The following is a 72,089-nucleotide window of genomic DNA, read 5'->3' as shown; positions in this document are numbered from 1 at the left end:
CTCCATGCTGGCTCGGTGCTATGACATGGGATCCATGACCCTGGGATCATGACCTGAGCTGAATTCAAGAGTTGGACACTCAACCAACTGAGTCACCCAGTCACCCCTATATATATTTATATTTATTCACATTCACAGTTGAAATTAGTTAGCTAAGTCTTTATCTAGGACTAACACATAAAGCCATTATCTATTGCACAATTGCTATAGGAAAGACAATCTTCTACAAGTTTTGCATGAATTTTCTTATTTAATCCTTTCAACTCATTCAGGTAAGAACTCTAGAGATTTCTATTTTACTGGTGAGGAAACTGAGGGTGCAGTTACCGAGGTCAAGCAGTTAGTACATGAATAGGCAGAGCATACCTAGGCAATGACTGCTCTGACCCAGGAAGCCTGCTCAAGCCTCTGTTATTAAATAGGAATCAAACTTTGCTTAAGAGACACAGCTGGCTATCCCTGTGAGTAACCAAAGCCATAATCAGATGGATTTTATTTGAGTTATTTCAGTTCAAGAGCAATGTATCTTCCAGGTGTCAGTGCTGTGCTAGGTGCTACTGAGCACTCAAAGAACACTAATTTCTCCTGATAATAAACAGACAGTCTCAGTCATTCTCTGGCAAATGACAACCCATATTGCTGGGTGGTCTGAGTCCTTTTGCAACATGAAAAGTTGACCAAACTAAACTCTCCTGCTTTTTCACTTTATCTTAATGCCATTAACATAGACATAACACATATATTGTATATGGGTTAGTAAAACAGTTTATATATAGGGGACCAAACTAAAGTGCTGGAAGAGCAGACTTTGCACTAAAAAATGCTACCCACATCTTGGGTCCTTCACATACTTTTGAACTTAAGAAACGTCTCTCTCTTAACCTCTTATATAAATACAGTTTACAATTACATTGAATAAACCCACAGGCTGTTATTTGGAAACATAAAACAGGCACAAAAACAAATTCACAGCAGGGTAACAATTTTCATTTTCTTTTAACCTCTTGCAAATGCTAACTTGCATTCCCCAAATTGCTCTTTGGAGAAAAGAAAGGCTACACAGTTAAAACACTGGTCTCTGAGCTCCTAAGTGTGTTGTCAGGAGCTGAGCACTGAAACACGGAGCCCCCTTGGCTCTCTTGGTTCTTTTCTTTTCCCATTATGGAGTCAAACTGTTTTGATGGTCTTTGCCTTCACCCAGAGACCAGTTGCGCACAAAAGATCAAAATATTTTCCTGACCACATGGAAAAATTTCCAATAAATAAATAAATAAATAAATAAATAAAATTGCATGTGACCACATCTATACAAGGACTCTTGGCAGTTCCGAAATATATGAAACAAGTATTACCATATGCTTTTTTTTCTCTTTCTCATTTAAAACAAAAGAAATCGACAAAATATAGTCTTAGAATCTCACAAATATACTTTGTTACTATTGGCTATTCCTTATCAGAGATGATCTATTCCTTCCTCCTGCTTCAAGGAGCAATTTACATTACATTTAAATTCTTAAAATTCCTCTGACAAAATATTACCTTAACATACCTTATTGTCCCCACCCCCTGCCAACATCTAAAAGCTCCTATTATGAAGAAAGGTGGTTTAGCACTGTTTCTTTTTTGTAGAAGAAGATGGAGAAGTGTAACAACCTCTCTTAGCAAAGCGCCTTCAGTTAATAGCAGCAAGGATGTTTGAGTACTTCGGATGTTTACAGAGGACTTTTACATACGTTGTCTTATTTGAGAGTAAAAACATCTCATTTTAGACATCAGGAAATTGATAGCTACTAAGGAATCGGCCACGTTCTGGAATTCAACTTCAGTCTTTCTGGCTTTGTCTCTTGAAAAAATGGAACTTTCATTTGTTTTAATGGGTAATATTATGACACCATTTTCTCATTTCCTGAAATCCTTTTTAAAATTTTGCCAAAAATTTCACATTTCTTAAATTATGTAGCAATCATCCTGGATATTGCTGAGGATAATAGGTGATGGATTCTCACAATTTACAGTCCTCAATATTGTGCATGGAGGTGGGAGGTTGTTAGCTCATAGTACATTAGTGATATGAAATGATAGTTTGTCATAATAACCTGTTTTCTGCTATTAATTAGTCATGAAATTTTGGCAAAGCACCTTCATCTTGGGACTGCAGGTCCTCATCTGAGAATTGAAGAGGAACTTTTGGAGTCACTGGTCGAGAGGTGTAAGAGCCAACTTGGAGATCATCTGAGCAAATTTCTTGGGCCTGATTGCCAATCAGTAAAGATCTGTTGAATGTCACTGAAATTAATTATGCCTCTGAGAAAACAGAAGCCTGGAGGAATTGAAAAATTTGACCAAAGTCACATAGCAAGAAGACTACAGTATTTTGGCTTCTGGTTCCTCCTTTGTATCTTGCAATCATAATACTTGATCTCTAAGAACACTTCGCCTTTAAAACTTACCATTTAAAAAATTTTTTTTTCAACGTTTATTTATTTTTGGGACAGAGAGAGACAGAGCATGAACGGGCGAGGGGCAGAGAGAGAGGGAGACACAGAATCAGAAACAGGCTCCAGGCTCTGAGCCATCAGCCCAGAGCCTGACGCAGGGCTCGAACTCCCAGACGCGAGATCGTGACCTGGCTGAAGTCGGACGCTTAACCGACTGCGCCACCCAGGCGCCCCAAAAAAACTTACCATTTTTAAATGTTTCCTGCTTAGGTATCCATTTCTTTAAATGTCTTGCCCATTGCTTGTCTAAAATGAGTTTTAATACTTGCTCACAATAACAACTTTATGTCGAAATATATACATATACTTTTTACTTCCATTTATCATTACTTAAAACTCACAATAAATCCCAGACCAGGGGTGTCTGAGTGGCTCAGTCAGTTAAGCATCTGACTCTTGATTTCAGCTCAGGTCATGATCTCACAGTTTGTGAGATCAAGCCCCGTGTCAGGCTCTGCACTGACAGCATGGAACCTGCTTGAGATTCTCTCTCTCCCTCTCTTTGACCCTTCTCTGCTAGTGTGCACACTCTCTAAAAATAAATAAACAAATAAACGAACAATTAAACAGACTTAAAAAAAAATCGCAGACTGATTGCTACTTGCCCAGAGACAAGACAGACATATGTTAAAGCCTACCTAAATTATTTTAGAAGTTGATTGTGAGAAGATACTGCCACAGTTTCTAATATAACCAGAGATGTAATCAACAGCAACATGCTGTTTTTTCCCATTCTTTCATTCATGTATGCCTGTATTCATTCATTCATTCACTCATTCATTCATTCATCTGTTCAGCAATATACTGCAGGGATTAGGAGTTCATATCTCCCACTTTCCTTCAATTTAACTTTGAGCAAATTATGTACCAAATCTAAACCTTAATTTTCTACTTTAAAAATTATGAATATTTGTATTCATACTTAATCAAGAAAGACGTTGTAATAAGGAAAAACAGAAATAATGCATGGAAAACACTTAACATAACAAAAAATTTCATAGTAATTGCTCAGTAAATATTGACTATTTTTATGAATAAATGAAAAATATGTATAAGGTATTGTCTACAAACCTGGTTTTAGGCTAGGTACTTAGGACCCAATTGTGAACAATATGGACAATATTTATCTTCTGCCTTAGAGGCACTCACAGTCTAGCAGTGAAAATGTATAAGGGGTCAAGAGATTGTAGCAAAGAGATGTAACTCCTATGATAAAGGGGGTACCATAGCCAATGGTGATTTAAAGGAAAATATGGCCATCTTGGTTGTAGGGGATTCAGAGGAGTCTTGGAGGGAGAATGTGTTTGTTAGAAAGAAGGGAGTTATGGTCAAGGAGCAGTGAAGAGTCAAAGCAGGGGACACATGGAAGGAAGTGCCGGGTTATGTAGGGCTTTGAGGACTATGTTAATAAGGAGTTTGGGCTTTTATTTTGAACATTCCTAAGTGCATTAAACAGAGAAGCAACACAATTAATTTTATTTATTTATTTATTTATTTATTTATTTATTTATTTATTTTTTTTTTAGAAAGATGACTCTTCTGGGTAGAAAATACACCAGAAACAGAAAAGACAGATGGCAGGAAAACAAGTTCAGGGGCTTTTGTCATGACTTTGGCAGGAGATGTGGTGGTCTGGACTGTGGTGGTGGCTGTGAGTGTGGACTGGAGATAAGGAATGCAGAGATCTCAGTGATCATATTGTATGCTCCAGGTTAGAGTCTTCTGCAAATATATCCAAAGTATTAAAGTTTCCCAAAACTTCCACTAGCATGCTTTAATTGAAAATTGCTTTCATGGTGGTAAAAGTAAAAAGCTTAGATTATGTGGAATATTTCTTTATCTTTGCAATGAAAAGACTAAATTATGTGTTCTAACCATTCCCAGGACTAATCTAAAAGGTAAAGCTATGTGGACCTACTCATTTTATGACTGATTCCCTCCTTTGTCCCAGGCTAGGTTAGGTTCTTCTTTCTAATAACATATGGTGCCCTGAGCTTACCTCAATTTATCCATTATTGCACTTTATGTTAGAACTGCCTTTCCACTGGCTTCCATTCATGCCCAAGCCACATGAGGGTGAAGTTAGAAATTGCCTGTTGCTCATCATTGTATTACCATGTCTGACACATTGAGGTGCTTTGTAAAAGAACATGAAATTGATGAATTAATGAAATAATGAATGAAGGAAGTATCAGCTAGAAAGATATGAGGAAGAATCATGACTAATATAGGCCCTGAGTATAATAAAGCATTTTCTCCTCTTTTGTATAAATGTATGCATTTTCCATCACTGTATGAGTGGCAGAAACATACTGGATTTAGGCAGGCTCAAATTGTCTCAAATTACCTTTTATTACACTGAAAGAATGTTTCTGGAGTCAATGATATCTGTGTTCAGATTCTGCCCTGGCCAGATATTATTAGTTAATTAACTCTGAGACTCCATTTTCTCATCCATAATGTATAGGTAAATTGTAATTATATCAGAAGATTGATAAAGGATTTAATCAGGTAACATGTTAGATAATATGTGATAGACAATTTATACATGGTAGCTCTTATTATTAGGCACTTCTTAATAGTTTCTAACAAGATGAAAAACTTCAAACACCTTCAGAAGTACTAAGAGGCCACAATTGATAAAAGTATCCTTCTGAGCAATAAAGAAACCTCACCAGTGAGAGCAAAGGTCTTCACGAATGAGTAAATTCTTTTCTTTCTATCAAAATTGTTCCATGTAGCCACCTAATGAGACAATTAACTTAAAAAAGGAAATATTTCTCAGTAAGGCACTAACCACCTGAAACTTACAAGTTGGATATATTTAGAATATAACTCTGTACTTGAGGGGTAAAGCTTTAAGAAAATGACAAATGAATGTCCAATAGTCAGAATTGAGGTTAAATTTAATATTTCATATGTACAAGTTGTAAAATTAGTTCAACTGACTGAAAAAAAAACATAAAATGACAAAGAACTACTATGAGTTCAACAAATGGGTTAAACGGGTTGGCAACTAATTTTATCAGCATCAGCAAATGTTTGAAAAATAATAAGGTATTTTATTCTATTAGCAATATTAGCTAGGCGTATGGAATTGCAGATTCTATAATATCTAAGAATCTCTTAGGCTCTTCTTCTGACAAATTGGGAACCACTGATGGATTAGATACATAGTGAAAGAATTCAGGAGACATTTAAACTGTAAATGTCTGTGCTTTGTACATGCTTCACATTTTTTAATCCAAGCAACTTTGTTAGATAATCCGGAGGAGGACAAAATAGTAATAAGACCATTTGAATATCTTTTTCCTTTTTTGAATTGCTCTTTTTCTTAATGTACTCTGTACATTATGCAATATTCTAAATTTTCTATGATCTGCCCCATATAATTTTACATATATATTGATATTTTTCATATTTTTGTATATACTAATATCTTATTCATTATGGACTCACCGCAACAACTAGGCTGAAAGCTATTTGTGAGCAATATCTTTTGCTTCTATTATGTCCCTAGCACCTATGGTAGAGAGTGGGAATAATATATAATTGCTAGTTGATAGGCTGACCGGCTTTTGAATGCTGTTAAGGATCCTATGGGAGTTTTAGATCAAAATGCAGTTCTACTTTGTAATAAAGGGCGAGTGGTGGCTAAAGAGAGAGAGACTTTATTCACAAGCTGTGGCTGAGCTTTGAAGTAAGGTGTGGGACCTTGGGTCCATGTGGCCAGCAGTCAGCCCAATATCTCTGTCCTCAGTGCTGACAGCTGCCAAATTGGTCTCCCTCTGGTAATGATCCCCAAGTTAGCTTCAGTTAATGAACTGAAAGGAGCTAAGGTACTTCTGGCCATTAACTGCCTTCTTTGTGGCTCTGTGAGCTTGCAAGCTTTCTCCATCCCAGAATCCGATGGCAGCCATCTAAGGGGCCTGCTGTGAGGCAGATTGCAGTGAGACAAATCTGTTGTGAGGCAGGTTCTCATCTAAGAGCCCTTGCCAGAGCCAAGAAGCTCATGCTTTAAGTTTTAATTAAAGACAAACTGAACCATTTTTTGGGTAAAGTTTAGGCACTCCTGGCCTGGAAGACAGCCATATACTCTGTGTAGCTGGGGTTATCATGGAGCTCATCTCCATCTGTATGTGGGATGCTAAGGGCAATATAACTACCAGACATTAGAAAATGAGATGCCACTTTGGTCCTCAAAGAAATTTAATAGCACAAAATGGACAAAGGAATAGGAAAACAGAGAGAAATGTTGGTATATTTCCCATACAGATTCAGTCAAATACAAAAATGAATTACTATATTTTCCTGCCAGGGTAACAGAAATACCTCCAAGCTCCTACTTCCTTCTTTAGTCTTTAAGAAGGTCTCCATCACTTCCATTTTGCAGATGAAATGATAGAGCTGTCCTTGACTCCAGTGTACTTCCTAGATCCCAGTAAAAGGATTGGCCATCATTTCTCCAAGAAACTACTTTGTTTTGGCAAGGTACTCCTGATATTATGCTGCACAAGCACACAAATACATAATTAGGTCCCAGGTCAGAAGATATGGATCCTATCTTCACTACATATTAATTGTGTACCTTGAGCAAGAACTTAGGGTGCTAGAAACTGGTCAAACTTCTTCATTTTCTCCTGTTCTCACAACTAGACTATATTTCCCACCTTTCCTTATAATCAGGTACAGCCATATTACATTCTGGCAAATGGAATATGGGAAAAGTGATGTATACCACATGTGATTCTATATTCTCTTTCCCTACATTCTCTTTATCCAGCTGGAGAGTTTTCCAAGCTACTTCCATCCTGAAACCTGAAATTGCTGTCTGAAGGATTGCATGACCAGGAACACCATGTTGGGCTATTGTTAGAAGAAAGAAAGAAAAAGAAAGAAAAAGAAAGAAAGAAAGAAAGAAAGAAAGAAAGAAAGAAAGAAAGAAAGGTTCTTATGCGTTGTCAAGACATTGAAATTTTGGATTATATGTTAGCAGATAGACCACTCTAACTGAGATCTCTGAATCTCAGTTCCTCATCAGTAGTATAAAGATAATACTTTCTATGGTGGTTGCAAAGATTAACAGTAGGTTTAAGAGGCATCTGGTACATAGTTTTTATTTTGTTTTGTTTTGTTTTGTTTGTTTGTTTGTTTGTTTTAATGGAGGCAATTCTAAAACTACAGAGTTATAAATCTCTTGGGATCCTCCGTAGTGATGTTGATCTTCACTTTCCTTTCAAGGATGTTAAATCAGGAAGATGGGACATGGGCCAACACTTATCTTTGAGAATGTGCATAATGACCAAGCCCCACATGCCTCTGAGTACCTGTCCCACTTCTACTCTTCCCTTGCTGGTAAGACAGAAGAAAGGAGATGATAAAACTCCATGTTTTATGACTTTGAGGATCAGATTCCACCCAGACAATATTCACTAGAAGGAAGGATCTGGACATTCAGACATGTAGATTTCAGACATGGGATTGGAATTGTGGGTTGGTGGTTTTGATAGCTACAGCAGTTGTAGGAATATAGGAATTTGAGATTTTCCCAAGTTATAAGGTATGTGAGATTCATTTGGTTGAATTTCACATGTTTTCTGGGTGGTTCATTAAAATTCGACAGGTTGCTGGGGCGCCTGGGTGGCGCAGTCGGTTGAGCGTCCAACTTCAGCCAGGTCACGATCTCGCGGTCCGTGAGTTCGAGCCCCGCGTCAGGCTCTGGGCTGATGGCTCAGAGCCTGGAGCCTGTTTCCGATTCTGTGTCTCCCTCTCTCTCTGCCCCTCCCCCGTTCATGCTCTGTCTCTCTCTGTCCCCCCCCCCCCAAAAAAAATAAACGTTGAAAAAAAATTTTTTTTAATTCGACAGGTTGGGGAACTGTTTAGATCCTTCTCTTTTCACAGTTCTGCAGTCAGTATCTAGTGCCTGTGGTGTAGTAAGGCTTCAATATATATTAACTGAATGAGTGAGTGAGTTAAAATGATATAATATCTGTGAATCATATAGAAGATTCCTAGAAGTGCACCCAAAGGAAATAGAGGATGAAGAGAACCAAGCTCAGGCAAGTGCAAAGACATTTTATAATCAGAATTATGTGCTTTTTGTTAATGAAGGGATAAACAACACAGCTGAATTAATCCAAATTATAGAAGATCATTTATTTCAAAATTTAGGCACTTCTATTGAAGCAAAGCTTCTTCTAGTCAGTCTGGACACACAGTTTTATGCTCTACTTACAATATTTCAAGGAAGACAATTCAACGAGCTCTCTGAATAAATGACTCTAATGTCTGACCAACTTATCTCATTATTTACTTTCCCTTGAAGCTATTTCTCCTTGTTCTGTCCTTTGTGGTAATAGCAAATAGCTAATAACCACTGTCTACACATCCAACGACCTTCTGAGGTAAATTATAAAAGACACAATTCCCACTTCCAAAGAGCATAAAATCTACCAAAGGCAAAGAACAAATGTATTAGCTATGCTTGAATGAAATAGAGCTATTTGGGGTAAGGTAGTTTAAATGACTTTATATATAGGAGTAGACTATGGTGCACTCTTAAAAGTTCATTGTCAGTAAACCAACACTATGTCTCAGGATCTTAGAGGAGAGAGGATCCCACAGATGTTTAAGTTAATAACTAACAAAGACAGGAAATATATACAGTTTTAAGGCCTAATTTGTGAAAGAGGAAAATCTTTTATTTAAGCCACTGTTATTTGGTCTCTATTACAGCAGCTAAAGCTATATTCAAACTAATTCATATATATATGAATGTGTGTATATATACATATATGAATGTACACAGTATTCATATATTACGTTCATGTATATGTGTGCAAACATATTAAATTAAGGAAATAAAGGAATTAATGACTTGAATCAAAGAATATGTATGTAGAAAAGTGTCTAGCAAAAAGTTTTACACATAGCTGATAATCACTTTTCTTGTTTCTCTTGAGATTGCCATTTATAACTCACAAAACTGATACTGGGTAGGTAGAGCTGTTGGTTTTGTGTCTAGGCCACTACTCCTAATTTGATAGCAGTGAAGTCAGGAACTCTGCTAAGATGAGGCATCATGAAGTTCTTATTAGGCTTATAGCAGAGGCAGTGGGTAGTCATGCTCTAGAATTAATCAGGAACCCAGAGGCCATTTCCTCAATATAAAACAGGTCAGTCCCAGAGAACTGAATTCAGAAGCTGGTGATGGAGATCAAGTTGTGATAGAAAGCCAAAATCAAGGTAAAAACAAACAAACATAAACAAAAAGACCCATTCAACAGAAAGGCCAGTTTGCATCACAACTCAGAGAAGACAAGCTGAACAGCAAGGATGCTGAACCCATCAAATTTTCTAAACAAGAGGAGAGAGAACCCAAATGGATTTTGGCGCCAGCTACAGAGTCTTGATCTAAGCAAGACTGGGTTTCAGATTGAAAATAGCTGCTTTGGCAGGAAACTTAGTCTTAAGTTTCATGTTTGGTCAGGATGCAAGTCTGGCTAACACTGGGCTGAGAAGAAACACATGGCTGTAGGAAAAAGTATTGAAACAGATGAGGAACAGAGTTGACAGTACTCCTGACCCAGCCAGAACTGACACAGAATCTTGCCATGTTCATTAGTTCCAATCTTTCTTCGTCTAGATAAGATCTAATAAGGGATTTGAGTTTTCCATCTTCTTTTCCTTTCACTGGATCACTGATGGAACTATTAATGAGTGTGAAATCGCCACAGGGCAGGCAGCCTTTGAGAAGAAGAGATGAAACAGATGGCAAGTCTAATCCACAAACTGGATAAGGCCATTAAGAATCCACTCATCATCACTATTAAACATTCAAGAGGTGGTTTTTCTGCACGTTAACTTGACAGTATAATATGAGTCATAGTCTTTCTGGGGCTTACTTTCAATATCTGTAGAATGTGGAGCTTGGACTAGCTCAGTGGTTATTAAAACTGCTCTGAGGGGCCCTAGGGTTCTAATCAGGTCCTTCAGGTCACCTCAAGAAACAAGAACTCTCTAGACTTCTACTTGAACTAAAGCCATGCTGCATTTATATGTTTTATGCGGCGACACTACAGTCAAATTTCTTATGGGGGGAAAAATCGTCCCACTGCTAAAATAAAGTTTGTGAATCACTGGGCAAGGCAAATCCAAAAGACATCCCTGGCGCTAACAATCTGGGACTCTGTGCTGAACAAGCATCACACCTCTTGTCTATATTTTCTTATCTGTCCAGGTAAGGCTGATAAAGTTAAAGGGGAAGGAAGTACTTTTCACCCCCTTGAAAGGCAATACTGTATCTTGTGGCAAGTGTTCATCACAAAAACATATAGCTGCTGCCTAAATTCACACTTCCCAAGTAGACAGGATATAAATAATAAACTAACATTTTAAAAAGCAATACATCTTTAAATTATGCAAAAATAGACTATGTATTTCTCATTGATATCTCATTGTCAGAGGTGCAATTTAGAGTAGGTCACAGTAAGCAGCACTGGGTAATCCACCTGGACAGAGGGCAAGGGGTAATTTAGGGAGTTAGCACAAACTTGACTTTTGGAAAAAATGCAGAAACCAACTGAGAATGTCCATCCCCTGCTCCACTTTCACCTCTCATTCCCTCCTTTGTGCACTGCCCCTTAATTTTGGTATCAGAGAGTTGGTTAGTTTAAATGTAAGTGAAAAAGATTTTTCATTGGATTCTAGCACATGCTAGTACTTATAATGCACATAAAGAAGTTTCTGTTTAAAACTTTTGTTTATTTTTTCATTCATTCATTTTATATATGTTTATCTGGCACCTACAATGTGTCAGGTGTCGGGTTCTCTCTCTCTCCCCATCTCTCTTTCATATGAATGACGAAGACACCAAATCCTTTCTGTCTAGGAGTGCCCAATATGTGAAAATGTTCTGGAGTCTATAAATAACATAAGTTCATTTAAAAAAATCACACTTTATTGACAGCAATAAAGATTTCAACCACAAATAGATTTTGCCTTTCAGTGATAAATACAACTACATTTAGTATATCCTTCCAGACTGCTGTATCTATATGGATGTATTATTTAGAATGAAATTCTACTGCATGTTGCTCTTTTGTAACCTGATTTTTTTCATTGAGGGGATAAATGGTAGATAGAGGTAGCAGAGAGCAGAGTCACAGTTCTAAGGTAAGATAAAAAGGCAGTATTCCACTGTTGGGTCAGGCTTTTGAAGAGCATAGCCTAGGTCTTCCTCCACATCCACACTTGTTCTTCTTAAAGCTGTCACGTTTTTGAGGCACCTGGGTGGCTCAGTTGGTTAAGGGTCCTACTTCAGCTATGATCTCACACTCCATGAGTGCAAGCCCTGCGTCAGGCTCTGTGCTGACAGCTCAGAGTCCGGAGCCTGCTTCAGAATCTGTGTCTCCCTCTCTCTGCCCCTCCCCTGCTCATGCTCTGTCTCTCTCTGTCTCAAAAATAAATAAAAACATTTTAAAAAAAAGCTGTCATATTTTTGCACCTTGACATATAGGGAATACTCTTATATGGGGAAATTTGTGAATTCACTCCATTAAGTCAGAAACTGCAAATAGTAGCCAATAGGCTAGATTTGGCTCAGAGGTAGTCTCACTGGCTGTTAAGATTTTAAAAAAAGAGATTTATAAATTAAAAGATTTAAAAAAACTAACTTGCCAGCCATTCTTGGAAAGCTCAGAAGCATGGGGGCTACAATTCTTCAGGATACCATCTGGCTAAAGCCTTAGCTAGGGCAAGGGTTCCCATACTTTTTTGCATATTAAACTTACCTGGAGAGATTTTGAGACACTTGAGGTTCAGGTTATTTGATTATCCCAACCTTACTAAATCAGAATGTTTGGGAGTGGGAGCCAGTGTCAATAATTTTTAGATGCTCAGGTAAGCCTAATGTCCAGCAAGGTCTGAGAACCACTGCCTGAAGGCATTTTGAACTTGCTATTTTCTCTGCCTGAAAGATCTGTTCTTTCCTTCCAAATATCCACATGGGTTGATAGCTCACATCCCACCAGTAATTTATTCCATGTCACTTTCCGACCTAAATGAAAAATCCTCTCCCACAACATCTGATATAACTGTGCTACACTTTGCTTAATTCCTCAGCACTTGTCTTCATTCAACTTATTATATATTCACTTACATACTTGTCATCTATCTCTTATTCCTGAAATATACAACCCAAATAAGGCAGGGAATTTTGTCTGTTTGCTGTTGCATCCCCAGCATTTAGCGCAAAGCTTGGTATACAGCAGGTGTAATTTGTTGCCTAGGGCGGAACAATGCTGAGAAGCAGTTGCTTTCTTTAGATGGGGCATATGTCCTGTTTGCCACAGCTTGCTTCACTCCTCCAAGTTTTCTGTCTGATGAATCTGCAACTCTGGACTTAACTATCACCCTTCAGTTCAAATGGCGATACAAGTCAATGGAAATATTAAGCTAAGCTGGTTTAAGATGACATGCTAGAATGGTAAGGAAAAAATACACGGGTAAAGAACTTTCACATTCATGATGTATTTGAGTATTCTTTATTTCTGAGTTAAAAGATGAATCATGACATTATCACACTGTCTGATCTCAGCTCAGTTTGGTACTCGACATACAACAAATGTGTTGTAATCCGTTTAATAAGTTTTTTCTTTTCCTGGCGAGAGTCTGAACAAGTTGTTCTATAGGAGAGCATTGATCAAAAGTGGCAAACGTCATTATCCTTGGCAGATTACCAGGAGTTCTGCAATTAACAGCAACATGAATAAAACTATTTTATGGACTTTAAAGTAAATGTAGCTTGATGAAGGGAAAATACATTCATTTTACCACAAATTAACCTACTGTTGGAACTCTTCACATTGAATACATTTCTAAGGTTACTGAGAACTGCTGGGGAAAGAAAAACAAATGGGAACAAGAAATAAAACAAACTGTCACCTTGCAAACTCTACTTCTATGAATTCATTAGCAAAGAGTATTTATTCAGTAACCTCATGCACAGAGCCCCGTGCTGGGTGCTCAGGGGTATAAGTAAAGAAAGAGAGACTATTTGTCCTTCAGCACTTACATAATACAGGAAATTAGTCCATACAACAATTTAATCTAAGATAACTATGTGGATAAAAGCTGGATTAAATTATGAAGAAATAAACTAATTGCTAAGTGACTGACAAGGATCATTGTATAAAATATTTTGAATTTTGGAAGTCTGATCCTCTTCTGAATTTGTGTAGTAGATAAATAAAATAAATAGTAATAAAATATTTATACTTGCATGGCAGTATGTGGGAAAGAATACATCATCTACATCTGAAAACATATACTCTATAAGTCTGTTTTTATGTATTTAATATATTAGTTCACTTAAGGGTAAATATACATATATATGTATGTGCCAGTTAGTTATCTATCTGCTTCTGAGACGTATCTTGTCTGTTCTATCTTGACTTTCTATCTTGGCCTCTCTTTCTAAGCTTTATACTGGAGGCTGTTCCCTGCAAATTACAGTTCCCACCTTCCCTACCCAACCAGCTTCCAGGTAGATTGAGATGAAGACCTTGGCAGGAAATGAGAAGCTGGAACAAAGAGAGTCTCCAGGATGTTTCTCTCATAGTCTAACTCCAAGTAGACAGTCTAGACACTTTGCTCTTGTTCCTTCACCTTTACGTGTAGCAGTGACTTTCTGCTATTGATAATGTTTGCTTTGATCATACAAGACTTGTGTAATTAGTTCCTTAATTTAAAATCCCTATACTGACCTATTGAATTTTCTGGCTGTTTTCTTCAGTGACTCTAAACTGACACATATACAGAGGAGTTTGTATACATTTATTATAAACTTATCCTCACACTTACCAAAAATGGAATTTAGTGGGAATGGAGAATTATACAATTTTTCTTTAAAAAAAAAGTTTATTTCTTTCTTTTGAGAGAGACAGAGATAGAGGGGCAGAGAGGAGAGAGAATCCCAAGCAGGCTCCATGCTGCCAACACAGAGCCCAACACAGGGCTTGAACTCAGGAAACCTGTAAGATCGTGATCTGAGTTAAACCAAGAGTCGAACACTTAACTGACTGAGTTATCCAGACACCCCAAATTATACACTTATTCTACTTTTTATGAGGGAGTAGAGAAATATTAAATTAGAAGGTGGGATTCAAGATGTAATGGAGAAAACCACACACAAGCCCTCTTAGAAAAAGATAGGTTCAGAGATACATCTAGAAGTTGGTTCTCTATGTTTTTTGAGTTAAAAAAAAAAAGATAAGTCATTCTACATTTCTCTCTATTGTTCAGACTTTCCCTACCATGTAATTGGTCCTTACATTCTATCTATTCTACCTCTCAAGTGTTTCTTGAATCTGATCCTTTCTTTATTGCCTCTGACACTCCATTGGTTCAAGTGGACTCATACTTCTATCCCCAAAGTGATTTCTTCAATCTATTCTCCACAAGACTGTCAGTGAGTGCTTTCTAAAAGTTTACTCCCCTAAATACCTTTCTTAAAATCCCCTAATGAAGCCCATTTTCTATACAATAAAATATAAATTCCTTTTTATGTCATATATATTTCTTCAAAATTTGGCCTCTACCCATTTCTTATCCTTATCTCTCTCTTTACATATCTCTATTTTCTATCACTTCAGCTGTCCTTAACTACTTGTAGTTCTTCAAATAATCTATGCAATCTCTTTCTATGCATGTGTGCAATGTTTTGATAGGAGTATATGCAATGTCTTCCCCTTCTTGGCCATGAGAAAGCCTTTTCACTCTTCAAAACTCAGCCTGTCAACTTTGTTATGATGTTTTCTCTGGCCTTCATAAGCAGGATGAAACACTTGTTGGGCTTGTAGAGTACCTTACCTTTTAACCATTGTTTTACTCACTGTTGTTTTTGGTTCATATATGTTCTTCCCTAATTTGACTCTAGTATCTATTTACCCTCTACCCCCACTATTGAGCCCTGTGAGTGGTACTTAGCAGGGCATTGCTAGATTTTTATTAACTGACCAGATGACAGGATTGACATAGCAACATATACTTTGACATATGTCTCCCCAGAACTTCTGTAAGGCTCCCCTCAAGGAGGGGAAGAGAGTTGCCCAGCCCACTGGTTCAGCTATTTCTCATGTTGGTCTCTCTAAAACACATTGTGGCCCCAGTTGTGAGCCCATTCTGGGTCATTCTAAGCCACCTGCTAACTTTACTGTTTTTTCTACTTGTATAAGTTCAAAAGATGAAGAGAAATATCTACTGTGTTACAAACAGTTTTAAGAAAAGAAGACAGTGCTCTGGTGTGGGGTATGTGTATGGATTCGTGTGTGTATGTGTGCATGTTGTTCTGTAACTTACTTTTTATGTACATTCATTATGTATGTGTGCCATTTCATAGCCAAATGCCATACACATATAGATACATAAAAACACCCAACTATTATTGATTGAATGATCTCTCCTACTACATCTTTCCATATATTCAGAACTGAAGCCATACCAAACAATGGCTTATTCTCAGAAGAGTAATAGGCTTTTAAACCTCCAATCCCTACCTCCATGTTGTTGCCTCAGCCTAGCATGTTCTTTCCTCATTCCCTATTTATTCATCAATCAGAACTGAAATCAAATGCCATCACTTTTGTGAGTGTCTTTCTGATATGTCAAACAGAATAAACAGCTTTTTCCCCCACCCCCATAGTTTGCTGTCATTTTTTTTTTAACTTGGCATTTACTTTGGTCTGTCTTGTATGCTAATATTAGTTTTTTTTTTTTAATTTATCTTCTACTTGTGATGTTCTTGAGTGCAGATACCTGTCTTCCTTATCTTCTCAAAACTTGGCATGCTCATTGGCACATAAATATGCCTAAAAATATTTGTAGAATTAAGTTAAATTGAAATAAATTAATTGGTCGAAGAATTCACATGTGGATTATTTTTGAATCCATAAATTAATTACATTGTGTGAAGATACTGAGAAGCTGGGTGGGTTCTCAACAATTCATGAGGTGTCAAATCTTGAACATGGCACCTTCAACACTTGAATGTGGCACATTCAAACTTCTGTTTCCATCACTTCTCTGCTGTTCATCCTCAGCCTCATATAACAATGTTAGGTCTCAAATTCTAAAGACTTTATTAAGGTGTCTAATATTAAAAGCTTAATATCCAATTCTCCCGAGAGCAGTTGTATTTTAATTGGAAACTCTTAAAGGATATTAGCCAAAAAGAAACCAAAAGAACAAATTGTGGCAAAATTTCAGACAACTTGATGTCTGACAGTGAGTCAGTGATGAGCTTTCATAATATCTCTCAAAGCACAAAAATATCAATAGTTGCTGCCTTGCTTTTTATCTGAGATGACTGTGTTTGAACTTGGGCATAAATAAAACAGATTTATAAAAACAAAATTTTAAGGTGACTATGCAATAGTTAGAGTTCAACTCTGGCCAAAAATCACTAGCTTTTTCTCCTGAATAGAAACCAACCGTTAGAGTAATGTAAATATTTAAAAGTACACTCCTATTATTTTAACCCTGAACAATTGATGGGGAAATGAAAGGAAGCCAGGAGATACCCTCAACATGGGAAAAACTATCAGGTGAACATTATTAGTTTCTCCCTGACTTTGGTCCATTACACAGCTGCTTTGCTGGTCTCCCAAAGGAGCACTAAAACTGAAGGCATGAGTAGGGAATTTCTGATATTTATCAGGCAGAAGTAGTTAAAATGAAAAGAAGGCAAAGTCAAAAAAGTAAAACATGCAGAGCTTTCACCAGATGTCTTTCTTCCAGGGAGTATATCATATTTTAAAAACCTCATCTCATTAACTTTATAAAGATTTTTTCCTTTGTGTTTTTATAAAAACCTGTAGCTTTCAATAGGCATGTGTTTCAGAATGTATTAGTGACCTTACTGACTTTATAGACTCAGTTCTTTAGTACTCATCTTAGAAAACAACCATTGGCCAAGTCAAGGCTAACAGAACATTGTGGAAAGCAGATAGAGAAAGTAAATGAACCAAGCAGGGAGAGGTTCAATTATTCTGCTTCTATGGGTTGTCAGGTAATATTAAATCCTCTGATCTTTTATGTTCAGCAAGCAGTTTCTTCTTAGATGGTTGCTTCATCAAGTTTTCCCTTTGTATCCTATGTATACAAATTGGAGAGATCAGACAGAATATTTACGAGTCATCTGATTTAGGCAAAATAATAAAGAAATCAAAATTCACTTTGGTGGTATCCAGCCTTCCCATTAAGCATTGCCTCCCACACCGGAGGTCCCTTTCAAAACTTGTGTGGCATATTTTCCTACTATCGCAGATGACCTGAAGAAAAGACTAGATACAGTGCTCCTCTTAAAGCAATGAGAATAAAAGTCCCTGAAGGACGAAATGAATGTATTAAAGATTTCAGAGAATAGAGAGGAGGCAGGCAGATATTCTAGGAGCCATATAATACATGGCCAGGACTGCCAGTGAGTGAAATCTAGCTGCTAGAATGGATCAACCAAAATACAAATTTGGAAAGCCATTACAATTCACAAACCACAGTGTGTGTGACACAGAAAACTTTTGCTTTGGCAATGGCTCTTGTGTTCAGCAAACCTCAGAGCTCTTGTCCTTTGATGTATGTATCTGCATCTGAAGCTTAGAGGAAAAACCCACTCCCACAAAGTTTTTTAGGAATATAACTGAACTCTGCCTAAAACAACAGCAATAAACGAAAAAAACAAAACAAAAAAAATCAAAAGTAATCATTCACACTGCTAAAGAGAAAAATAAAAGAATGAAAATATCTATCTTCATGTGACTATAGCATCAAATCTAGCATCTTCGAATATGAGACAAACATTTATCCACTGTTGTCTTCTAAGCAAAAAGTTGGATGGCCTGGGTAAGATTTAGAGTTTATAATCAGTAATTGTTTTCCATAACAGAATAAATAAAGCTTTCCTAAATTCAAAAGAGGTTACTGTTACTTTCCTTAGATTTTTTATTAAAAAATATAAAACATTCATATTGGTGACTAGAATTTCTGATGTTATTGGTAATTTTTTTAACTGTCAATGAGTTATAATCTCTTTATGGGGAATAAGCATTCATCCAGTATTATGTCTAGACAATAGTACAAAAGGAGTTGAAAATGGACAGAATTGTGAAAAAAATGCTTTCCAAGTTACTGTGATGGCTCAAGCATTTATTTTTAGCCTTAACTGAATCCACCATTTTTTTTTCTTTTTCAGTGGGGAAAAAGAAAAATTTTCTGATTGTTGTCTGAATTCTTGTGTTTGCTAACTAACTTATGAGTGAAAGAATTTACTAGTGTAAGTGAGAAAAAATATAAGTGAATATAAAATTGTTGCCCAGCAAACCTCAGGCTGAAGGAGGCACACTTTTTATTCCACCCAACAGTTGTATGGAAACAATGTGTGAGAAAGAGGGGAATCAAGCAAATAAACAAACTAAAAATAAAAAAAATAGAGAATGAATTTAAGGATATAGAGGCTTCCAGGCTACATGGATCCTGAAATATCCTTTGGTTACCCAAAGATACAGAGGTCTGTACATACCCTTTCTACTGAGCTACAACATATCACAAAAGACTTTTCACAGCCAACGTTAGCAAAGCATGTCTGCGATGAAGTAGTGTTTTATGGGTTCATGATATAGCTGGCAAGAGCAGAATAGACTCACAGTTGGTTAATCCTCTCTCTATAAAGCATGAAGATGATGTGCACTCACAACTGAACATGAAGCCAACTGAAGACAAGCAGAGTGAGAATTTTTAATTTTAATGAGCAAGTCTCTGATATGCAAAAAAAAATACAATAAAATACGGGGCAGTATTAGTGGCAAAAGCAGAGAAGTACTCCTGGTCCAATTACAGAAAATAAGTATAATATACTCTGAATACATATTATGGTATTAAGTACCAAGTGTCAGAACTGGAGACTAAGGCACACAGCTGAAAACAGAAACCACTAAACTGTACACATTATAAGTTTAGAGACCATCCCCTTCACGAGGCCAGCCTTTTCTTGACAATTTGCTGACAGATGCCAGTTCAGAACTTCTACCCCCTACCCTCCTTTTTCCTACTCTGGTAGATATAGGAAGGAGGTTGAGAGAGAGCTATAGAGGTCCCCTGCAAGAAGAGAGAAAGCAGTGCAATATTCATGAAGAAAGGATTTTTTTTTCCTAACTTCCTTGAGGAGCATGGAATTATTTGAGAAAGGCCTTAGGAAAATCACTCACACAAATGCAAAGAGACTTCTGTTTAATCAACAGCCTGCATGTCCACTTATGCTCTGGAGCTTGACATCATAAGTCTGCTTTCGGTCAGAGCATGGGAGAGATGGTATAGTATTAAGTGGCTAGGTGTTGAGGGGGCCAGAATCAACTCCCTTAGGTTCTAGATGCTCCAGAGGTACAGAAAGTGGGATTCTTCAATGCTTGCACCCTCTAGGCTAGGGAGGTTGTTGAAGGTGCACCTGATGAGGGAAATATCAGATGGAATGGCAAAGAGGCACAGACAATTGAGGAATGAAGCATGATGCTGTTTGCTGGAAATTAGCTAGCAGACATGGACAAACTTCTTAAGGGGCTGCTAATAAACAGGGGCACTGCTAAGAAGTAAGGCAGCTGCAGGGCTGGTTGGTGATGCTTCCTTTCTATATAAGGCCTGTGGATGACAGCCAGATCAGGGGTATGGACAAAGAGAAAACTGCAACATAACAAAAGGCAGTCTATCAGTTAGAAGTGTGTTTGGCTGCAAGTAATACAAAGCCTACATTTCAATGGCCTTAACCAATAGAGATTTGTGTTTCTAAGTTAACAAGATATCTAGTGGGAAGTTGCTTTTGGTCTTGGTTCCTCATCTCAATGGTTTTGAAATTCTCTCAGCTTTCCCCTCATGGCTGCAAGGTGGTTATCTCAACCTCAGGCAGCCAATCCACATTTGAGGAAGGAAGGATTCTAGGCATGAGAGAAGACAGCCAAATCTGTTACTTTTACTAGGAAAACAAAAGTGTTCTCAGAAGCCCCATCATAAACTCATATTTCATTAAGCAGAATTGGATGATTTTGACATTCCAGCTGTAAGGGAGGCAGGGAAGTTTTTAGCTTCTTCAAACTTTATAGTGGAAGATTAGCTTCCAGTAGTATCTGACACTGATAGTCACGTTGAAGGACGCCCTGTCTCCCAAATCCTTCATTCTGCACTCCTGCCCCAAGAAAGACCTGCAGAAGAGGGAGAGATGAAGGTGTGTAGAGAAAGGTGGAAGGTCAAGGTGAACCCAGCACCTTACACATCCACCAAGACCCCAGAGGCATGCATTTGATCTCTGCTGATGGGGAGATAGGAATGGGGGAGAAAAGTAAATAGGTCATTAAACTACACATATATTTATTAAAGTATTAAAATGAAAAAGACAGACTTAAAGATCCAAAAGGATGTTCTTCTACTAATTGAAAGAGGAAAAAAAAACAAAAGGAAAAGAAATAGAATTGAATGAGAGGTTGTCAAGGGAATCTTCTACCAGCTGAAGAAGAATTTGGCTGAATACAGTTAGTAGCCATTATTAGCAGAACAAAATCATCTTATTCCTGTACACATAACAAATTCAGACTCCTCACTAAGTTAGTTACACTGAAGTTAACTGGACTCCCAGTGGGTAGATGCAGACCTTTTGAGCTAAACCTCTTTTGTTTTATAAAGTTCTGAATTAAAAAGAGCCCTTAAGAAGACATACCTCATTAAAATAAATACAATTAATTTTTGTGAGATCCTCAGATGGGTTGCTATGTAACCAGATACATGCTTTACAAAGTTTTATCTTTCTATCTTGAATAGAATTTACCTAGGAATAATATTTATTCTATTTGGGAATAATATATGGCTTACAAGTGGTAGATTAATCATTATTTTCAATTCTTGTGTTTTCCAAACTAATTTTAGAACACCTTCCTCTTCACCCCCACAAACACATACATGTCCAACATATTATTTAATTGCATAGTATTCTATCATTTCAAACTGTGATGCTAGCACATCTTTGTGTATACTTCTTCAAAGAAGTAGATACACTTTTTTAGGTCTAAAATCAAACTCCAGAAGAAATCATTTTCCAATTTTTAAGTGTGCTCCATTTTATTAAGGGAAACCATTGGAACACAGTGCTTCTCATTGTAGTCCATAAAAATTTTAGACACTTCTAATATTCTACAGGAGAATGAACTGATTTGATCTAGTATAGTTGAGATTTCTGATATCTCACTCCACAAACATTTATAGAGTTTCAGCTATGTGCAGTCACCATGTTATGTGCCAAGAGTACACAAAGGAAGAAGATATTTCTTGTTCTTGAGAAACTCAAAATTCAGTTGTGGATACACAACTTAGCAGCATAAGCTAATACCCATAGCACATTGTGATAATTACCATGACCAAAAGATGTATCTGGGTGAGGAAACACAATGGAGGAAATAACTATACCTATGTAAAATTTACTATTAATTTATGAAGGATAAAATTAATTAAATGAGTTAATCAAGGTCTCAAAGTCAGCTAAATTCTTGCCTGTGTTTGAGAGAGCAGCATGTCCTTCCAGGCATGAAAGGAAGAATTTCTCACCCAACTCAAGAAAAGATTCACAACCTAAGTGCTGGCTGCCTCTGCAGAAACCTGCAGAGAAATTTTCTTATACTGCATCAGGTATAGCAGAAGGAAACAGCTGGAAGCTGAGGGGCAAATATCAGCAGCTCCTGTGTGATTAAAAAGAATTGCCAAATGCAGTAGGTACATCCCTCCTCCCAGCAGTAGCTTTTTTCATGATTGTGTGCTAAATCTCAAAATAATAAATAACAACAGTTAGCATTTATTGAGTGTCCACATGTCACTTATATAAGCCTGGCGTTGTAAAATGGAATTTGCTTATGTTATTTCTGAATTTCATAACAATTTCAGTTTAAAGTAGAGACTATTACCTTCACTTTATAGATGAGGAAACTATGAAATAGAAAATTATCTGCAAGTGGAGGACACAGGAGTTGAGTTCGGTTTTCTCTGACTTCAGTGCCAATGCATTTCCCACTGTGCATGGAAAAGAATAGATAACTATTGATGCCTCAATTTAAGCACAAGTGTAGGCATTCCTCCCTGTGCCTCTTTTTAGTCCTTCATTAGAAATGAACACAAAATGGTCCCTCCCCTCTTACAATATGTGAATTTGGACCTCCTTGGTCAAGGGTAAAATAAGTGTCAGAGTTCCAAAACAGTTCTACATTAGCAAATCCTCTTCTTTCCATTACTGCCAATTGATATGTTTCCCTCTCAAGTCTCATCTTGGGTTTGCTAGTAAATATTGTTTCTATCTCCACCCTCACTAGCAAACACAGCTGGTTTTGGCTGCCAGAAATTCAAAGAACCTTCTGCAAAGATTTAAACTATATGAAAACAATAAAATGAAAAGGAGAAAGAATGTTTAAATGGAAGATAACATCTTAAAATACAAGTTTGACTTTGCATTTTTTGGAAGCCAATGAGAGTTGAGAAAGAATTGATATTTTTATTGTGGTTCTTGTTATGTGGTTCTTCTGAATAGATATGTCCCAAATGAATGATAAAGTCAGCAAAGTCAATACTCAATTCTTGTGTTCTCCATTATCTTACCCAAAAAAAGAAGCATATGTTCAAGTCCTCACTTGGCTGCCTATCAACTTCACCCTGTCCCTTCATCTCTGAGTGCAGTTTCCTCAAGTGTAACATCAAAGGCTTGACTGCATGGATAAGCCCTAGTTCTAACACTCTACTTTTACATTTATAAACCATGGACCCACTATTTCTAAAGAGTAATGATTCTGTTTCTCCTAATTTCATGCTTTTTGTAGGTTCTTTGTGTGTATCTGGACTTTAAGTTATGTACCAATGGTGAATGGAGCCATATGATATATATATAACATAAATGTATGTTATACATATATATATATATATGTTATATATATATATATATATATATATATATATAACATACATTTTTTAAGAAGATTGATACAACTCAACAATTCTGGGGTAAGGCAAAATTTAAAACATCTGTATTAATATGTAAATGACATGATTTACTTCACATGTTTCAAGTGTACAATTTCTTTAGCTTGGCCAAAGGTATGCACCTGTGGAACCATCACCACAATAAGATAGTGAATAAATTTTTTCTCATGCCCCTTGTAATGCCTCCCTTCTCCTTCTCCACTCCCATCCCCCCCAAAGTGTTTTTGTCGTGACATATTTGTTTGTGTATCGTGGAATTTACTTAATTATAATCACACAGTATGCATAGTTTTCTCTGTCTTCTTTCACTTAATACAATAATTTTGAGGTCCAGCCATGTTACCACTTGTGTCAGTAGATCATTCCTTTTTATTTCTGAGTAATATTCCATCACATGGAAATACCACTATGTATTAGTCTATTTATTAATAGGCACTTGGGCTATTTTCAGGGGCTTATCATCTCCCACATTTAGCTTTGAATTATGCCAGCTTCCTGTAACAGTGAAGTTGCTGATTCTCATGGATTTGTCAATCATAGTAGAACTATAATGATTGTGGAGCTGGAAGCGGTGGTTGTAGCTGAGAAGTGAGAACAGCCTTATGCCACAGATTCCCACTGTCCCTGCCTGAGATTCAGTAGCTTTCCCAAATAAATGCTCCTTAATTTGCTATATCTCTAAAGTCCTGAAATGGTTATTTTTTAAACAATCTTTTCTAGTTTTATTGATGTTTTTTGGAGAGAGGGTATACCAAGTTATTCACTCTGTCATTCCAGAAGTCTACTGATTTTTATTTTGGTATAACTTTCCTGGTAAGTTACATGAAATGCAGATAGCTTCTACTTTTCAGAAAAGTTCCATCTAGTAAAGGAAATAGAATTTGTTCCCACACAGCTAAAATACAAGATAAATGTAAAAGCACTGCATTAAAAAGCAGCAACCTAGTTATTTAGGTATTTGGAGGAAGGAAATAGCATTCCCTTTAGGAAGGGTAAGGAAAAAGCAGAGGGTGTCATTTGCATGAGTCTTAAAGGGTTGATAGGATTTCAATATATATTGAAAGACTGAGTGTAGCAGTTGCATGAGTAGTTATGTTAACCTGGGAATTTTTAAATTCCTTCATGTTTATAACGTTTTGCATGAATACACTTTCATTATAAAACTATTCAAATAATATAGGTGATCATATTCAAGCATCTCTGCCCCCACACCATCTCAACCCCATCCCACTCATTTTCCCACCAATACTTCTAGACCTTTCCATATGGATTTCTGAAAATTTGAATGGGACGAGTTCATCCACACTTAGATGAAGAACAGCAATGACAAAAAAGGAATATTTCTAGAGCTAAGTCTTTGTTGACACAAATGAATATTTGTAAAGATCAATGACTCAACTGGAAGCACCTGGCTAATATCACCAATAACAGCAAATAATTTACTACCTGAGTAAACATATAAAAGTAAATCAGTAGCTAGAGAAGTTGGTTTATTTGTTAGTCAAGACAAGCTAGGTTATGCTATACACAATCTTAAAGGTTTAATGCAATAATATTGAACTGATTTCTTGGGGCGACTGGGTGGCTCAGTTAGTTCAACATCCAACTGCGGCTCAGGTAATGATCTCCAGTTTGTGAGTCCGAGCCCTGTGGCTATGCTGAAAGCTCAGAGCCTGGAGCCTGCTTCAGATTCTGTGTGCCTCTCTCTCTTCCCCTCCCCCACTTGTTCTTACTCTCTCTCTCTCTCTCTCTCTCTCTCTCAAAAATAAATACATTTAAAAAAAAGGAACTGATTTCTCATCCACATGAACTCCAGTGCTTTCCAACTTTCCTGAAATGGAGGAGTTCTTCCCTTCCAGCTGCACAGCCTCAGGCCTTAGAAAAAGTTTAAAAAAATTGCACAAGAGATTCCATGGTTAGGTCTGGAAATGATGTACGTAATTTCTTAAAAAAAATTTTTTTAATCTTTATTTATTTGTGTGTGAGAGAGAGAGAGCAAGCAGGAGAGGGCAGAGAGAAGAGACACAGAATTCAAAGCAGCTCCAGACTCTGAACTTTCAGCACATAGCCTGATGTGGGATTCGAACTCATGAACCATGAGTTCATGACCTGACCCAAGTTGGACGCTCAACTGACTGAGCCACCCATGTGCCCAAATATGTATATAATTTCTGCTTACAATGCACTGAATAGAATTCAGTAGCAGGCAGGTTCAAGGGGGGTCTGGCAAATTAGTCTTCTTGTGTGCCTCAGCTTGTGTGAAAGTTTAAAATATGTTCATGAATTCCTATCATTTTCTCTGCCTCAAGTTTCCTCATCTGTGAGGTGTATGTCAACTGTATGACTACAGCCTTCCCAGTTCTATCTTTTATATATATTACATTCAATACAATAATCTGACTTCACTTTGGCATTCAAATGGATTGAGTTTATTTTTAACTTCATTTAATTGTGTTTTTTGTCTATTTGTCATTATACTGCATTTAATATCAAGTTAAGAGATTATCAAATATGAGAGTGATCTGGATGCAACACACCTGTCTCTCTCTCTATTGAGTGCAAGCATTCATAGGCTGACCTGGCTGGCTAGGCAGAATCCCCTTCCTACTTCATCATTCTCTGTGTGTTCTTTTGGAACATGTTAGCTAGCTTGGTTTAATAGAAGGACTTTCCCAGAGAGAAGAGGAACATGTATGAGTAACTGTACTTCCCTGCAGAACCTCCAAACAAGTTCTCAGTGTCCATTTGCAGAATATAGGGTAGTCAAGTTTCCAAGACTCCAGGCACATCCAAATAAGATGCTGTGTGTGGCAGTCTGCCCTAAAAAAAAAGAAAAAAGAAAAAAAGAAAGAAAGTTAAGATTATCTGAGTATTTTTTTGTGTGCAAAAGCCTCCTAAATTTCAAAAAGTAATGGGAATATGTAGAAGCAGAAATAAAATCATTAGTTAATTTCTAGGCAATGTGCTGTAATTGAAAGAGTCAAGATTTCTGAATTTAAGTCATGACTTATTGATAGATGATTTTAAGCAAGTAACTTACATCATTTAGCCTTTCTGAACCTCCACTATTACCATTTTCATTTATTAATAATTATGACCACACTTAAAGGTTGGGAAGATGGTAGGGGCGCCTGGGTGGCGCAGTCAGTTAAGCGTCCGACTTCAGCTCAGGTCACGATCTTGCGGTCCGTGAGTTCGAGCCCCACATCAGGCTCTGGGCTGATGGCTCAGAGCCTGGAGCCTGGCTTCCGATTCTGTGTTTCCTTCTCTCTCTGCCCCTCCTCCCTTCATGCTCTGTCTCTCTCTGTCTCAAAAATAAATAAACGTTAAAAAAAATTTAAAAAAAAGGTTGGGAAGATGGCAAAGTAAGAGAACCCTAAGCTCACCTTGTCCCATGGATACAACTAGACAGCATTCACATCAGTGTAATAACCCAGAAAATGACCCAGAAAGAAGATTGGCAGCACAAGCTCCACAACTAAATGCAGAGAAGAGGGCACATTGAAAAGTATAGGATGGTGGAGATTCAGTGGCAGACTAACCAGATCTCGATGTCCATGGTGAGGAAGATCCACAGGCAGAGAAGGATTAGAAACAGACTATCATAAAGGGAAGACAAATCCCCATAAAATTTGTTTTTGACGACTAGAGGGGCTGAATTTTGTGAGTTCTTACAACCAGCAGGATTTAAAACATGGAACTTTAAAAATCAGCAGGCTGGAGGGCAATAGGAAGCAGAGTCCTCTTCTTTAAAGAGATAGCATGACAAACAACCCGTGGAGACACAGCTTAGAAGGAATAGCTTGAAAAATGCCTGGGACATATTGGGAAGAGAATTATTCACTCACTTCAGAGCATCTCCTGGAGGGACAAGATTCACAAGGATATACCTCCAGGAACAAAGGAGCTGGCAGGTGCCATTTCCCTCCCCTGGCCCTTAGCATAAACACCGGGCCACCTGTAGAGACAAGCTCAGTATGGACACCAACTACTTGTTTACACAAAGGACATCCTCCCACCACACTTTGACAGATATGCTCTTTCTAGTCACCTTTGCTTCAGTCCCATTGCTGAAGATCCCCTCCACCAGAAGACCAGCACAAAACTTACCAAAAACTTTTCTCTCTACCTGCAGGGTTTGTGGAACCTTGGCACCAGACCAGTAGTCACTTTGTTAAAATTGACATCCCAACCCTGCTGGCCCAGTCCTGGCAGCAGCTGTTCATCACCTTTCAACAGAACACGAAACTTGAGCATACTGCACACCCCACCCCCTCGAATAAACTCTTGGTCAAACCCATTCAAACTGAAATCACAAACCTGGCAGTGGGCAAGAAGCCCTTATAGGGGCCAGCACCACTCCAAAGTGACTCTTGCCCTAAAGAAAGTAAAACACACACACACACACACACACACACACACACACACACATACCAGTCAGATGGCAGCCCCAGCAGTGGGCTAGGGGCAGACATTTGATCTGATCACAAGCTGGGCTCATCAATGACAGCTTCTCAAGGGACAACACAGAGAAAGCACCCTGTAGTTTGGTGCTGCTGCATCTCTGGCAAATGCATGGTCTGACTAAATTCAAGCCCAAGGTGGTCCTGGACTGATCTATGAACAACACAAGGACCAAACACTGCCTAGAACAGGCAAAGAGAGCCACTGCAGATGACTGAACTGAAGAAGAAAGTGGCCAATACGCAGGGTGCAGCAAACACTCATAGGGGACACCCTATGAAGCACCACACTCTAACAAACGATGGACGCGGCACTGCAAGGCACTACTGGACCTCTTCTTCATAAGGCCATTACTTCTAAGAGCAAGGGACATAGCTGACTTTCCTAACACAAACAGACACAAAAAGTCAGACAAAATGAGGAAACAGAGGAATATATCCCAAATGAAAGAACAGGACCCAATCACAGCAAGATATCTAAATGAAACAGAGATCAGTAATATGCCTGATAAAGAATTTAAACTAATGATCATAAAGATATTCACTGAACTTGAGAAAAGAGTGGAAGACATCAGTGAGATCCTTAAAGAGATTAAAAAAAGAACCAATCAAACATGAAGAACACAATACTTGAAATTAAAAATACCCCAGATGGAATAAATAGCAGGCTAGAGGAAGGAGAAATAATTAATAATCTGGAAGACAGAGCAATGAAAAGTCATCAAGCTGATCATGTGAAAGAAAAAAATGAAAAATGAGAAAAGACAGGGAAATCAGGGTCTCCTCACACACAATAGCATTTGTATTATAGGGAACCCAGAAGAAGAAAGAGAAATTTCATTTTATACACAATAACTGAAAACTTCCCTAATCTGGGGAAGGAAACAGCCAGATCCAGGAGGCATAGAGATCCCTAATAAAATAAACGCGAGAAGGTCCACACCAAGGCACATAGTAATTAAAATGGCAAAAATAGTGATAAAGACAAAATTTAAAAACAGCAAGAGGAAAGAAGATAGTTACATAAAAGGGAAACCCTGTGTGGTTATCAGATAATTTTTCAGCAGAAACTTTGCAGGCCAGAAGGGAATGATATGATATAGAATGATGAAAAGAAAAAAAACAAAACAAAACAAAACAAAACAAAAAAAACTGCAGCCAAGAATATTCTATCCAGCAAGGCTGTCATTCAAAATAGGATAGATAAGGAGTTTCCCAGATTTAAAAAAAAGCTAAAGGAGTGAATGACCACTAAACCAAACCTAAAGAAATGTTAAAGGGGACCCTTTGAGTGGAAAAGAAAGACCATAAATAGGAGTACAAAAAGTAGGAAGCACAAAAGCACTAAAATTAAGCATATTTGCAAAAAACAGTCAAAGGACTCACAAAATAAAAGAATGTAAGATATGACACCATATACCTAAAACACAGAGGGGAGAGGAGTAAATATTGGGTTCAAACTTAAGTGATGAACAACTTCATATAGACTTCTATATGCAGAAAATGTTGTATACAAAGCAAATGATAACCACAAATAAAAAGCCAGAATAGATAAGCAAAATTAAAAAGAAAGGAATCCAAATATACCATTAAAGAAAGCCAGCAAGCAATGAGAGAAGAGAGCAAGAGAAGATAGGATCATAGAATGACAAAAACAACCAGAAAACAAGTAACAAAATGGCAATACACACATGCTTATAACTAATTACTTCAAATGTAAATGTCTAAATGCTCCAATCAAAAGATATAGGGTGATAGAATGGATAAAAAAAAAAATACCCATCTGTATGCTGCTTACAAGAGACTTATTTCAGACTTAAGATACCTTCGGATTGAAAGTCAGGGGATGGAGAAACGCTTATTATGCAAATACAGGTGAAAAAAACTCCTAGGTAGCAACATTTACATTAAAAAAAAGAAACTTTAAAACAGAGACTATAACAAGTGACAAAGAAGGTGAGTATATAATAATAAAAGGGACTATTCAACAAGAAGATATAACAATTATAAATATTTATGCATCCAACCTAGGAGTACCCAAATGCATGAAACAGTGAATAACACATATAAAGAAGCTAATAAATAGTAATAAAATAGTAGTAGAGATTTTAACACCATATTTACATCAATGGACAAATCACCCAAACAGAAAATCACCAAGGAAATCATGGCTTTGAATGACACACTGGACCAGACAGATTTAACAAATTAATTCAGAACATTCCATCCTAAAGCAGACTATACAATTTTTCAAGTGCACGTTGAACATTCTTGAGAATAGATCATATATTAAGCCACAAAACAAGTCTCAACAAATTTTTCAAAACTGAAGTCATACCATGCATCATTTCTGATGACTACACTATGAAACTAGAAATCAACCACAAGAAAAAGTCTGGAAAAAGCACAAATACATGGAGGTTAAATAAAATGCTATTAAACAATGAATGAGTCAACCAAAAAAAAAAAAAATCAAAGAAGAAATAAAAAAATACATGGACAGAAAAAACACAATGGTCCAAAATCTTTGGGGTTTTGTAAAAGTGATTCTAAAAGGGAAGATTATAGAAATATGAGCCTATTTCAAGAAGCAAGAAAAATCTTAAATAAACAACCTAACATCACACCTAATGGAGCTAGAAAAAGAACAATGAACAAAACCCCAAAACAGCAGGAGGAAGGGAATAATAAATATTAGAGCAAAAATAAGTGATATAGAAACTAAAAAAACTACAAAACAGATCAATGAAACAAGGACCTGTTTCTCTGAAAAGATCAACAAAATTGATTTTCTAGCCAGACTGAAAAAAAAAAAGAAAAAGAAAAAATATTCAATAAACAAAATGACGACTGAGAGAAGAGAAATAACAATCAGCACTGTAGACATATAAACAAATGTAAGAGAATATTATGAAAAATTATATGCCAACAAATTGGAAAACCTAGGGAGAAATAGATAAATTCTCAGAAACGTAAAACCTCCAAAACAAACAAACTGTACCAAAACTGAAGTAGAAAGAAACTTTGAACAGAGTAATCACCAGCAAAGAAATTGAATCAGCAATAAAAAAACTGAATAAACAAGAGTCCAGGACCAGACAGCTTACAGGTGAATTCTCCTAAACATCTAAAGAAGAGTTAATATCTATTCTTCTCAAACTATTCCAAAAAAATAGAAGAGTAAGGAAAACTTGCAAATTCATTTTATAAAGCCAGTATGACCTTGGTAACAAAACCAGATAAAGACAACACAACAAGATAGAATTACAGACCAATATCTCTGATGAACATACATGCAAAAATGTTCAACAAAATATTAGCAAACCAAATCCAACAATATATTTAAAAAAGCATTCACCATGATCAAGTGGGATTTGTTGTTAGGAATGCTAGGGTGGTTAAATAATTGCAAATAAATTAACATGATACATTCTATCAATAAGAGAAAGGATAAAAACCATATGATTATTTCAATAGCTGCAGAAAAAGCATTTGATGAAATACAACATCCATTCATGATAAAAACTCTCAGCAAAGTACATTTAGAGGGAACATACCTCAACATAGTAAAGGACTTCTATGAAAAACACAGCTAACATCATTCTCAAAGGGGAAAAACTGAGAACTTTTCCCCTAAAGACAGGAGCTAGACAAAGTTGTCTACTCTCATCATTTTATTCAACACAGTACTGACAGTACTATGCTACATTTTTATTCAACATAATACTGAAAGTATTATGCTTTGACTATAATAAAGTCACAGCAATCAGACAACACAAGAAGTTAAAGACTTCAAAACTGTTAAGGAAGAAGTGAAACTTTCATTATTTACAGATCACATGATACTATATGTAGAAAATACTAAAGATTTTACTAAAACACTACTAGAACAGATAAAGGAATTCAGTAAGCTCACAAAATACAAAATCAATGTAAATAAATCTGTTGCATTTCTATACACTAATAATGAAGCAGCAGAAAGAGAAATTAAGAAATAATCTCATTTATAATTCACCCAAAATAATGAATAAATTTAACCAAAGAGGTGAAAGACCTGTACTCTGAAAACTACAAAACTTTGATGAAAAAAATTGAACAGAACACAAAGAAATGGAAAGACATTCCATACTCAAGAACTGGAAGAACAAATATTGTTAAAATTTCTACACCACCTAAAGCAATCTGCAGATGTAATGTGGTACCTATCAAAATACTAACATGTTTCACAGAACAAGAACAAACAATCCTAAAATGTGTATGGAACCACAAAAAACCCTGAATAGCCAAAACAATCTTGAAAAAGAAAACAAAACGGGTGGGATCACAATTCCAGACTCAAGTTATAAGCTATATTATAAGTAGTAATCAAAAGAGTATGGTACTGGCACAAAAATAGACACGTAGTTCAATAGAACAGAATAGAAAGCCCAGAAAAAAGCCCACAATTATATGGTCAATTAATCTTCAACAAGTATTCTTCAACAAGAATATGCAATGGGTGGGGCGCCTGGGTGGCACAGTCGGTTGAGCGTCCGACTTCAGCCAGGTCACGATCTCGCGGTCTGTGAGTTCGAGCCCCGCGTCAGGCTCTGGGCTGATGGCTCAGAGCCTGGAGCCTGTTTCCGATTCTGTGTCTCCCTCTCTCTCTGCCCCTCCCCCGTTCATGCTCTGTCTCTCTCTGTCCCAAAAATAAATAAACGTTGAAAAAAAAAATTAAAAAAAAAAAAAAAGAATATGCAATGGGAAAAAGTCTGTCTCTTCTATAAATGGTGTCAGGAAAACTGGACAGCTTCGTGGAAAGCAATAAAACTAGACCACTTTCTTATACTATAACATAAAAATAAACTCAAAATGGATTAAGAACCTAAACGTGAGACCTGAAACCATAAAAGTCCTAGAGGAGAGCATAGGCAGTAATTTCTCTGACATCAACCATAACCTCTTTCTAGATATGTCTCTTGAGGCAAGGAAAACAAAATCAAAAGCCAACTATTAGGACAATTTCAACATAAAAACTTCTGCACAGCAAAGGAAACAATCAACAAAACTAATAGGAGAAGAATGGGAGAAGTTATTTGAAAATGACATATTTGAGAAAGGGTTAATATCCAAAATATATAAAGAACTTATACAACTCAACACCAAAAAATAATAATAACCCAATTAAAAAATGAACAGAAGATATGAACAGACATTTCCCCAAAGAAGACATGCAAATGGCCAAAAGACACATGAAAAGATGCTCAACGTCATTCATCATCAGGGAAATGCAAATCAAAACCACAAAGAGATCACCTCACACCTTTCAGAATGACTAAAATCAAAAACAAGTGTTGTCAGGGATGTAGCGAGAAAGGAACACTTGTGCACTGTTGGTGGGAATGCACACTGTTGAGCCCACTATAGAAGACAATATGGAGATTCCTCAAAAAATTGAAAATAGAATTAGCCTATGATCCAGTAATTACACAAAGGATATTCACCCAAAGAATGACAAAACACTAAATTGAAGGGATATATGAACCCCTATGTTTATTGCAACATTATTTACAGTAACCAAATTATGGAAGCCCAAATGTCCATTGATAGATCAATGGATAAGGAAGAGATGTAAATATATGCATACATCTATACATCTATATACATGTATATATGTATATACATATATGTGTGTGTATATGTATATGCACAGTGGAATATTGTTCAATCATAAAACAGAATGAATTCTTGTCATTTGCAATCCACGTGGGTGAAGCTGAGACTATAATGCTAAACCCCATAAGGTAGTCAGAAAAAGACAAATACCACATGATTTCTCTCATGTGAAATTTAAGTAATGAAACAAAGGAGCAAAGGAAAAAACAAACAAACAAACAGAGACAAACCAAAAACCAGAGAACAAACTGCTGGTTACTAGAGGAGGTAGGTGGCAGGATGGGTGAAATAGGTAGAGATTAAGAGTACACTTATCATGGGGTGCCTAGGTGGTTCAGTCAGTTAAGTGTCTGACTTTGGCTCAGGTCATGATCTCATGGTTCCTGAGTTTGAGTTCCATGTTGGGCTCTGAGGGCTTGGAGCCTGGAGGCTGCTTTGGATTCTGTTTCTCCCTCTCTCTTTCTCTCTGCCCTTTCCCTGCTTGTGTGCATGCACTCTTTCTCTATCTCTCAAAAAATAAATAAAATATTAAAAAAAAAAAAAGAGTACACTTATCATAATGAACACTGAGTAATATATGGAACTGTTGAATCACTGGATTATATACCTGAAACTAATAAAAAACTGTATGTCAACTACACTGGAATTAAAATTTAGATAATAATAATAATAATAATAATAATAATAAGGACCAATTCACTTGGATATTCTAAGAATCAAAAGACAAAGTGCATGGGAAGTTCCTCTATAATCTATAAAGACCTACACAATTTAAAAAATAAACAAGGAGAGAAAACACAAAAAGGAAAACAAGCAAGGGAAGGCCCAGGGCTAGAACTGTAGTGCTTATGAGAAACTTGCACTCAGAAGTGAATGGGTTGGGATTTGAGACCTCTGCAGCAATATCAGAGGGAAAACAGAGCTGGAAGTCTAGAGAGGAGAAAGAGAAGCTGGGGAGTAGGGTCAGTGAAGAATAGAAAGAATGGGAAGAAAAAGAGATAGGGTTTTGTGAGTTAAAAAAAAATGACTTTAGAGGGAATTTTTAAATAATTTTTTTAAATTTTGGAACAAATATAGATTTACGGAAAAGTTGCAAAGATTACACACAGGTTTCTTCTATACTCTTCACTCAGTTTTCCCCACTTTTAACATCATATGTAACAATAACATATTTACCAAAAGTGTGACATATAGCATAACATACTGAACACAGTGTGTAATAGAAATTATTCTGTACAGATTCATACACACCACTAGCACTAGTGAGAAATTGACATTGGTACATTATTATTAACTGAACACCAGAATTTATTTGAAACCCTAATCTTTTGATAGCTGTCAATTCATTTTACTGGTCTCAAGTGAACTTAAACTGATCCCTGTCCTCATGTGTCCCGACTTCCTTAATTTCTGACTTACTGACTCAGTTCCCAAAAATATATGGTGAAGCGAAATCACAGATGTCTTTCCTGGACCTCAGGACAACACAAATGTGTGTCTTGATGAACAGATATTCTGGAAATAACTCTTCAGTGTTAGTCTTTCTAGGTAGCAGGGTGAGATGATGCATCCACCTGGGTCAGTAAAGAAAGTGCCATCATTTTATTTTCTTTAACTTAGTCACAAACCACCAGGAAATTACTTTGAACAATATGAGACATATTGCAGAAAGCCCTTGGGAAAGGAGGCATTTAAAAGTCACCACATTCTACAGTATTTGTAGAGGCATCTTAAGAGAAAGCTTTGCATAGTGGCACTACCTCAGATCGTGCCAGGATAACCTGAAGATCACTCTTGAAGTTTCATCTATTTGAAGTGGTCTTCAAACATATTTCTAAGAATAGTTTAGATATCATATGTGTTGGGTAGTCGTAATCACTCTTGGCATTTAGTGCAAACAGAGTGAGAGATGGGAAGCATCTGCAATGCTTAGGTCAGTATTACACAATGAAGAATTGTCCTGCCTAGCCATCAAGCAAACACTGATGAATACTGCCAAGAAAAAGTGAATCTTTGAGATATCCGTAAGGCAGAGGCTAAGGATTCGTTAACAGCTTTTCTAGGAATCAGCATCTCCTGATTCCTTAGGGCTAGCTTTTCAGGGAAATACCGATTGTCAGAAATGCAATGCCATGTGTGTATGTTTCCTTCTTCAGCATGGAGAAAGAAAAGAGGCAAATTTATCAGAACTGTAAATCACACCAATATAAATAAGGATAGCCATAGATACATATACACATTCCATGAATGGTTTCTTTTCTTTTGTGTGTATCAGTGCTATAGCAGAAATAATTACACTCTAGTGCTTGCCAAGCTTCTTAATGCAGTAACAGTTGCAAGTTATTCTCTTAAATTAATAGAATTCTGAGAGCAAATATCACTAAATACTGTGAAAATGCTTCTCATTATTTTACATATTTTCTCCCTGCATCTGCGTGTCTCAAAACAGACCTAAAAGCTCCACCAGAGACAGGAGTTCAGCACTTCAACACGTGTCCTTTTAAAAATGTGGGGAAATTCACAAATTAATTTGCAAGCTAAATTATGTAATCGGATACTGATTTATTCTCCAAGTGCAGTTAATAGGTTGCTTTTTTCATTATAAAAATTTAATGTTTATTTATTTTTGAGAGAGAGAAAGAGACAAAGGGCGAATGAGGGAGGGGCAGAGAGAGAGGGAGACACAGAATTTGAAACAGGCTCCAGGCTCTGAGTTGTCAGCACAGAGCCTAAGGTACCCACAAACCATAAGATCATGACTTGAGCCAAAGTCGGATGCTTAACCAACTAAGCCATTTAGGTGCCCCTATTTTCTTCTTTAAAGGAGGCAAAAAGACTTGCCGTGGGCCCAAGAAGAGTTTTGCCAATATGTAGAACTTGCTTAAGGTAGAAATTTGAGTCCTCATTGGCTTAAATTCATGGTATGTGAGGTTATGAAATTGGGCAAAAATGGTCATTGAAAGTGTCATTTAAAAAATCCATTGAAGGGTTCATGGGTGGCTTAGTTGGTAAAGTGTCTGACTTCAGTTTGGGTCATGATCTCACAGTTCACGGGTTTGAACCCTGCGTCGGGCTCTGCGCTGACGGCTCAGAGCCTGGAACCTGCTTCAGATTTTCTGTCTCCTTCTCTCTCTGCTCCTCCTCCACTTGTGCCCTGTCTTTCTCTCAAAAGGTGAATAAACATTAAAAAAAAACAACTATTCATTTCCTTTCCCCTGATAAGCTTTGCACATGCAACCCTGCTTGCAACTTCTAGAAATCTAGCTGTCTACCAGTGTACTATTCAGCTATACCAGACTTATTTCTTATGGCAAACACACAATTGTTATCTCAGCCTCATTACTGTTCACACCTTACCTAACTTCATTTTGGCTTTGATATTTGTTGGCTTTGAAGGGGAAGAATAGGTCTGGATTCCCTTCTATTCCCAAGAAGACATGCTAACTGTGCTATAGGAAATAGGGACAATTTAGAAGCTTTACAGAATTTCAACAAGAACAAAAAGGAATTCATGCAGTGAAATAAAAATTAAGCTGTGCTGAAATCTTTGCACATTCTCAGCATGATTTTATATGCACTTAATATATTGATAAGTATTCCAAATACAGCGTAATTTAAATTCTAATTCAGGATATTAAGTACTACTGAAACAAAACCATCTTTTAGTTTAGCTTATGGATTCACAAGCAGTTCCTAGACCATTAACTTTTCACTAAAAGATAGATTTCATACCTACTTTGACAATGAATAAGCACCTATACCAAGATCTGTTTTATTTACCAAGGATAAATACTTAAAAGATCTCCTTTAAAGACTCCAATTTTATGTTACAGGAAGTCATAACTAGTATTTTTTTAATGATACACAAACAGAATGCTATGTACCCACTGCCAGTAGAGGCAATGGCCAAGTCACAAGGAGATAAAGCATGAGTATTACTTTAATATCTTAACTGTGCTTATTGTTTTCTTTGTAATATGATACTGTGTTGGCAACTGGGAATATCTTGGAATCAAGGGCTCTTGATGATAAAAAGAAACTCGGAGACCAACTGGATAATTTCTTTTGCTTTATTAATATGGAAGTTGGGGTCCAGTGAGGTAAATTGACTGCATCAAAATCATCCAAACTTCTAGGAGACCTCCATCAAAACACTGCCACGTTTAAGAAAGATTTTTCTATTTTTTTCTGGGAAAACAAAAACAAAACCTTTAACTTCAGTAGTTATAATGTTTACTGCCACTGAAGATAAGTTCTCTGTTACTGAACTTTGGTATATGCCCTAAGATAATGTAATGGATGATTTTCAGTTAAATACCTTATTCCTATTATATGTGTTGCAACTGAGCCAAATTTGCTAGTTAGTCTCATATGAAAAACCACAAGTGTTTTCATATTTTGATCAGATTCTAAGACACTTTCTCTTCTTAAAGTTTTGTATGTTTCAAAGCTTCATATATAAGATTCAAAATGAAAGGGCCTCTTCCTGACCATAGTATAAAAAATAAGCACTTCCCAATCTGATCTTCCTTTATATTTTTCACCATTTACCACATATCATAAGGAAATCATTATATAAATCATATATTATTGAATCAGAGAGAAATTATTTGCTCTGAACTGATCAGATACCTCATCTAAGCCTCTGTAATCTATTGGTTAGGTCACAGACTTACATATACAGAATTTTAGGAAATATAGCAAATGAGTCTTCTCAGGTGGTTAATGCTACTTACAGAGTAAAAGAGATTACATTTGTTAAGCTAGTGGCTGGCAGCATGGCATGTCTATTGTAGGAGGGTGTTTGTTTTAAGTGTATAGTTAGAACTCTTTAATGAGAAGGTAGTTATTGCTTTGAGATTAGTTCAGAGATAAGAACCCTTTCCACTGGCAGCCAAATGGAATTTCATGACTTTTTTGACCTCGGCCATCAATATTATGGCTTCAAGCCATCCCCTCTGTTTTGGTCTGAGTGCACAGGTGGCAATATTACAAATAAAACAGTTGGGGCACAGGTTAAAATGCCAGTGGCAGAATTTGAGCCACTGTAACCTAGGGAGTTGAGTAATCATAACAGTACCATCGCATCTGTGAATTCAGACCCATGGCGCTATTCCAGAAAGTGTGGATTCAAGTTACCTTCCCTGAATGACAGTTCTGTCTTTCCCTCATGGATTTCCCACTTGTAATAGAGGTTTAGGTTGATATGCCCAATTCTGTGGTAACGACAGAAAGAATCTGGGAGTCACACTTTTTAAGGTCAGTTGACCTAGGAAAGTTAGGCAATCAATACAACATTTGATGATCACCATTTTTTCAATTTATCCTAAAGCAGTGAACCCACTCTGTCAACAATTTCTTTTTTTTTAATATGAAATTTATGGTCAAATTGGTTTCTATACAACACCTAGTGCTCATCCCAACAGGTGCCCTCCTCAATACCCCTCACCCACCCCCCATCAACCCTCAGTTTTTTCTCAGTTTTTAAGAGTCTCTTATGTTTTCGCTCCCTCCCTCTCTAACCTTTTTTTTCCTTCCCCTCCCCAATGGTCTTCTATTAACTTTCTCAAGATCCACATAGGAGTGAAGACATATGATATCTGTCTTTCTCTGTATCACTTATTTCAACAATTTCTTAAATCTACCTTTAAATAAATAGTATTTCTGGAACTCATGCTGAATAACCAGAATAGCTTGTAGATTAAAAACTAGCTGAATATAATTCTAACACTACCAAGTTTTCTATTAGGAATTCATCACTGAAATGGGTTTTACCACGGGATATTGCTACTATCCTACTATTTATAAAGTAATTTTATTTATCTTCAGAATTTTATTTTGCCAGTCTATAAAAGAACACTTGACTTAGTACAACAATTTAAAAAAGAAGTAATTACTGATGCAGTCTTTAAAAAGCAAGAGTATGTATGTCCCATTTGCTTTGTGTTGTGTCCTACCATGCTGCCACAGACCTAAGGGGAAAATACTGTTAGAGAATGACGATTTCTATGCTGTTCCTTTAGGTTGATTTGCAATGAAATGTTTTGAAATCTGATATTCTACTTTGCCATTTTCCTGAGTTATTTAAAGCTTTCCTTCTGCACACTTGAGAATGATGGGGCTTTGAGGGTGCCAAGAACTAGCTTAAACTGACTAGGAGTGAATTTGTGTTTTGGAGTCTTTATATCTTCCTACTAATATCACACTCTTTTGAGGAATGCTAAGAAATTGTGTGGACTTCAGAAATTGCTCACATTGCCTTTTTATTTTCTTAAATATTGTGTCTGATTTCATTTTTATCTCATTTTGTAAAATAATGTACAAATAAAATGTCCTGCTTTTGTATTCTCTGGAATCAATGAAAGATATTCTCTCTCTCTCACACACACACACACACACACACACACACATACACACACACTCTCTCTCTCTCTCTCTCTCACTCTCACTCTCACTCTCGCTCTCTCTCTCCCTCCTTCTCTCTCCACTCCAACTTGTTAGGACTTGCTGTGACAATACAGAAAACAGTATTGGCTTGAGAACCAATAAGCTGAGAGGCTGCCATGCGTAAACAGAATCCAAAAATATTTCTAGCTAGGTATATTTCATCATAAAAATCTCTCCATTTGCACTGCCCTTTTGATGGTTGCTCCTAATGTTATCCCTTTACCTGTATACTTAAGAATTGTTTTCAGATGGATCATTTTCTGTTTCCAGGTAATCCTTTGCCATCACCTTCTTTATCTAGCCAATAGCAGTTGTTTACCTACCTACAAGAAATATTACTCTGAGGAATTGTTATGAAACCCCTCATGGTATGGGAAAAGAATTACTGACATTTTTAGTTCTGAATACCCAGCACTTTTTCTTCTTTTGAAATATACCACTGCACATGCATTTTAATTAAACCAAAAGTGCATTCACAGAGGGGTTTACATGTCACCAATTATTCTGAATAAGGGTTTTTCTCTCCTTTTTGTATGTTAAATCATTATCTGTCTTTCAACACGTGTGGAAAATGCAGTTATAATTGTTGTAAATAACATCTTTTCCTAAGCATAAATTTGGGATGTGGTCAGTTTTCTTTTTCCTCCAGAAGCTCAGAAACTTCAATTGTCTCATTATGGGTGTTTTCTAAAGTACAGTCACAAAAGAGATTCTGAAAATGACAATGTTGTGTTTGATATTTATTCTCTTGCACTGACTTCCATATCAAAACTGCTAAGTTGAGAAGACAAAAGATGCTTTCCCAACTGCTGGCAACACAAAGCTCCTTTGTATTCTGACTCTTCTCTTTCCCTTACATCAACATCAATAAGTATTTTGTGGGAGAAACTGAAATGTCAGTCTTTCCAAGGAGCAATCAAGTCCAGTTTATTCTTTACTCTGTAATTAAAGCCTGTTTCTATGAAAAAAGTAAACCAATACCCCAGTAGCCAAAGATAAACTGCTGTGCTATTTTTAATCTACAGCAACCCATTCAACACTATGAACCCTTTGAGACTTGCTGTAGTTTTGCATTCTTGAGCCAGTAGAAAAAAGATTCATGAAAGACAGTAGTGGATAATAGTTTTGTGGTAATAAAATTGGGTGTCTTCTTTTAAATGCTTGTTTTTAAACAAATACACTACAAAGGACCTGGATGAAAGTAAAAGGTTTTATGAATGTGCTTTATACACCCAAACTGTGTATGCAATATGAAGGGGAGCAGAATATACCACCCCCAAAATATGCTTCTGTATTTTGAGCTAGTTATTTAAGACACAAAATAAACCAAACAAACAAAACCCAGCAGACAGGGGAGAAGCTCTGAAAACCAAGTAGAATACCCTTTTGTAAGAGACATTTGCATTTATAAGGGAAATCTTTATTTGTAATGGTGTCTTATTTTCTGTACCAGGAAGAAGAATTCTGGAAACTCTGATCAATGGGAAAGCCAAGGACTTAAATCAGCATAACAACTACACTTTTACTGTGATTTGCCACATAATGTCTCATAACTGGATCTCCCACACTCAACATCTTCTTCTGTCTTCAGCTGGAAATGGTATTAAAGGTGGAAGCTTGGGGTATTTCAGTTAGTTTTCCTGGGTCTCTCCCATGTAAACATAAGTTATACATATTATTAAACTTCTGCTTGTTTTTCTTCTGTTAATCTATCTTATTACAGAAGGTGAGAGGAATGACTCTCAGCAAAGAACCAAGAAGAGTAGAGTAAAAATATTTTTCCTTCCCTACAAGTCTTTCCTTTCATTCCCTGAATATGTGTCAATGCCAGTCCCAATGCCTCAATTTGCTGCAGGATTTGAGAATATTTAAAAAAGGAATTCCAACACAAAAAGGGAAAAGAGGTTGAAACTGGTTATTAGACTTACTTCTTAAGTTCCACCTTAGGGTCCCCTAAAGATAGTTTCCTCCTCAGCACCCAGCTGGCTGCCATACAGAAATGTGGACACTGTGCTCAGCTATGTCTTTGCTGAGTCCCAGGCTCCTCTTCTCATGTTTGGCTGCTAGCTTCTTTCTCTAGAGAAGAGAGAATTTTAATATCACAATAATCTCATCAATTCAGTAAGCAACTCTTAGTTTTTAATGTCCATTAAGAATTCCTCCATTCGATCCCTCTCTTCTATGATTTGGTATTTATATAATCAAAGGTTACATTAAAATGATTTCCTCAAAGATATATAGAGCCAATCCTATGGTTCTCTATATAGATATATACACCCAAGCCTATGAAATTTTTATATAGTAATATTTTGAATAAATAAGTCTTTTTTGCTCATCACCTGAGTTCAAAAAAGTCCCTTCTCACTATGAGCTGCTCTGCCCTTGTTATGGGAAATGTATAATATGTGATGATTTGTAAAGGATTTCCCAGGAAAAACATCACCCTCACCCCTATGACTTTAATATGTCAATCCTCTATTCCTGTGCTGCCCAAGAGGAATACAATGCAAGCCACAAATGTGACCCATATATGAAATTTAAAATTATTTCCTGGCCACATTAAAAAAGTAATACAAAGAAAGAGGTGAAATTAATCTTAATAGCATATTCTATTTAACTTAACATGTCCCCAATATTATCATTTTAACATCTACTCAATATTAAAAATATCATTACTGAGTACTTTTTCTTTTCTTTTCTTTTTTAATATAGAGGCATTGAAATTCAGTTGGCATTGTACATTTACAACACATTTCATTTCAGATTAGCTATATTTCTTTTTTTTTAATGTTTATTTTTGAGAGACTGAGAGAGAGAGCACAAGCAGGGGAGGAGCAGAGAGAGAGGGAGGCAGACATAGAATCCAAAGCAGGCTTCAGGCTCTGAGCTGTCAGCACAAAGCCAGATACAGGGCTCAAACCCACAAACCGTGAGATCATGATCTGAGCTGAAGTGGGATGCTCAACCTACTGAGCCACCCCAGAGTCCCAGATTAGCTATATTTCAAGTGCTCAATAGCCACACAAGTCTAGTGGCTACGATACTGGATGAAGTTGTTCTAGATCTTCCCTGGTAGATGAGTCTTTCCTTTATATAGACCCACATACTGAATACATGGATGGACAATGGCCAGACCATGTATGACAATAAACTCTGGTCTACATAAGACTCACAGGAAGTCATCCTATAACATCTATAACAATTGTTTTGGAATGATCAAGACTTGATCAATGACTGTATACCTCCCTAGCCCTCCTCCATCCCATCCTCCCAATCCAGGACCAACCAGAGAAAGTCAAATATGCTCCCCAATCAATCACATAGGATGACTGCTTCTAGTTAGCTTCCTCCAGGTTTTCATGCCAAGAAACTCCAATCAGAGCATACCTGAAGCCTTACTTTTTTTTTTTTTTTTTTTTTTGCTATTAAGCATTCTAACTTCCCTGCCTGCCTTTGATTCCTTTCCAAACATAAGTGGTAGCAGCTGACTACTTGCTTTAGAATCTGAATTAATAACCTCTGTTATCATTTGGGTGGTCTTAGGTTATTTTGATAAGACTTGAACTTCATTTTCCATTGTGTAGAAATTTTCTTATATTTGAAAACCCAATTTGTGAACTCCATGAGGAAATGGTGGAATGTAGTATAGAAAAGAGTGCTCTTGACCCGAGGCAATATGGTTTAGAGCAGCTACATTTTGCTGGAAACACAGACATTTGGGGGTTTTGTTTGTTTGTTTGTTCATTTGTTTGTTTGTACATTTAGGTAGCGACAGACAAATGTTTACCAAGATTAAGGCAAAATGTGTCATGATGCTGGTAGAGTGCTGAGAAAAGAGACCTTCCTCATTTATGCTTAGAGGACACGCACTTTCCAACATGGAAAGGAAAACGGCTGTTGGCATTCCTGGATATTTCATGATCCATTTCCCACTACATAGCCTGTGACTGTACAGGCATTTTAAAAGCTCTCTGATAATGATAGCTAGTGGTTGAGGTTTTTAGAAACAGGCAAGATGTCTGCCCAAAATGTGGGATTAGCACTTCATTTTTGGCTGAAGCTAAAGTGGGGAGAAAGCCCAAAGGAAAAACGGATCACTTCTGTGGCTGTACAAGCAGTGGAATAATATATATAAATGTTACCAAGAAAATCTAGAAAATGTTTGCAAGCCCAGCAGTGTAAATGTTATTTTTAAGACTCAAGTTAAAGAAAAATTTAATCAAGGCAAATAGAAAATAATTTTTTTCAGAGTTAAGTTAAAATTGGATCCATTTCTTATTTAAGAAATTTGAAAAAAACTTTTTCTTAAATAGTGATCCCTCTGCTTTGGATTCTGACCCATGAACACTGGTTTAAAATGACTATTAAGAGGCTAAAATGAACACTTTTGAGTTTTAAAGTTGCCATTAAATGAAAAGATTTTATTTTTTTAAAAAAATAAATAAAATGAAATGTATTTTCATAGCTAGGCTATGGAAATGATGAGGCTTTAGAGAGAAAGGACATCTAATTATTTATAAGGTGTTTATGGTGTAAAAGTCCAGGGCTCCCTAACACCTTATTTACCACCTTATAGCCATGCCTTGACAAAAGGAACCAGGAGGGCTTGAAAGGGCCCAAATACCTTTGCAAAGGTAATCACTTCTCCTGCAGTAACTAGTTATCTGACAGGCTCCCACCCAATGTATTTCAAAATTTTATGCAGATCTACACTATTTTTATATGAAATGCACTATTTCTCAGACTCTATTAAAAAAAAAACAACTTCTTTCCACTATAGTCCCACTTTGAGATATTATTACATGGCAAGAACGTGACATTCCTGACCTCTAAAAGATTTACAATGCAAACATTATCCAAAGATGAAAATTACATCACCTCACTATGAAGATGAGGCTTAGTTCATCAATCACTAATTGAGAAACTTAGCCAAATATTAATATAAATGTCATATCTCTGTTCGACAGGACACAGAGCGGTGGTTTTGATTTGGTCATAACTTACATCATCCATGAGCCTTGATGTCTGCTATCTTACCCGTGCAGCAAGGGTCTTATCTAGGATGTGAATTTCATTGGAAAGCTGGCTGTCTTGAAAAGGAGAGAAGAGATGAGAGAAAAACTAGACACAGAGGACCAATAGTGTTTTCACTCGTGAACAGTTCAGATTAACTCATAAACAACAGAAACATTTTCATGATCGGGCAATGGTGCCTTGTCTGCTGGCCACATATCTTGTCCTTTGGAGGAAACCAGCCCAACCAGAGTGATCTGTTGCCATAGCAATGTGGAATCCAAGCTGGTTCCAGGGCACAATTCTTGTCACAGTGTAGCCATATGTGCTATAGACATCAGGCAGTCATTGAGGAAATTTATTAGTGATAATTCCTTCCTCTTTCTATTTTAGACCTTTGATGTCTGTTGATATTTATTGAAATAGAAACAGTCATGAAGTGATAAGAGAATTATGAGAAATCCCTCCCTACTGCCAAGAATACACATAATGGAGGAGATAATAATTGCCCCTTCTCCTGTATAGACCCAAAATTAGGAACTGGAGACAACCTTCTCCACACTTTTCTCTCACTCTTCACTATCTTATCTCTGGCCAGAATTGTCCTTGGAAAGCATATAGGCCAAGTCCCTCCAAAACCACATTGTGTGTGATTGAATTCAATAGCTTCTGGAAATTAAGTCTAGTAATGCACCTCTTTTGTGTCATAATTACGTGATCCACAACCATTGCTGTTAAACCTGCTTGTCATTTAACCTGTTGTTAATGGTGTGTCACTCCAGACTTCAAGGATTTGGCTTCAACCTTCACATGTTAAAGTCTTCTATACTATCTTCCCTACCCACTGACAACTGGCTAAAAGTATTGATGTATTTCATTTCTGTGTTGATAGCATTTTATTCCAAGTGCTTTTATATACTAACTGAAATTCATCCTCAGGAGAAATCTTCGTAATGATAATATAACTATCAGATCTTACAGATGAGGAAACTGAGGCACAGAGTGGTTAAGTAACTTGCCCAAGGTTTCTCAGCCAGTAAGTGGCCAAGCCAGGTTTCAAACGCAGTATTTTGAACTCAGGATCTCAGCCTTGAACCTACACACTGAGGACTGAGCCTATGTTTTCCTAAACTCCATATTCCCAGCCCCTAGTATGAGGCTTGCATTGTCAGGATTTTGAGTAAATGTTCAGTGATTTGGAGATGACATTGAAGGCAGAATCTCTATGTAGCTGTCATCATGCTGAGGTGTAGATGTTCAGCCGATGTGATCCTTGAGGCTGACTACATGCTTCATCTTCCAGCTGCTGACCCTGCCATTGTCTCGATTACCCAACCTGGGCTCCTGTTTTTCGCTGGTCTAGTTCTTAGTGATGTTATCAATGAAGCCTGGGTGATAGTATCACTACCATCATTCCTTTTCCTTCTAATATGTTTCCTTTTCTTAAACTAGTTCACCTCTTCCAGTCCCTCTCTCTGTTTCTAAATGGAATGTGAAAGCTCTATTTAATAAACAATGAAAAAAAAGCATGACAAGGTATCCATACTAAACTATATGGCAAAGGGGACTTATTTAGAAAAGTCTGCTTCATGTAAGGCAGTTATTTTTGCTCAATCATAATCTTTAAGAATGTCACTAAAGAAGTTGATGTGATCATATTACAGTGTTATCTCTGAACCTAACCCCCACCTAATGGATGCCAACTCCTGTTGCTCTGTAATGTTCTTAGCTCCTCTATGCAAGTAAAACATTTCCTATTCTCCTCGGTATACTTATTTTGGAAGCAATGGAAGTAGAAGTATTAGGCACATGCCTTCAATGTGTTCCTAGAATATGACTGAGTGCTAATAGTTTCAACATTGGGAAGACAATGATCCACGTCCTGGAATGAATACTCAGATTGCCTAGAGTTAAGTACTTTCCTAGAGGTTAAGCACTTTCTCCTAATTAGGATATTCTTAGGAATGAAAAGGAGGGCATTATTGAACGTTGGACTTCATCAGTGGTTCATCGGTGTTGAGAATACAATAATGAATAGGACCAGTCCCTGGCTTCAAGGAGATCATAATCCATCACAGGAGACAGACTATTTCTCAAGTGTTACCCATTGTAATAGATGTCTACACATACGACATACAGGACTGGCTACATAAGTTTCAGTGTCCAGTACAAATGAAAATGCAGGGACTTTGTTCACAAATTCATTTTTTAATTATTTTTTACATTTATTAATCTTTTTTGAGAGAGAGAGAAAGAGAGCTGGCAGGGAGGGGCTGAGAGAGAGAGGGAGACACAGAATCTGAAGTGGACTCCACGCTATGAGCTGCCAGCACAGGGCCCTATGTGGGGTTCAAACTCACAAACCATGTGACCATGACCTGGCCAAAGTTGGATGCTTAACCAACTTAGACATCCAGGTGCCCCTGTTCACGAATTCTTAAGAATTTCAAAATGCATTAAACCACATGCAGGTCGCTTGGGCTGCACATCCATGAAGCTGACCCTGCATACATGAAATGGGTTTGGGGTATAGACCACTGAAAGTCTTCAAAAGGGAGTAAAACCAGTGCTAGTTCTAGCAGGATGACTGGGGGTTTGGCATGTAGAGATGGAGGGAAGCACATTATGGGCAACAAAAGAGAAAAACTACAAAGGCAGGCTGTGTGAGAGCAGGTTGTCAGTCTATTTGGGGGATGACAAGCTATGAGGCCAGAGCATAAAGTCTTGCACTGAGAATGCCAATAGACAGGTCTGTAAAGGGAAGTTGTAACCAGAATGTCAGGGGCTTCATGAAATGACCCAGGAAGAAGCAGGCAAATCAATAAGGTAATTCTAGTTTCACTACTTACTTCCAGAAAGCTCTTGGGTAAATGACAGTATCCTGAGCTTAAGCTTTTTGTCTGAAAATTAGAGAGTTCTGGTCTTGGCTCAGTCTTTAATTAGCTGTGAGCCCTTAAATAAGTCACTTCCCCTCTCTGAAACTCAACATCTTTCCATATGGAGTGAAGAGCTAGGGCTACATGAGTAGTTTTCAAACTGAGCTCTAAGGAGGTGCCTCAGGGGATATGGGGAAGGTGGGTGAGGATAAGAAGAAAGCTTCAACCACCACACACTTGAACTAGAGCAGCTTCATTTTTATCAGTGTTATACGTGTATATGTGTAAATATTTATTCACCTATATAGTATATATAACATGTTACATATTATATGTTATTGTATTATTTATGTATATGTATATTATGTCACTTAATAAAAATAATGTTAAATATTATGTGGTAAAAAACATAACATATAATTGCTATATATGTTTTATTTATTCAACGAAGTGCCTCAGTGTTCACATCTGAAAATTGTGGCTATTTATTTTTTTATTTTAATTTTTAATGTTTATTTATTTTTGAGAGAGAAAGAGAGACAAAGCATAAGTGGGGGAGGGCAGAGAGAGAGAAGGAGACACAGAATCCAAAGCAGGCTCCAGGTTCTGAGCTGTCAGCACAGAGCCTAATGTGGGGCTCAAACTCATGAACCACGAGATCATGACCTGAGCCAAAGTCGGATGATTAACCAACTGAGCCACCCAGGGGATATTCACCCCTGGGGATATTTAATGGTATCTAACTTGTAGGTTAGTACGATGATTAAATGTCTAAAATACATGTAATGCACTTAAAAATGTATCAGGCATAGAGTAAGTATTGCTAAGTCTCAGTTCTTACTCTTTTATTAGCCAAAATCTAAGCTCAAGATATCGGAATATGTGTATTTTTTGTTCACTACTGTCTTCTTAGCACCTTGAATAGTGCTGGCCTTTAGTGGATGCTCACCATATTTGCTGAATATATGAATAGACAGGGTCTATGACACACTTGTTTCTAGGCTCACTTTGGAGATACAAAGGTAAATAAAGCAAACATGGGACCAGTCCTAGTGGGTATGTGTTAAGCAAATAAACACAATTAAAGATCAGTTGAAGTTTGTGCTTAGTGTTTTATTAAGATTACAGATAAGACTTAGTTTGAAATAGCTACATCTCCATTAACAGTTTGAAACCTCCAGGAATGATTTGTCCCAAATGCCTGCAAAAGTTATAAATTGTCATATTTTTGTGGTATGTGAATCAACAGGCAAAGAGACAGAGGGAATGAGGGTTCTCAGCAAGTAGCAGGGATCAACCTGGGTAAGATTCTGGGCAACTAGAAACAGAAAGTAGGAATGATTCTGTTCTATGAAATGACTTTTCCCTGATGGGCTATGTTCTATGTATTTCTGTTGTGTCACCAAGGAGAGATGGACCCCCATCCTCAAGGAATTTCTCATCAACTGGAAAAGTCAGGATCAAGACACATTCATAAAATAGCAGCAGGACTTTTTCTCCACCCACTGCCATCATTAGCAAAGATATTCCCAAAGGAACAATGTGAATGGATTGGACTTGATCTGGAAAGGTTTACAAAACGGATGAGTTTACAACAGAGAAGGGAGACGAAATTCTGAGGTGACTGAAAGTCATCATGGAACAACTGCTTGCTTGCTTGCTTGCAGCCAAGGACATAAACAGGTGCTAGAGTGAGGCAGGTGCGTTAGCAGAGATCAGTGCCCAGGGGCGATGAATGAGTGAGCAAACGCACCCATGGACACTTCCTGTTACTCAGCTGAGTATTTTCACAGCAACATTATTTCTTTGAACCCTTGGGGCCTAACCACAGCACTATATCCGTTTGTCAATATCTATGCTAAAGCAATCATTTATACCTACCAGGGCAAGGCAAAGTAAAACCAAGACTCTCAGGGCAATCATAACTCACCCCCATTGCTCATTTGGTTTCTAAGTGGGTTGTTTATTTTATGGCATATGCAGTATGTACACATTTTCTTAGAATTAGTTTAAATTGTCCTTCTTCAGAAATATGTCATGCAGTCTTTTTCTACAAATGAGTATTTTACTCAGTGGCACACAGCCTGTGCCATTAAACCCAAAATTAAAGAACATGAAACCATTAAGATTTTTCATTCTTACTGGTTCTATTTTGTTGTGCCTACATTTGGGGTAGAGGGAATACTTCAGGGCCTCAGAGAATCATGAGTAATGTCATCGTTCTAACGATGTGAAATTCTTATCTTCTTTAAACCATGTAATTGTGTACTAAACAAGGTGGGAGAAAATGCCTTTTCATTCCCATTTTCGCCAACACAGAGACTGATCACAATGAGGAGATAGAAGAGATGTATGTCTGCTTGGCTCACAGTCATTTCGTATTTACTTGGACCACGCGATTGAAATCAAATCGGAGGCTCTCTGTCCGGGAGCGTGTGATTTGTTATCTAAATAACTATGTGTGAGCAAATCAGATGTGGATAAGATATTTCCATTATCGTCGTGTATGTTAGCTCTGATTCATGAGGCCCCAGCTTCATCTATACTAGCTTTATCAATGCCGTTCTTGTCAGTGTTATGTATTTGCTATGCTTGGGCAAGAGATTCAGTTCTTGTTAACTTCTCAACTGGTAAGCGCAACGGAAAAACTTAATGAAAGGAACCAAGGAAATATATTTTGTGTATGGTCTTGGCTAATCGACAAACGCATTGCTTGATAAGGAATTAAGGGGAAAATGTACAAAGAATTCACAGGAGCAGGAGGAGTTTGTTTTGTTCATAGTATACAAGCCTCAGATTTCAAGATGCCAGATTGGAGACTATTTATATTTCCTTTCTTCCTTCTAGGGCTTTTTTGTCTACTTATTACTGATAATCTTACCTTTAGTTTTCAAGGAGAAAAAAAAAACATGGGATGCAAACCTGTTTTTGTCATATAATTTCACAAACTATTTGACCTTGTTTGCAACCAGAACTATATATCTCTACCAATAGTTGTGCTATCAGTCAGGGTTCTTATTTGCAAACCTACAACTGACCTAGGATATTTTAAACAAAGGGAAAAAATCCAGCAAGAGCACAACATATGCATCAAGGATATTTTTACAGGAACTGTCTGGCAAGAACAGAACAGCTGTGTGCTGCTGCAGAGACCCACTGCTGCTGGTCCTTCTCACAGCCACTATGAATAAATCCTACCTCTCCTTCCGTTAAGGAACTCACAGTCCCAGGCACGATCCCCCTGGTAGAGACCAGGTCTTGTGGCTGCTTGCACCCTGCTGTGAAGCCTTGGGGAGAAGGAAACTCTTTTCTGTTTATGTTCATCATAGAAAGGAAAGAGATTATGTCTCCCACTACTGTATCATTGGGTGTTACCTCCCAAATGGGAATAGGAATTATATACTAGAGTCTCCACAAGTCACAAAGTCTTGTTATTCCTTCTTTATTATTAATTTTACTTAGAATAACAAGCTATAAACATACTGATATGTTTTTAAAACATGAAATTGAAATTTCTTTGTTCTTGGTACATTGCTATGTAACATGTAGGCAAACATGTTACATGTTACAGTAAACCTTTTGGGATTCATTTTATATTTAGAGACAAGATAAAATTAGAGAAGCTCTGATCTTTAACTAGAATGTCAGTGTTATTTCTGAGATCTATAACTACTTTTAATGTCTTACTTTTCTTTTTAATTCCAAGCTCCATGAATATCAGGTTTATTTCAAAATGGACTACAAGGCCTGAATACCCAAGAAATGTAGTGTGGATGGCTTTCCAGAAGCCACTGTCAGCAGCTTCCTCCCTTGCAATTTCTAATATAGAAATAAGAAATACACATATTCCCTTTCACAGCTTTTGTTGTTGTTGTTGTTTTTACAGAGTAGAGTTTGTATGTAACCTACTTCCAGAGTAGGAAAATTATTGTTTATTGAAATTATAGTATGGATGCAGCCTAAGCAACACTCCTTACTTACCTCTACTTTCTACCTTGAGCATAGTCAAAGGTACCTGGAGCTGAAAAAACCCGCCTTAAGGGAAAACCAAAGAACCAAGGGATGTTAGTGCTGATACCTGCTTCCAGGCTCAGACTTCTTGCTATAGAGTGAAATCAACCCTTCCCTTTCTTTGGGTCCAGTGTAAATCAGGTCTGGAAGGATCTGCAGTTGAAAGCATTCCTAAGTTATACAATGGTTTCAACAATTCACATCCATTCATAACTGGACATTTCAAATAACCTGCTCCTACCACTTATTGAGTTTTGAATTTGGGCTAGGACCATGGAAGTGAAGTATAATCCAGACTGTCAAGGAGAAAGATAGTATATACAAGGAGATGCATAACTAATGTGATATAATAAATGCTAAAACAGAGTTATGTTCCCTGAACCAGGTTAGGACATGATTAATTTCAGTATTAAGACTAGATTCAGTAAAATGGAATAATCTGGAAAAAGATCAGTTGTGGCCTATTGAATATGATGACAGGAATACTTAGTGTTTTACAATAAATATTATCATAGTCAATTAGTATTTCTACTAATTTCTACTAATTTCTACTACTATATGGGATCTTTTACATATTAGTCTCATTTTATCTTGGGAAAACTGGTGTGAGGTGAAACACATATGGCTTACGGAAATTGAACTCCGGAAGTCTAAATTAGGCTTCCTCAACTTCAGCACTATTGGCATTTTAAGCTAGACAATTTTTAAAAAGATTTTATTGTGGTCAACACACTTAACATAATATCTACCTTTTTAACAGATTGTGAAGTGTACTATATAGTTTTGTTATCTGTAGGCACAATGGATCTCTTGTACAAAAGATTTCTAGAACTTATTCATCTTGCATAATTGAAATTTTATACAAGTGGATTAACAACTTCCACTTTCCTCTCTTTTTCCCTAGCACCTGATAACAACTATTCTTAACTTCTGTAAGTTTGTTTACTGTTGATATCTCTTATAGTGGAATCATGCATGGGGCGCCTTGGCTCAGGTGGTTAATGTCCAACTCCTGGTTTCAGCTCAGATCATGATCTCACAGTTCATGAGTTTGAGACCTGCATCAGGCTCTGTGCTTACAGTGTGGAGCCTGTTTGGGATTCTCTCTCTCTTTCCCACTCTTTCTGCCTCTCCCCCACACTCATTCTTTCCCTCTCTCTCTCTCTCTCTCTCTTTCATCCTTCTTTGACTGGCTTATTTCACTTATGCCCTCAAGGTTCATCCATGCTGTCATATATTAAGAGATTTCCTTATTTTGGCCCATGGGCCATAGTTTGCCAACTTCTTCAGTGAACTGCATTCTTCTTATATTCCAAATCTTTCTTTTATACATTCTAGTACCCAAATTATAGTCTATAAGCTCATAGTCACTGGAAATATAACTTTCTTTACTTTTCTATAACTTAAACTAATTTCTGTTTCAGACCTACATTGTGGTGGGTGGTAAAAACTAAATCTTAGCCAATTCAGATTCATCTCAGCTTATTCATAATAAATGCAAGATTACCTCATTGATTTTAGGGCTTTCTTCATCAACTCATGATGCTTCCTTCCTTTACCAGGTTGTGGCTCAATTTTGGAAGGCTCTCACAGTGACATACATCAAATAGGGAGTGGCTAGTTCCCTCTCTTCATGTGTCCACTAACCTTTAAATTGCTTCTGTGTGTTGATCTATAATACACTCCTTGTTTTAATATAGGTTACATTATTATTTACATATGGTAAAGTCAATAGATCCAAAGATGACTGCCATTATAAAGATAAGTTGTTATGCTCACAGATTCTGAGAGGAAAGAACATTCATGTGCCCTGGGCTGCCACCTGGGGAAGCATCAGGGTCATCAGGAGGCACAGGAAGGTAGGAACCACGGGCAACAGACTTTACTGTGGTTTCTGTAGGAAGAAATAGTCAAGGTAGGTTAAACAGGCTTAGGATTGGCTTATTTGAATAACTTTAGTGTGTTCTAGGACATAAGTTGGCTAGTACCTGGCTCTGGAGTGATTAGTGTAGGGAGATAGTGGCCTGGAGTGTCAGGATCCAATAAAGGAAGGTAATTGGGAGTATGGGCCCTGGATTTGTTCATTTGCATTTTAAAAACTGTTCCTTAGACTGCAAGTTGTTTCCTATCTTTAGAAATTGGCTAACCCTGGGAAGGACAGTCCCTCCAGAGTTAGCATGACTCCTGATGTCAAAGCATCAGAATACAGAAAATAAAAGACATAAATAATACATTTCCCTTTTCAGACTGCAAGTCTTCAGACTACTCTTTCAGGCTGAATTTATACTACTTTCAGGCACAAGGCAAAAGTTCTGAGTTTCCTCACACTATGCCTAGGACACAATCTTCATAAGCTTACTTAATACTGAATGGGAGTCTGTATAGTCCTCTCACTGTTCTGCATGGCACAGAGGAGGCAGCCAAGGCTACCTGACTCTTCCAAGTCCAATTAGCAAGCAATGTACCCATCAATGCCACCATCAGACCTCCTACATTTCTCTGTGTTTCTAAAGTTCTGGCCCCTGGTCTCAGCTGGAGAGAAGAGAGCAGAGGAACAGCACACCTTCTCATGGACAGCCAGGTGTATAAAATCTAGCTTTCCCATGGTTTAACTGTCTATTGCAGCCTGGAGAAAATTAATCTTGCTGGGGTAGGGGCAAGGAAAGATGAGAAAAACTAGCTCTTGTGGACTTGGTATTCTTTCTCATCTATTGCTTAGTGCATAAACTCTATGGCTTGGGTCCCTCGGGGCTGTGGGTTTTGGGAAGCAAAACCAAGGCTTTTGAAACTCATACTTCTTTTTGTCTCACACCAGTCTCTGCCACAATATTTAAAAGTTTATTTTGACACTCAAAAGTTGAGATTTGAGTCTTCTATTTTTTCTTTTGGTGTTTTCTTTGGTAATATCTCAGAGAAGGAGCCTGGGAAGGAGAAACACACTGATTAATATATCAAAATACTATCTTGTGACACCAGTTTTTTCCACTGGGCACTTGCCTTATTGCCCTTGCTTAACTTCCACCTTGAATGCTTTTCTGGACCTTCTGTCCTGACTTCTTCACCCTGCTGCTGTTCAGACAACCCTTACACCGTTCCCTTTCTTGCTGAAGCTATGCTCCCACTGATGAGTAATTTTCTCAGCTACACAAACATCAAGAAGGGGTCTCTGCGCTTGAGGAAATTATGGGAATTACAGATTCTGAAACTTTCACCCAATATAACTTTTTCCCCCTTAAAAACCTGAATTCAAGAACATCTGGAAAAAGAGGCAAAAGTTTAATATGTCAATCCTCTACCTGTACACACTGAAAGTCTTCAAATGTAAAAATTTGAGGAGAGGTAAGAAATTAAAACTAACCAAGCTCGTCTTTGGGTACAGCCAAATATTTTAACTGTAGACTCTCATCCCTATGCAACAAAAGGATGGACTGCATTTCCATGCATTTTTCCTCTTTTATTCATTTGTTCAACATGTATTTGTTGAACACTATGTGCCAGAAACTATTCTAGTCACTGAGAATATATCAGTGAACACAAGAGACAAAATCAGCCACCTTCATGGAATATACATTTGAATGCCAGAAATAAGTGCTTAATTGCTGACATTTGTGTGGTGCTTATTATGTGCCAGGCATTGATCTAATCTCTACAGTAGCCTGATGAGATAGTTACTATTATTTACCATCCCCATTTTACAGACAACGTTTAGTAGTTTGTCCATGATTTTAGAGCTAGTAAGAAACTCTAAGATACATAAGAAGTTGAATCCAGGCAGACTACCGGCAGAGTCTGTGTTCTCAATCATGAAGTTGACTGTTTCTAGCTTATAAGTAAATTATAGATGAAGTTAGAAGTCAATGATTTCTTTGGGAAAAATTAAGTGTAAAAAGAGAGTAGAGCATACTAAGGGAAACCAGAATCTTAAAGTGGGTAGTTAGCAAAGATCTAACTATGATGTGTGACTTGAGTAAAAACTTGAAGGAGGTGAGGGATCAAGAGAGATAAATATCTATGGTGAGGGTGTTCAGGCAGAGGGAACAGCATCTGCAAAGTCCCTGTGGCAGAGCTATGCCTGGCACTCATGGGTGCAATTTTGCATGCCACTTTAGAAAGCACATCATATACCATACATTTTCACTCTTATGTGGATCCTGAGAAACTTAATGGAAGACCATGGGGGAGGGGAAGGGAAAAAAAGGGGGGGAGCCAAACCATAAGAGACTCTTAAAAACTGAGAATAAACTAAGGGTTAATGGGGGGTGGGAAGGAGAGGAAAGTGGGTGATGGCATTGAGGAGGGCACCTGTTGGGATGACCACTGGGTGTTGTATGGAAACCAATTTGACAATAAATTTCATATTAAAAAAATAATAAAAAAATAAAAACATGGATAATAATAATAATAAAAGAAAGCACATCACATCTGTTTATCACAAACTTATTTGAGTTCTGCTATTGTGGCAAAATACAAAGCTTTCAAAAATGATCTTTCTAATAATTTCAAACCAGTATTTTCACAACTTTCCCCTCCACAATTCAAAATAAAAAGAAATGGATGGATGAGACCAGAGTTAAAAAGAGAAAGAAATAAAAGAGATGCATTATCATCCTTAATATGGTTAATGATACATTATAAGGGATTAATAAAATGTGAGGCAAACACAAATAGGAACAAGCTCTGATTTTAATAAGCATTTTTTGAGATGAAATAATCATCCTTATTAACTGGGAAAAAATCTATGTATCATGGCCCGAAAGTTATGATTACTTTTCTTGTTAATATAGGCATTGGGCTAATGGTAAACTTCAAAGAATCTTATCTGTCCCAGAAAGAGAAAGAATTTAGAGGTTGTCTTGGCTAAAACTAAGCTGGTGTTTGCTGTTTGCATTTACTTTGCCCTAGACTTCTCCAAACTCTTTATCAACCAGTTGATATTGTTCCTGATTTATAAGAATTAGAGATTAAACAGCTTGCAACAGAGGCTGCCCAGCTAGACCCTGGCAGAACTGATCTGAGGCTCACGAATGCCTGCCTGTTTTGCTCTGCTCTCTAACAGATGGCTTATTTCTAAGGACAAAGTTCTTTATTTTCTTTCAAGTTGTCTTTGGGTTGTATAAAGAATGGGGGACTGGCAGCTCAGTATTCACTTTCCTCAGTCCCAGAAGACATTAATCAAGGTCTAATGAGAAGAGATCTTAGGCTCAGAATCAGGAGAATGGGACATGGATCCAGCATTTTCACTAACTAGTGGCGAAGTTTATAAAAATGATTTTTTTTATCCTCTCCAAACCTCACTATTCTCATTTAAAAATGAAGACAAAAATTACTTCTCCTCCAGTTTTCATAGGATGTTGTAAGATAAAAATGAGAAAATAGGTAAAGTACACTAAAAAGTAAAGCCTTAGCGATAAAAGAAGTTGTTTATTAGCCTGTCTTGTTTTTCCTACCTTTTTATTCATTAATAATTCTTAAGATTTTCCCAATCTGTTTATTCTCTTGTTTGTTTTTCATCTTTCCTAGCTGCTTCTGTCTCCTTTCTCTGTATTTATTACTTAAGCTTCTTTCCTTCAAACAGATTTAACTTAAATTCTGTTGAACCAATTCATTTATGAAACATTCCTCAATACTACAGTTTCACTGGTTCTTTTCCTCTGATATGCCCTCATGTTTGCACTGAATTTGTATATATTCTTATGTGACATTGGCTAGCATTCACTTCAATACAATATAAGGACCCCAGAAATTAACTGGATTTCATCCAAATCACTGACTGCACTGGTTTGGCCGCTCTGCCCCCATCTGCCTGGACTGAAGGAACAAAATGCAAAGGTCTGTTCTCCTGAACAGAAGGAATGCTTACACATTTGGGTGAAAGTATGGAGACCATGCTTAGTAAGGTTTAAAAAAGTGAGGGGAGCCTAAAGAAGAGGTAGTAAATGAGGAGACACAAGAAAATGATGCTGTTCTGAATTAGATGGAAAGTCACCACAAACTCTTTAAGGTGAGTGAAAAGTATCCTCAACTTTCCTTCTTTTTCCCCTATTTTACTCATTTTTTAAGGTTTACTTATTCATTTTTGAGACAGAGAGAGAGTGAGCAGAGAAGGGGCAAAGAGAGAGGGAGAGGGAATCCCAAGCAGGCTCTGTTCTTCCAGGGCAGAACCCAATGCAGGGCTCAAACCCACAAACTGTGAGACAATGACCTGAGCCAAAACCAAGAGTCAGATGCTTAACTGACTGAACCACCCAGGTACCCATATTTTACCCATGTTTATATGCAATGTTTAATGAGTTTTCTTAAAAATACAACCTAGTCTCAAAACACTAATATGAAATCGGATCAAGAGAAAAATTTCTCCTCCTGTGAAGTATCTGATGTCCTTGGATGTTAAACTGGTGTGACTTCATCATTTTCCTCTTTCTTCCCCATCTGTCCTCTACAATGTCTCCCTATCTGTATTCCATCAACCCTATTTCCCCCAATCCTATACTTTTCTCACTTTTTTTTTCTTTTGCCAGAGTTAACTTGGGTGCTTAGTCTCTTAAACTTTCCTAGGCTGTGCTTCTCTTGAAGTGAGGGGTTATGTTGTTCATACAGTATTTCCATTCTTAAGTCCATTCCTGAAAAAGTTGATAGACTAATTTCCAAGCCCTCACTTATCCTTCATAGACTAACCCTGCCCCCACTAAAGTAACATCAATTACCAGTGAAACAGTTGTGAAATTCATATTACTTCTGCTTCTGATCTTGGTGAAGTGGCTTCAAACTGTGTACCATAGAGCCCTAAGGGCCCTTTAGATGCTGGAAAGAAGAAAATGAAAACCAATGTTCTAGTGATAAATTAAAACTATGTCTAGGTGCAGATCAGGATCTCCAGAAGCAGATACTGACATGGAGTTGGGGTGCAAGGTGTTTATTAGTGATCAACACCTGTGAAAGTTAGAAGGTGGGAGAACAGTTGGGCAGAGAGATATGACAAACTTCCATTCGGCTCCAAAAATCCTGACCCAACCTAAGCCAGGGATAGGGTGGGGGTCATCTGGAACAGACATTGCTTGTCAGAGATGTCTCTATACATTTTGGACCAAAATAGCTGAATCTTTATACTCTCCCTTCCCCCAGCACTTGTACGTGTGCACACGTGTGCACACACACACGCACACACACATCTATGCGCACTCAGTCACCAAGTGTAGGTTATGGCCTCAGGTGAGGAGGCTCCTTGCAACTGATCCACCCTGAAGGAGCTGACAGCTGGAGGTTGGTAATTGGCCAAACTCCTTACAGCTGAGCAATGAGTCTCACCTTGAACGGAAATCTGTGTGGCATGACTCCTCATCTGCCACTTGAGTCGTCAGAATTATAATTGTATATATGGATTAAAAAGTGCATTTGTGCTAAATTAGCCTTAAGGAGTTTAGTTTCCCAAGGCATGCCATTGAGCAATCTTGAGTCTACTCAAGAAAGTAAACTATAAAATATCTCTGTGGTTATTTCTTTCAGAGCTCATGTTTCCTCCTCCATCCATAGTTCAGCCATCTCTTCCATAGAGTGTTATAAACAACTCTCAAAACTCAAACATTGTGCTTTTATCAATTGTCCACAGCAACTAGTTGATTTGTTGCAACCACAGTTGAAAAGGTGACATTGTTTTGGATAATAGAATTACTAGCTAAGTAGCTTCTACGTTCAGTGCCATTGTGTTCATATATCAGATTCTAACAAAGGAGGGGGTCATATGCCAGCCTGAAATGGGCATCAATGAGCATCTGCTGCTAGCTATAGTCACAAGAAATGAATGGGAACTATAATATTAGTCACAGAGACCTCCCGATCACTGACACATTTAAGAGAAAGCAGTTATAAACAATCGCAATATGGTTACTTGCTCTCTTTCATTCTCTCTTTCCTCTGATTCTGTGTCCCCTCTCTGCGCTACCATGTCTTCCTGCTCTTGTTTGGACAATTCTAATTTTTACAAGCATATTCCCTTGCGGGGAATAAAGGAGGGCAAAGAGAATTGGCTGGAATTGATTATATTAACTGAAAAAAGTTCACCATTCTGAAGCAGTCACATCTGTTAAAATCTAAAGCTATTCCCAGTGGCCCGTGAGGATTGTGTGGTTTCCTGGGAAGGTCTGACCAAAGCTTCAGTGTTGTCTGAGAGCTCTTGCCTCCTGGGGCCTCACATATGTACAGACATACCTCATTATGCTTGAACAGAAATAGCACCATTAGTGATTAAAACCTAACTTAAATGGTTTGCCAGGGCATCTGAGGGGAGAGAAGTCTTCAAGAATTTCTTTTATTCTTTTTTTTTTTCAAACATAGGTAAATTACCCCACAGTTTGGCTTCCGAGAATCACAATGAGGGGGGTCAAATGTCATCTATTAATTAGTGTTTGTTTTGACATGAAGTTGCCAAATTTGACAGAATATAAAAACAGTATTATATGACTTCTTCAAGTACACATGCTCAGTGAGAGAAGGCATCTAAGACAATGTTTATTACTCTAGTTTAGAATTTTAGGGAATAGTTTTGATTCAGCCTAGGTTCAATTACTGAAATCACCACCATGGCCTGTTACTTACAGGTGTAATCCATATATCAGCATCTCTGCTATAAAGGTTCAAATTTCTGGGATATGTTTGTGCATGTGTGGCTGTGGGTGTTTATGCACATGCATGTGCTTTGGGGAATGCAGAAGAGAGGTATCACACTTCACTTGACATAGCACCTACCAAGTGTCACTCAGAATAAATACTACACTAGATGGCAGATTTTCTCCCCAGGCATTTATGTGTACTTAAACTCATAGAATGAGTTTTAAATATTAGTGTTTACTGAGCATTTATTGTACATAAATCTCAGTTCTGAAAGTTCTATAAGTGCACATGCATTATTTAATGAAATCCTTACCACAATCCTATTATTAGGTACTATGGTTTTCTTCATTTTACACATGAGGAAATTGATACTTAGGAAGTTTAAGCAACTTGCCTTGGGTCACTGAACTAGTAGATGGCAGAGTCAGGACTGAAATCAGCTATTTATGGCTCTAGGACCAATGGTCAACCAGATAGTTAATGACAGATTTGGGATTTAAACTCAGGTCTTTAGGGGCACCTGGGTGACTCAGTCGGTTAAGTGTCCAACACTTTATTTTGGCTCAGGTCATGATCTCATGGTCATGAGCTCACAGTTCCTGACATTGTTCCCCACATGAGGCTCTGTGCTGACAGTGCAATGCCTGTTTGGGATTCTCTCTGTCCTTCTCTCTGCCCCTCCCCTGCTCATTCTCTCTGTCTGTCTCTCTCTCTCTCTCTCTCTCTCTCTCTCTCTCTTTCTCTGTGTGTGTGTCTCTCTCTCTCAAAATAAGTAAATAAACTTAAAAAATAAAAATAAGTAAATCCAGGTCTTTCCCTCTAAAGCTTATGCTTGTAACAAGCTTTTATAGCTTTGGTATTTAGAAAACAAGCTAAGAAATACTATATCTGAAGATGTGTGGAAGTGGAACCCAAGACCAAATATCTATATATACCTACAGAACAGAACAAAATAAATAAAACACAAATTAATTAAAGTCCTCTGCTTAATTCATAATTGCTTAAACAAAGAAATGTCTTGTCCCATAGGTTTCCTCTCCTTTTTCTGCCTTAGCTCAAATGGACCCATGCTCCAGTCCTCAGACCTCTCCAGAAAATTCACTTGTGTTTTGTTTCCACAATAGCTGGACACCAGAATTGCTTTCCCCACTCTCTCACACTTTCAGCGCTGATCTATCAAATGCTCCAAAGTCAGCAGAGGGGAGGAGAAAAGAGGGCAGATCTTCATCTCCCCATCTTTTCCAAGGGTTGCTGTTTTCTTTCTTTCCTCAAGAGGAACAACAATAAAAACAAAACAAAGTCAATGACCACTGCTGAAAATCCCCAGGAAATTCCTTTCCCAGAGTGCTCACTCACTAATTTGGCTAACATTTTGGCTGGTAACAGACCCAATGAATCCTCCATAATTGCTGTGAGGTGTACAGGGAAAAGTCTAGAAGGAAACTTCTGCAACAGCAAGCAGAAAGAAAAAAAAGAGAGGATTTTTGCAGGATTTCAACTTCCTGGAATTAAGAACAAAGCCTTCTTGCCAAACCTATCCTAGTCTGGCCATCATGAAATGGTATATGTTGCCATTTTACAGCAATCTGATAATCAGCAGCTTACTATAATTCTTAATATCCCATATTTTGCTCTGTGTGTGTGTGTGTGTGTGTGTGTGCATGTGAATGTGCACGTGTCTGTTGCTTGTGTAGTGGATTAAGGAGTGAGAGGCTATGGGACAGCCACAGATGAGAACAAAATAGTTGTTGTTATTGTTCCTTTCCTCAAGATGACCCTTCCCTCCAGAAGAACAATATGCTCTGATCTTTGGCTGCCAGGCTTTACATCATCCATATTACCCTGCAGCAGCAACAGATTGATGTGTATTTCAGCTGCCCCTGGAGAGTTGCCCTTAATCTTTCATTTGCCTCTCCAGCACAATGGCTCAGAAGCAAGAACAGGGATAGTTAGAGTGCATACAATTGATTCCAATCTATTCATCACTTAAACTGCAGTCTAGGACATCAGGGGGGAAAGAGAGAAAGAGAGAGGGGGTGGAGGGAGAGGGAGGGAGGGAAAGAAGGAATAAAGGAAGGAAGAAGAAAGGGAGGGAGGAAGGAAGGAAGGAAAACCCAAAACTTTCGAATCACGAAATGCTTGTCCATTCCAGATCAAAGAGAATCATATAATTTGGCTTGATTCTTTGATTTTTAGTATGGTTTCCCACTCTTCAGTGGACAAAGGTTAATACCTTGTGTGAGCAGTCAGTAATGAAGTAAAGGTGAAGGTGATGGTACTCATTTTTAAACCGCAGTTGTGGAAGAGCAGCTTCTAGCTTCCACGATCTTTGGATTCTGGCATTAACTCTTCTGAATGGGCATCACGGAAATGGGCCTTAGTCTAATTAACTTTAATCAGGTTGAGGGGAATTTAACCTTAGTTTGTGTGTGTCCAAATGTATAATTAAGAATAAGCCTGATGGGGCGCCTGGGTGGCGCAGTCGGTTAAGCGTCCGACTTCAGCCAGGTCACGATCTCGCGGTCCCTGAGTTCGAGCCCCTTGTCAGGCTCTGGGCTGATGGCTCAGAGCCTGGAGCCTGTTTCCGATTCTGTGTCTCCCTCTCTCTCTGCCCCTCCCCCGTTCATGCTCTGTCTCTCTCTGTCCCAAAAATAAATAAATGTTGAAAAAAAAAATTTAAAAAGAATAAGCCTGAGAGTAAATAGGAAAAAAACATATTTAGTAACACAGATAATTTTGATGCAAACTAATAAACATCTATTGTATGGAGATCTCCTTTAGGAGATCACAGATGATAGAGACACAGATCCCACCCTCAAGTTGCTTATAATCTAGGACAGGAGAATAAAAGGGTACACATATAACTATAACAAATATAGAATTGACTGACTCATCCATAATTCTGTATGGGAGGCCACAGGCTTTAAGTTTAAAATTTTCAACCCCTTAGCCCCATATCCACAGTGCTGGAATCAAAAAACTCAATACTAGAAATGGAAAGGCCATTATACCTTAGAATTATAGGAACAGGAAGGAGACAGGAAGAACACTTCAGGCAAAGAGTGCATACAGGAGTCAAAGAGATTACTAAAATGCTCCATAGAGGGTGCACCTGGTACTTAGGTTTGTGGCTTCTTCAATAACTGAATTTTGTTAAATAAATATAACCTAAAAGGAGCAATAAAAAGCAAAAGGAAAAGCTGTAAAAGAAAAGGGGCAAGCTATCTCTATAAAAGTCGTACTTTAAAAATTCTTAGGCATTTGTCCCTCATACTTCTAAGGAGCAAGTCTTCACAGAATTTGAGTTTAACTTTCTGAATGTGAAAAGAAATTCCATATGTGTATATACTTTTTGCAGCCTGCATGATTTAGCAAAAAAAAAAAAAAAAAAAACAGGCAAATCTATTGCTTTCATACTTATGTTAGAAATGCCAGATGCATAACCACAATTTAGGTCTGATTTTTTTTTTCAACTCAAACAATAGTGTTCCTTTAAGCAAAATTGGCTTGACTCTGAGAGTGAATGCAAAAACTTAATGTTTTGAAATCTTGCAGAATAATTTGTTGGCAGCTCAAGATCTTGTTTTGCCAAGTTTTACTCCAAAATAATTTTCTTACTCAGAGTTGATACAGGGAATAGCAATTCTCACTTGAATATATGGCAGTTACACAACTGAGCCAACTAATGCACTGGAAGGAGGATGTATTAGAATAAGGGAAGAGGCCTAGGTATTTTGGTGATGGGGGCTTAGAGGCCCAAAGAGGTAGAGGGACTGTCCAAACTTACATTATCAATTACTGGCAAAGGCAGGACTAATAATATGTTAAAGTTGACAAGCTTTCAAAAATACTTCCCTAAAAAGAAAGTTAGAGAGAACTCTGGGAGAATGGTGGCTTGAGGCCTCCCACATCCTTCCATTCCTGGCTCTGATTCCAATTCAGCCACTTCTTATAGGCCAATAGGCAGCAGTGAGCCAAGACAGCTTCCATACTTTCTCCCCTTTGGGTCAGCAGTATAAGGCTCAGTACAAAAGCCCAAAGCAAGGATCAAGAAACCACCCTTCCTGGAAAGAAGTCCATCTTAACTCTTCAGGGTCTCCCTGACCCTAAAGATCTGAAGAGAAGGAGAACAGTTGCATATTTACTCATCTCTACCTCTGAGATATGGAGACAATGAGGGAAGAGAAGCTCTCCCATCGAGCAGTGAGACAGGAGGGGTGCACAATTGGCTGTATGTACAATGAACCACCAGGCAGGATGGCAGCACCTTCTGGCACATTCAGGAGCACTCCAATGTAAGTTGGCCAAATGAACAAATACAGAAATGACATTTTGTTAAAAGAGCATGTAAGCTAGAGAGTAGAATAAACAAAAAATCAGAATGAACTCCTAAAGAAATAGAACTGCTTCTTTTTAAAAAAATATTTATTAATTTTTGGGAGAGCACAGGCAGGGGAGGGGCAGAGAGGAGGGACAGAGGATCAGAAACAGGATCCTCACTGACAGGCTGACAGCAGTGAGCTTGAGCCTGACCCGAGGCTCTTCCTCACCAACCGTGAGATCATGACCTGAGTGGAAGTCCTATACTCAACCGATTGAGCCACCCAGGTGCCTCAGAGTTGCTTCTTGTAAAACTAAATATTGAAAGGGAGGCATATGTAAAGACATTCTAATATATCACTGAATATAATTCCTGGCATTAAAACCACATGACTTTTTTAATTTGAAAATTGAATAGATGAAGTAAAAGAAAAAGTTAGTACTATAGATGTTCAAGTTGGTAACTTGGAAGAGCAGGTGAAAGAATATGTTAAATCATGGAGGGAAAAGGAAAAATAAAAACACTATAGAAATATGAAGGAAAATATGTACACTTTGGAAAATAGATTTATGATAAAAACAAATGGAGGAGACAAATGGAAGACACAATGATTACATACATGGCTGGAGAAAATTTCCCTGAGCTGAAGAAAATCTGGGCCAGGAGATTTAAACAACTCATCAAGTTCCAGATCAGACTGCTGAGATAGTACTAACATCTAGATGTATCCTTATCAAATCACTGTACTCCAATGACAAGGAAATAAATATTTAATGCATCCAGACAGAAACAAGTAATTTATGAAGGAAAAGGAAGCAGATTAGTAATGAATTGTGTAATGCCAAAGTGATCATTGTGGAATAATACCCACAAATGCTTTAGAATAAAGGACTGGATATGGGACAAGATATTATTCCTTAACAGCCTATAATAATGTCATTTGCAGAGATTATGTCACACATATACCCCATCTGAGGATACACTTCAGAAAGGACTCAAATCAGAAAGTAATAAATCTGAACCTCATAAGAGTTGGAATGGAATAAGAGGTAAAGTTGATGAGAAAAAAATTTGGTAATAGATTTATAATTAAATATAACTGAATAATGAATGATAGGCTCTCTGGGAATCTGTATATTGAGGGATAAAAAAGAATTTTTAAAATAAAAAAGGCATACTGCAAGAAAAATTCTAATAATCACATGAAACTAAAAGTATTAAATTATTTGAGATGGGAGAAAGAGTAAAACAAAAATATTCCAGAAGTCTCATATGGTGTGCAGATGGGGTTAGGGGAAGCTAGTGAGCAAAGTTCTTGCTTTATTGGGAGGAGAAAGAGAAGCAGAGCATTAAAGAGACTCAACTAGGGAAACAGTTATGATCTTGTTTTCATATAACATTACATAAATGTACATATGGGTATGAGGAAAAGGAAAGTAACCATTAATAAAAAATAAAATTGTATTAACAATCCTAGGTAATAAGGGGGAAGAAGCAAATAACAAAGTTAATAACTTAATTGTTCAAAAAAATGTAAGAAAACTAAAACAAAATAAAAAATAAAGTATGGAGTATTGAATAAAATCAAGTATATCATTATGCAAACATAAAAGATTTAATTCTCCCAATAAAGACCAGAGAATATTAGACTGAAGCAAAAATCAAATTTGAGCTATTTATTATTTACCAGAAACACAAAGTAAATAGATAAAGTATGAAAATAAAAGGATAGACAAGCAACTAGGCACATAAAATGAAAACAAATCAGGAAGGGCAATATCAGACTAAGATTTGCTTTAAAATTAAAATCCTGAGAGAGCAAAAAGAGATATTACATAATATTAAAAGGTATAATGTATGAAACAGGAAAAGCAAACATAGCCCTGTAGATACTAAGCAACGCAAAAATTAAAGATATAAAGCAAAAGCTATTAGTGATTCAAGAGAACTGGAAAAAAATAAATGATTGCATATTTCAACATACTTTTTTGAATCAGCAGATCAAGTAGACAAAATATTAATAAGGACATAGATAAATTAATAATTTATTCAATCAACTTCATTTAATTAGTATGTTGAATCTCATATTTGGGAATAGAGAATATTTTGTTACATTCAATAAAAATTTACAAAAATCAATTACCTATTTGGATACAAATAAGACTTCAATAAAATTTTTTTATCATAAATGACACACTGAAAATAATCCAATAAAATAAGAAAAAAATAGTAAAATATTATCCTATTTAAAATAATTAACCACTTTTTCTACAAAACCTTTGGCTTAAAAGGGAAGTAAAATTAAAACTACATTCTATCTGGAAATAATGAAAAAGAAAACACTTTATACTAATACTTACGGGAAACAGCAAACACTATACACCAAAATTTATGGGAAACAGCAAAAGCAATATTCATGGCAAAGCTATAATCTTAAACGACTTCAGATTTAAAAACAAATAATTAAATTAAGGAAAGCTAACATTAATTTTAAAAAATGTGAAACAACAAAAACCTACCAAAATAGAGTAGGAAAAGAGAATTTACTTATGCAATCTGAAAGTAAAGGACTAGAAAACAAATGAAAATAGTAGAAAAAATAAATGCAAAAGCTAGTTCTTTGATGAACCCAAAAGATGTAAACATCTTCTCATCTAAATTCAACCAGGAGGGGAAGAGAGAGAACAAGCAAAAAGCTACAAAGTTATGGATGAGAAAGGAGACATAACCAAGTCTAGAAACAGAATAAATCTGAAGCATGTAAGACAACACTACATGCAACTCTATGGCAACAAATTTTTAAATCTAAAAAAAAAAAAAAAATAGGCAATATAAAGAACTCAGATAAATAAAGGAGAATTAGAAAACTTGAGTAGACCAGGTAATATAGAAGAGGTTTAAAGGGTATAAATATTTTTTATCAAAAATAGCAACTGATAACATCATAGCTGATTCACAGACTCTCTTGTTCTCCCTCCTGCTCCTTGTTCTTTTCTTTCTTTGTACCTTATGCCAGTATTTATCAACAGCTTAGTCTATATTAGTCACTGTTTTAGGCTGTTCGATGCAATATTAAATGAAATAAGGTCCCTGCTCTCTAAGAGTTTACCGTCTACAGTGAGTAAGTAAAGATGGTAGGCTGCTTAATTAATTTTATGACATCATGAATTGTAAAACCTGCTACAAAAAGTATAAAATAATAAATTCATAAATCAGTCTCACTAACAAATATAGATATGAAAACTATCAGTCAAATGGAACGTACATGATGGTTGGAAACATATTCTGACTAAAAACATTTGTTCTAGGATTTTAATCATGACCCCAAATCAGAAAATCTATCAATATAATTCACTGAAACAACAAATTAAAGAAAGAAACAGTATAAACATACAAGTGGTATCTAAAAAAGTATCTGATAAACTTTAACAATTCCTAAACTAGGAATAGAAGGAAAAATATTAGGTATATAACAAGTTAAAGCATTGGTTACATTAGTATTTAAACTTTTTTCTCAAATACAGAAACTATTCCCTACATTTAAAAGAGTTCTATAAAGGTAAAAATTTTGATCCCAGTTTTTACATACTATCAATAAAAATTATGGTCATACAAATTACAAAGCAAATCCAGAATTTAGACATAAACAACACCCAAGCACTCCTGTGAAATAAAAGGCCAAAGGCCCAGTGAGCTTCCTGTGGAATTTCTGGCCACTTCAGGCTTGCACAGGATAAGTGCTTATAATAAGTATTTGTTCAAGGTGAGTTAGTCATTTAACCTCCATGAGCCCTAGTTTTGTCATAGAATAGGAAAGCATGTCCTGCCTATCTCATGAAGTTGCTAAAACAATCTAATCAATAATATATGTGAAATTGTTTTGTGAACTAAAATGCCAAAAAACTGTAAGTTCTTTCTGTTGATATAAAAGTGAAAATACTTAAATGTCTAATTAGTAATGAAGACAAATGCTAAGGGTTTTCAGAGAAGTCTGAATGAGAAGGTCGTTCTAGGCATGAATCCTTAAGACTCTTGAAGAGCATCACACTGAGCTATGTTTATCCTTGCCTCCTGCAGCCATCTCTATCTGATAATACAGTGGCTCATATTTTGATTGCTCTTGATTACTCTTAACCTTATCTGGAATTCTTCTCATTCAATTGACAAATATGTACTTAACACTCTCTATGTACTAAGTATTGCGTTAGGCAAAAGTGTTGGGACTAATCTCTTTCCTCAAAGAGCTTATATATATGCTGTGATATTGGTCAAACTTCAAATGTTTGTGTATTAACATCATTATTTTACAATATCAATCATCTTTATTTCTTTATTCAATACTTTAAAATGATTCAGTTTTAAATTTGCATCTTATGTTTGCTTTGACTTAAGCAATAATATCCCTGAAATCATTGAAAGCTAGTTTTACATTTTTTTCAAATACACACTAGAGATTTCATGTACACACACACACACACACACACACACACACACACACACACATACAAATTTAGGTGTATCTGTGTACCAGCAAAATGATCTCCCAAACAGCAAGTAGTACATGTATCTCATTTTTGGAAACAGAGGGAATGCAGACTGCTAAGTTGTAAATTAAGATGCACACACTGTTCACTAGGGTTAATTTATTTTTTTATTTTTAATTTTTAAAAATGAAATTTATTGTCAATTTGGTTTCTATACAACACCCAGTGCTCATCCCAACAGGTGCCCTCCTCAATATCCATCACCGACCACCCATCAACCCTCAGTTTGTTCTCAGTTTTTAAGAGTCTCTTATGGTTTGGCTCCCTCCCTCTCTTTTTTTCCCCTTCCCCTCCCCCATGGTCTTATGTTAAGTTTCTCAGGATCCACATAAGAGTGAAAACATATGATATCTGTCTTTCTCTGTATGACTTATTTCACTTAGCATAACACTCTCCAGTTCCATCCATGTTGGTACAAAAGGCCATATTTCATTCTTTCTCATGGCCAAGTAGTATTCCATTGTATATATAAACCAGAACTTCTTTATCCATTCATCAGTTGATGGACATTTAGGCTTTTCCCATAATTTGGCTATTGTTGAAAGTGCTGCTATAAACACTGGGGTACAAGTGCCCCTATGCATCAGCACTCCTGTATCCCTTGGGTAAATTCCTAGCAGTGCTATTGCTGGATCATAGGGTAGGTCTATTTTTAATTTTTTGAGGAACCCCCACACTGTATTCCAGAGTGGCTGCACCAGTTTGCATTCCCACCAACAGTGCAAGAGGGTTCCCATTTCTCCACATCTTCTCCAGCATCTACAGTCTCCTGATTTGTTCATTTTAGCCACTCTGACTGGCGTGAGGTGGTATCTGAGTGTGGTTTTGACTTGTATTTCCCTGATGAGGAGCGACGTTGAGCATCTTTTCATGTGCCTATTGGTCATCTGAATATCTTCTTTAGAGAAGTGTCTGTTCATGTTATCTGCCCATTTCTTCACTGGATTATTTGTTTTTCGGGTGTGGAGTTTGGTGAGCGCTTTATAGATTTTGGATACTAGCCCTTTGTCCGATATGTCATTTGCAAATATCTTTTCCCATTTCATTAGTTACCTTTTAGTTTTGTTGATTGTTTCCTTTGCAGTGCAGAAGCTTTTTATCTTCATGAGGTCGCAATAGTTTATTTTTGGTTTCAATTCCCTTGCCTTTGGGGATGGTTCAAATAAGAAATTACTGCGGCTGAGGTCAGAAAGGTTTTTTTCCTGGTTTCTCCTCTAGGGTTTTGATGGTGTCCTGTCTCACATTCAGGTCCTTTATCCATTTTGAGTTTATTTTTGTGAATGTTGTAAGAAAGTGGTCTAGTTTCATCCTTCTGCATGTTGCTGTCCAGTTCTCCCAGCACCATTTGTTAAAGAAACTGTCTTTTTTCCATTGGATATTCTTTTCTGTTCTGTCAAAGATTAGTTGGCCTTACTTTTGTGGGTCCAATTCTGTAGTCTGTATTCTATTCCACTGGTCTATGTGTCTGTTTTTGTGCTAATACCATGTGTCTTGATGATTACAGCTTTATAGTAGAGGCTAAAGCCTGGGATTGTGATGTCTCCTGCTTTGGTCTTCTTCTTCAATATTACTTTGGCTATTTGGGGTCTTTTGTGGTCCCATACAAATTTTAGGATTGCTTGTTCTAGCTTCAAGAAGAAGGATGGTGCAATTTTGATTGGGATTGCATTGAATATTTAGATTGCTTTGGGTAGTATTAACATTTTAACAAGATTTATTGTTCCAAACCATGAGCATGGAATGTTTTTCCATTTCTTTGTATCTTCTTCAATTTCCTTCATAAGCTTTCTATAGTTTTAAGCATACAGATCTTTTACATCTTGGCTAGGTTTATTCCTAGGTATTTTATGATTCTTTGTGCAATTGTGAATGAGATCAGTTTCTGTATTTGACTTTCTGTTGCCTCATTATTAGTGTATAAAAATGTAACTGATTTCTGTACATTGAGTTTGTATCCTGCGACTTTGCTGAATTCATGTATCAGTTCTAGCAGACTTTTGGTGGAGTCTATCGGGTTTTCCATGTATAATATCATGTCATCTGCAAAAAGTGAAAGCTTGACTTCATCTTTGCCAATGTTGATGCCTTTGATTTCCTTTTGTTGTCTGATTGCTGATGCTAGAACTTCCAACACGATGTTAAACAATAGCGGTGAGAGTGGACAACCCTGTCATGTTCCTGATCCCAGGGGGAAAGCTCTCAGTTTTTCCCCATTGAGGATAATATTATCTGTGGGCTTTTCATAAATGGCTTTTATGATGTTGAAGTATGTTCCTTCTATCCTGACTTTCTCGAGGGTTTTTATTAAAAAAGAATGCTGCATTTTATCAAATGTTTTTTTCTGCATCAATTAACAGGATCATAGGGTTCTTATCTTTTCTTTTATTAATGTGATGTATCACACTGACTGATTTACAAATGTTGAACCAGCCCTGCAACCCAGGAATGAATCCCACTTGATCATGGTGAATAATTCTTTTTATATGCTGTTGAATTCGATTTGCTAGTATCTTGTTGAGAATTTTTGCATCCATATTCATCAGGGATATTGGCCTGTGGTTCTCTCTCTCTCTCTCTCTCTCTCTCTTTTTTTTTTTTTTTTT

General features: G+C 37.1%; 2 long non-coding RNA genes across 3 annotated transcripts; both read right to left on the bottom strand.

Moving 5' to 3' along the window:
• Nucleotides 1-13,026: 13,026 nt before the first annotated feature.
• LOC123381771 lies at nucleotides 13,027-23,410 on the bottom strand. The gene is made up of 2 exons (XR_006589179.1): nucleotides 22,487-23,410; nucleotides 13,027-13,245 (listed from the first exon to the last, which is right to left on the bottom strand). It is a non-coding gene; the product is annotated as an uncharacterized LOC123381771 (long non-coding RNA).
• A 2,238-nt stretch (nucleotides 23,411-25,648) lies between these two features.
• On the bottom strand, nucleotides 25,649-45,364 carry LOC109493622. Of its 2 annotated transcripts, none has more exons than XR_002147900.3 (3): nucleotides 45,119-45,364; nucleotides 42,043-42,190; nucleotides 25,649-26,369 (listed from the first exon to the last, which is right to left on the bottom strand). It is a non-coding gene; the product is annotated as an uncharacterized LOC109493622 (long non-coding RNA). The 2 variants fall into 2 exon arrangements; XR_002147899.3 differs by lacking the exon at nucleotides 25,649-26,369 and adding an exon at nucleotides 37,724-37,855.
• Between the last annotated feature and the right edge of the window lie 26,725 nt (nucleotides 45,365-72,089).

Source organism: Felis catus, chromosome D4 (assembly GCF_018350175.1).
Source record: "Felis catus isolate Fca126 chromosome D4, F.catus_Fca126_mat1.0, whole genome shotgun sequence".
In the NCBI taxonomy this organism is placed as follows: domain Eukaryota; kingdom Metazoa; phylum Chordata; class Mammalia; order Carnivora; family Felidae; genus Felis; species Felis catus.
Note: the sequence above shows the minus strand (reverse complement) of the source record. Positions and strands in the feature narration are given on the sequence as shown.